The sequence below is a fragment of the Abramis brama genome (genome assembly GCF_963993115.1).
Source record: "Abramis brama genome assembly, chromosome: 14".
NCBI classification, from domain to species: Eukaryota; Metazoa; Chordata; class Actinopteri; order Cypriniformes; family Leuciscidae; genus Abramis; species Abramis brama.
In genome coordinates, this window is record NC_139976.1 from 9078395 (window position 1) to 9147467 (window position 69073).

Here is a 69073-nt window from a genome sequence, read left to right on the forward strand (position 1 = left end):
AAAAAAGAGTTCAAACAATTTGTTCGCTTAAAAGATTCATTATCACACAAAAGTTTAAAAAAAAATTATCTTTAGAACAATATATCATATTGTGAAAAACGTCATACAAATAAATTTAATTTTAAATGAGACGATGACGAGACAATGTTAAAATGAAATTTGACATTGTCAGTTCGAAAAAACGTCACAGATTTCTTATTATTTTATGAACAAGCTATTGGAGTCATTTAATCATGGATTTTTGTGTAAAAATTAGAAATCTATCTCTAAATTTGAGGATAGATGAGGATTTTTTTCTGTTTTGAGAAACATTTGCTTTAGCCTATATTCCCAGAATCAGGCGTCATCATGACTACATCACTCATAGTACAACTATCACCCAAGGACTGGAGGAGGATCAGATGAGATGAGTACAGTAGTGGGCACTGCGCAATCCATGCGTGGGTCTGTGCGTGTGATGTAGGCAGGGATTCCTTTTGTATCTCCGCAGCTTCTGCCCACACCACCAACACACAGTTTTTCCCTGCTGCACTCTCTCTCTCTCTGCTATCTTATAATAGAGAACTACAACTACACAAACCAAGAATAAAACCTCATATTCAGGATTTAGGGCACCTGATGAGATAATTTAAGACTCTTAAGTGTCTTACAAGAATATTTCTATTTAAATCAAAATTTGGCTTTTTTTTTTCAGAAGTCAAAACACATTTTATTTATCTAGTGCTTTATTTTTTGTTTTCAAAGCAACTTCACAGTAATAAACAAAGTTGATCAAAGTTGAAAAGGTTATCAATTATGTATCAACTTCACTTTCAACTATTAAGCAGCTCTACAGAAGACAATTGGGTTATTATTCAGCTCAATTCAGTTCAAGTTTTTGTTTTCTCATCCGATAATATTTTCTGAATATTAATTGTGTATAAGCCTGGCAATAGACATTAAGATGTTTGCTAGATTAAGCCAAAATTTTGGGTTATGTTCATCCAAATAAAATTTTACATTTTTCTTTCTTTATAAACTTTTAAACAAGTATCATAGTGTAGATTTTGCAATTGATTGCATTATGTTATCAATAAAGACATTCATAATAATTAATTGGTTGTTATTTTGCTGTCAAAAATAACCAGAATAACAGACAAAAAGTTGTAAAATGTCAGCATAATTAAAAAAATACTTTGGTGCGTAAGCTCAAAAACATATCAACGTTCAACAAGGAAAGGAGCTTGCACACATAATAGTAGAAAATGTATTATACAAAAAAAAAAAATTTTTTTGGCCTGTAAATAAAGTTTTTTGTGTGTGTGTGAAAGAAATTTTCTACTATTATGTGTGCATTATACTGAACTTTGTATAGCATGTATTGCTGCCAGTGTTGGAGGGAAACGTATGGAATTCCAAAGCTGCCAATATTAAAAATAAATAAATACATAAATAAATATACAAATAAATGTAAAAAAGAAAAAATAAATAACTTTTTAGTTTGTATTATTATTATCATTCTTTCTTTCTTTCTTTCTTTCTTTTTATTATTATTATTATTATAGGCTATTGTTATCATCATCAGCTGGCAAACCATTATGGAGTCTATTTAAAGGGAATGATTGTGGCGAGGAGTTTGGTCAAACTATGGTAGTGATAGCCTACAGCGAATATAACGGGTTGAAATAAAAGACGGCGCCGTCCACGGAGACATTTCTATGTGCACTATTTCATTCGTGAAAACCTTAGTCCCCTGGCTATCATGTCAGAATCTGCAATTCAAAATAAATTTTGCCTGCCACGGCAGAAAATTCAGCAGCTTGTGGATTAACGTGACGTTCATACATTTAATAAGGTTGCCCCTGGCCTGGACATGAGTTTATGGAGGTAGGCTAAAGACTACCACCGCTTAATAGAATAAAAAAAATGTTTCTGTTGCTGTCAGTATTGTTTTTGGAAAATAGGCTACATTAAAATGCAATGGTCTCGTTTCAAAAGCATTGGTCAATATGCTTGCGTCGATTTCACTGTAGCCTATATGTGCCCAGCTTCCTTTCCGTGAGTTCTGACCGAAAAATGGAAAATATCAAGCGCTTCCGTTTCAGAGCCCCTGTTTCATGTTTGTAAGCCCAGGACATTTTACAAATCCAGACCAAACGATGTTCTACGGCCATGTCCGGAATAAAGAGTAGCCTATAGCCTATCCATGTCACACAGTAAGATTTAGGATTTTGACTATATACCTCGCAGTCACAGACCGTATCAACGTCAGTGAGCTATACTTATTGTATTTCGCCACAGGGTGTCACTGTGGCCTCAACCTTTCGCCTTCGCTTACTCTGAGCTCGATTGCTATGTCTGAGGTAAACCACGCCCTCCTCATTACCCTACGCAGGAAGAAATGTAGGAAGAAATAAATGAATAAATAAATAAATGTAGAAATACATAAATGTAGAAATAAATAAATGTAAAAATAAATAAATGTATAAATAAATAAATGTAGAAATGAATAAATGTATAAATAAATAAAAGAATAAAAAAATAAATATGGAAAAAAATAAATATATACATAAATAAGGAAATAAATGTATAAATAATTATTTATTTTCGTTTTTTTGCTTTTCTATGTATATTTATTTATATATTTATTTATTTTTTATATTTTACATTTATTTGTATATTTATTTATGTATTTATTTATTTTTAATATTGGCAGCTTTGGAATTCCATAGAAACGCATTACAAGTAACTTGCGATTCAGATCACTTTTTTCAAGTAAACAGTAATGCATTACTTTTAAATTTACAACAAAATATATTATTAGTAATGCAAGTTACTTTGTTTTCCCATGTATTGACTGAAACCTCTCCTGTCCCCATGTTGAGAGAAATCAGAAGTGCAGAGGTGTTGTGTGCGCTGTGTAAACATGATGGTTATTGTATTTCTAGACTAAATATGAGCAGCATGCAGTTACTCATCTCACCTGCACAAATACATATTCAGTATTGAATGAAAACAGATTATGCAAACCTGCAATATTTAAATATGTTAACACAAATATACTTTATGTATTTAATCTTACTTTATTAAAGGGGACATACACACACAGTTTCTGCCAATCTCATGTTAATCTTCTTGAGTACCTATATAGTAATGCATCCTTCATATCTCCGAAGAGTCTACAGTTTTATCAGATTTATAAAAGACAGTTACTGTACCGATTCTTTCCGAATACAGCCGAACTCCTGGAGGCGTGCCGTGGGCGGAGCTAAAGATCGTAATTTCCCTGTATAACTTCTGATTCACTATACGATCGTGTTGTTTACATTATATGCACTTACGCGCCGATTGCCAACAAAACACAGACATTTGATGTTACTTACCGCCTGCAATTACGACTCATGACCGGGATATTTTAGCGCTGGAACACTCCATTTTTCAGTTTCAAACGATCTGCAATCCAACGTTGAACTGGACCTTGTTTATAAAACATTTGTCATCGAAATGCCGAGAACAAACAAACACACTTGCACAACTAAGGCTACATTGCTGCCTCGGATAAACTAACTAACTGCATCCACTGTTGCCCTAACGTTGGGTTCTTTGGGAAGCTGAACGTGGTTTTCATTCCCGGCCTCACAACCAAAAACACTTTGGTGAAATTGAAGATTTCGAGGTCTAAAAACAAAATGACAGCGCTGCCGAGTCCGACGTAACCCGAACGAAGTTGATAGGCATTGCTCTTGCTTTGGTTGATGTGTGCACGCGCTCTTCCAGGAGAAGTGCCCATACAAGGAATTCCGTCATTTATGACGTCATACAGGGCCATACTCGAAAAAAACCTCTCCGAAACGAATCCTGAAAGGAGTGTTTTAGCACAGAAATACTTCGTCACGGCCATGTTGTAAATGAGTCAGAATGCATGAAATAGCATTAGACATCCCCTTTAAGCAATGTCTCTAGCTGCCAACCTTCGATGATCCAATTCAACCATAATAATAAGCAAAAAATAAGCAAAAAACATATTTTTTGTTTCATTTTTTTTTTCTGATGAAGTGTTTAACTATCTTCTCCTGCATCCTATCAGAGCCCGTCTACGGAGAGCCTGGCCACTCCCTATTAAGTGATATTGTACCGAATTTTGGTTGTAGTTCCACCAGAGTTCCACTGGGGGCGATCGCCCATGAGTGCAAAATGAATGGGAGTCTATGGAGCTAGACGGCTAAATTTGTCTCTTTCACCCGATTGCCGTTGAGAAATCTCTTTTTGTCTGAGAAATCTCTGATTGTAGGTTTTGCAAGTTCAACATGGGTTATAGGTTGAAAGTTGAATGAACGAGTACTTATGTCTTTTCGATTTCTTACAGGTTGAGTTGTTGTTGCCCATAACACGCTAGCATTCTGCTAATGAACGCTGATTGGTCAGTGAAGGACTGATTACGACCAGAGATACCGCTTGATGGCATCGTGTGTGTATTTTCGCGCATGGTCTTTTAAAACAACAAAACAAAAACTCTTCTAGCACGTGTATTTACCTGTGTCAGCTGTGTTGTCGATGCCTCGAGAGAAAAGAAAGTGCAGAGCACGAAAGCACCAAAGTAACTGAAGGATTGCCGTAAAGCAGTATCTCTGGTCGTACGATGTGTATGACGTCATTGACATTTTAAAAGACTTTTTAAAGCAAATAAGTGACTCTAAAAAATCTAACACCCAGCAATGTGTCATTTCTTTGCATCTCCTTTCGAATACAATATTCAAATTACTAGACAAAAAATTACATCCTGAGATAAGTGGATTTTGATGTGTATAGCGCCATAGACCTCCATTCATTCTGCACTCGTCCTGTGAGCGCCCTCATATGGATCCAGAGTGGAACTGCAACCAGTTCAGAAGCCGGAAGTTTACTGAGAGTGGAAGTTCTCCCCTTATTAGACATTCTCTGATCCTATTCTTCTGCAATCCAGAATGGCAGAACAGCTGAAAGGTTTGAGTTGCACCCTCTACTGTACAGGAGTGAATTTGCACTTCTATCAGTCTGAGGCTTCATTTCACTAAAGGGCCTTTGCATTAGCCAAAAATAGAACATTTGTGTTTTTGTTATTAAATAGCAAGCAAGCCCAGGTGAGAAATAGTAACGCAAAAGTAACATAACACATTACTTTCCATAAAAAGTAACTAAGTAACGCATAGTTACTTTTTTACGCAATATTGTTGTGACGCATTACTTATACAAGTAACGCTCCCCAACACTGTGTATTATAGTAAAATATGTATTCATGAGTATTCCAATAGGATTATACAGTAATATTAACCACATGATTTGGACCTTAATCAAAAAAATGATTGGCATGTGAACGTGGCCACACACAATGGTGGTAATGGCCCTGACAACACCTTTTACAGCTGTTCTGATGGAAAAAGCATTACAATTGTAGTTCAAATTGTGTTGTTGCACACCTGTATGTAATTTTCGAATGAACCCCAAGACCTTGATTAGTTAGATTGTGTTGATTACAATTGGAGCTAAATTTCACAGGAAGGTAGATCCCGAAGAGCCGTACTGAGTTCTAGTGTTTCCGTTTTAAAGGTCAAGCGAGAGAGTAAACTGCATTTGGTGTGCGACGCTTCTTGATTGCAAAGGTCAAGAAATTGAATCTGACACAATGGACAATTTCCTTTCTTTTGTTTCTTTTTCAGTTAGCATACACAGCTCATGAAGGTTCATGAGAAATGCGGATAACATAAGAGATGCTTCTGTCTGGAGGCCACATCGATTGATTTCACATCACAGTGGAAGTCTTATCTACTGGACCTATCAAGACTGAATGTAAAGGGTAAATAAAAAGCAAAACAGAGATCAATACAGACAGCTAAAACCAGCATCTCTTCAGAACAGCTGTGATTAAGGGAAAACTTTAAATGTGGAATGAGAAAAGGCCAAATGTTATTTAATTAAGATACAATGAAGTTAGAAGCTGTTTCATATTCAAATATAGACTTTAAAGTAAAAAAGGAAGGAGTTAAAATTGTGTAGGAGTCCTATAACTTATTATATCAGCTTTTTCTGTTTAGGAAACCCAGTTTCTGTCTTTACTGCACATTATTCACACCCCCATATGTTTACTGATCAAAGTCTGTTGTCTGACAGTGTAACAGTATGAAAGTGCTTCACATTGAGCTCTGGTGGAGCCATTCAGACTCGTGGGGCAGCCGCCCACTCCCAGTGCTTTGTGTCAGGCGAGATAAGAGCAGCCCCGCACAGCTCCAACTGCCTGGTTCCAGACAATGGACTTCCAACAAAGCAATACAGGTACTTGGTCAATACCTTTCAAACAATGGTCTAACTTAAGCTTGCTCAAGAAAATCTGCACTCTACTGGAACAGGCTGTAACATGAAATGCATTAACTGTAAATCTAAATGATTCAGTTAAAAAACAGTTCTTTGATTTTTGATTGCAGACTTTATCTTGGCAAATCTGAGCTGAGTTTGAGATTTATTGTCTTTGTATTCTCAGAAGAAACATCTGGGATGCTCGAGTTTTCAACAAACATCTCCATTTGATGTCAATGCTGCGTCTAGTTATCATATCGTGTTTATATATATTGCAGACATACTGTGTACACTACTATGCAAACATTTTGGGCTTTAAAAAAAGAAATACGTTTTATTCAGCAAGGAAGCATTAAAATGTATTAAAAGCATTAAACTGATTTAAAAAATAATTAAAAGAGTAATAGCTGTTGAAAATTCAGCTTTGCCACAGGTATAAATCTTATTTTAAAATATATTAAAATAGAAACCAGGTATTTTAAAGTGTTATAATATTTAATATTACTGTTTTTACTGTATTTTTTATCAAATAAATGCAGCCTTGGCATGCATTGCCCACATTTCGAAAGGTAGTTTATATGAGAATATAATAAAGACATCTCATTTGTGTACTTTTGTTTCTATAATTAAGATGTGATGTATCTGAGAAAATTTTGGGAAACGCATGATAAGTACCTGCAGTAGCACACCACGTTTCTGCCAAACCTTGTAGCAAACATGCCTTGCATAATACTGCTGCCTAGTGGCTGCTACATATACATGCCTTTTCCTGCAGGGAGTGCAGGCACAACAGTGATGAAAAGTTATTACATAAAATCCTTTGTTGCATATTTACAAAATGAAACGAGGAAGACAGACTATAAACTAATGTACTTAATGAACAGCGAATTCACAGTACAGTAAAAGAGTGCTAACCTGGGAAAATTTTAGTTTAAATAAATCAGTGTGTTAGTCATATACAAAAAAGACAATGTGATTAATTTTTGCTTCTATACATCATGTCCTTGTATCTTATGCATGTATACTTATAAAAACAAAACACTGTGTGTACAGCATAATGACTCTGAACAGAAGTTGTTTGACTTTAAAATTACATTTCTGTTGTAGTCTACCAGCATTTGAACTCTAGGCTGTTTATTTATCAATTTATAAATCAGTTTGAACTACTTCTTAAGCCAGGCTTGTCATAGTTTAGTTTTTAATGACATCTTACAGCACAGTGAAAATTTTGTAAAAGTTTATGCTCATAATGGAAACGCTTCAGGTTTGTGACAAAACATGGCGTACTAAAGTTTGGGAATCATTTTTAACAGACAGAGATTGTTATAATAAAAGTAATGCATGCATTAAAAAGTGACAAGCTTAGACATGATATGCCTTTGATATATAATTGAAAGATCAGACAAAACTGTAGGGTGATTAGAAAGACCAGGCACTGTTAAGAGTGATCTTCAGAATGATCATCTTACTAAACTAAATGGCGTACAGTATGCTGTGTATATACAATTTTAAAAAATGCCATTGATGTAGGGTCTTCAACATGTACGAGGAGGAGGACTGTTAATCACTCCTCAGAGTTTTGTTTAGGATGAGCCCTTGGGGTCTCCAGTGGGATGGCTCGAGAGAAGACATGGAGGTACGACAGATGGACAGATCTTTATTTACACTGCCACCATTTCTCGCTCTGGTTTCTTTTTCGCCCTCTCCTTCTCCCGCACTGAAACATTACAAACATGTTTTCTAAGTATTTGCATACTGTGCACTTTATGCATAGTATTTACTACAGAAAAAGAGAAGAAAACACAGACCTGGCTCTTGCTCTGGAACCTCTGGTAGATCTTCTTCAGGCACCTCAGGAAGTTCAAGGTCAGCATCTCCCTGAGCACAAACAGGAAATGTATAAGGTAGATGAAAAAACAGCAGCTGACACAACATCAGTAGCAAGGGCTGTCAGAGTGTGTTCATGTACACACCTGAGTGATGGCCTCCAGCTCTGCTAGCACAGCCTCCTCATCCTCCTGGGTCAGAGATCCCGCCAGCATATCATCAATTTGCTGCACACACACAGGCAACCAGGAATGAGGGAAAAACCACTTGTACATCGTGCACAGTTGATTTAAATAGCAACAAGCACAAAAGAGACCCAGCGTGTCTGCGAGTGAGATCCAGCTGCCTCTCAGTTCTTCTAGATTTGAGGATGTAGCACATGTGGCATAGAGTATAACAGATCATTATAGCCTTTTATGGCTGCTCATCTTTAGACTTTTTTTTTTTCTTCCATTTTGACACAAAGTTGATGTCAGTCGAAATATTTCTCTGGCATGTGCCCCTCGAAAATGAGATGTTACATCTCAAGGGGCTATCCTTTCAATAAATTCAAATTCAAATAACGATCAGTAAAAGATCATTGTGTTGCACATAACAATCTGAAGAAAAATCTGTTAAAACATACAAATCCAACTGTAGGAGTACAGTGGGAGACTTTTTCATCTAAATCTGGGAGTGTTAGGATTTAGAAACATTTAAATGTAAAAAGTTTTTTATGAGAACTGAAGAAACATTATTATTAGGTCACAAATGAAATGTACACATTAAAGCAACATTAAGGAACTTTTCCTCTTCGGTCGCCCTACAGGTTGGAAGCGGAATTGTCCATTACCGCTGTAGTAAATAATTTCGCCGCCCGCAGCCTAATGTCACACGCACACTCGCTGTTTATCTAGCACCGGCTTTGGAATGAACGATGTCCACAGACAAGGTAGAGTATGTTGCATGATTTCATGAAAGTATGATGTATTGCGACATCAGAAACGAAGAAAAACGAAATAATGACTATTGTAATGCTTGACGTAAAGCAAGCAGAGGCGGACAGAGTACACAGCTACATTACTTGAGTAAAAGTACAGATACCCCTTGCTAAATTTTACTCAAGTACAAGTAAAAGTACTACAGTCAGATGTCTACTTAAGTAAAAGTACTAAAGTACTTGTTTTTAAAAGTACTTGAGTATCAAGAGTACATTTTCTAAATATTGCATTACTACTGCCACAGTGCTTACATTGGTAAACACAGCAAACACTTGAAGCGAAAACTATCATTAACTTGTTCAGAAAATTGAAATAGTCTGGCAAGGTGAGGCCACGGCTTGGCACATTCCCGGGATGCGATTTTTTCCCCCCCAAGATGGTAGGGGAAGACTCATGAATAGTCATTAGGGAAGTCATCCCTGATTGGTCTGATGACCTACCCCGAACCCCACCCCTAAACCTACTCGTCACTGGGGGTCTTATGACCTCCATAACCCCGCCCCTAAACCTACCCGTCACTGGGGTTAAGACCAATCAGGGATGACTTCCCTAATGAATATTCATGAGTCTTCCCCTACCATCCTGGGAAAAAAAATATTGCTCCCAGGATGGACCTGCTGCGTCTTCATCCATTGATTCGTCCATGGTTTCGTCTCTTATCTAAATCTGACCATGGAGTTGACTTTGGCGGAAAGCTGAAGGTGATTGCTGATAGGCTGTCCCAATCAGTGGCGCCTGCACAATCCAATCACATTTGAGAGGGTTTCCGAGATGTTTCTTTTTTCCTTTTTTTTTTTTTTCTTTAGAAGAAGTAACGGGTACTCACAGTTATGGATAGAAATGTAGTGGAGTAAAGAGTACAATATTTGCCTCTCAAATGTACTTGAGTAAAGTCATGAGTACTCCCCAAAAATGATACTCGAGTAAAGTACAGATCCCTCAAAATTGTACTTAAGTACTGTACTCAAGTAAATGTACTCAGTTACTGTCCGGCTCTGAAAGCAAGTCAAATTTGTAGGTTTCCTATGTCTCATTCGAACTACAGAAACGCGACCCGGTTTGGCAAACTTGCATAGTGTGGTTATAGCAGATATAGGGCTGCAAAGCGAATCCAGAAGTGCCTTTCACCCTGTTACGACTTGATGAACCACTGATACGATTTTGGAAACATTATTTTAAGGTAAAAAATGTTCCTTAGTGTTGCTTTAATAAATGTGTGACATTGACCATGTGAGCGCTGAACAGATTTTAGGGCATACCAGACACATTGTATAAATTTTCATTTCAGTTTTCTACTCAAATTATGCTAATATGAAAACATACTAAAGATAAGGATTTTTTCTCTTTGGACCCTACTGTATATCTAAATGTATTCCAATAAAGGGTCTTATAACTTTTACTGTGGCCGGTTACATAAACTGCTTAGACTAAACTTACAAGTTAGATTTTGAAAAGTAAAATATACCTTCTGATACTCAATGGCATCATGTGTTTCATCCATGATCTTCTCCACGTCCTCTATGGACAGCATCTGGCATCAGAAAAAAAAATGAATAGAGATATAGCTGTACAAGTTAAATTAACCAGTACATTGTACTGAGCACGACCAAGAATAACATTTCATTTCTCATTACATACCTCATGCATTTTCTTCAGGCAATCATTGCCAACTTTCAGTCCTTCAATGACTTTTATCTCTATTTGTGCAAATTCAATATCTTGAACCTGTAAAACAAAAATAGATCTGATTGTGATATGCATGAATAATGGATAAATTAAAAAATAATAATAAAGAAAAAGGTTCAACCATGTTAAAACATGTCATATCTAACATTCTCGAGGTAAGATCTTTTTTATTTACCATCCGCTCCAGGTTGCTTATCTGATTTTCAGTTTTGTTCATTAACTGATCCTGGTAGCGTTTCTTCTTGAGGAGTAGGAGTGCTTTACTGAACAAACAAACACAAAATATTATAAGGAAGATTCAGTTTGTTTGTTGTCTAGAAATTAGACCTGCTAGTTCTACGAGTAACACAAGGAGAGACATGATCACACTCACTCTTTCTTTCCATCTTTCAATAACTGTTTGGCCAGTTGTCGCTCTTTTTCTACATGAAAAGTGATCCTCTTCTGATACTGCTTCAGTTTATCTCTCTGCTGCTTCAGTTGCTGCTCACACACAAATAATAATAAAGAAACATAAAATGAAAGTGAAAACGTGACAAGATGTACAGTAATGATCCTATAGCAGAGCTGTTTTCTATATAATACAATATAAACTGCACTTTCATATATATATATATATATATATATATATATATATATATATATATATATATATATAGTATGTTTATATGTGTACTTCTCTCGTAAGACTTATTAGCCAGTTAGCAGCTGTCTAACACACCAGCACAGCTCTGTCCTGCTCGGTCACCCGAGTTGCTTTCTTTTTCCCGAAAAGATTTCCCATGTCGATGCCGCATCCCCGCCACTATCTGTCCAGACAGGGGTGGTGTTTCTAAAATTTAGAAAATGGTAATTCCATAAGCCTCGTATGTCTGTAAGTCCATGACAGCAACACTGAATTCTGTGGAAGAAAATAGCAATCCGGCCTACCGGAAGTCATGTACTTCAAAATAAAAGCCTAAAACATAACTTGTTTTATTATTGATAATAATAATTATTATTACTTCGAAATTATTAAATTAATAAAATTGTTCAAATGGCCGTTAGGTTTGCTCACTAATGCAAATATCTTTACTGTTCAGATTTAGTACTGTCGGTGCTAAATAAAAGTATGGGTTAGGGTTAGAGCTTTAGGGACGTTGACTAAGCCTAGACTAATTCACCGAGCCACACCTTTAGGTCAGCTAGCAACCAAGTTACTGGTAATTCTGTGAAAATACTTTTTATATGCCACATTTCTATTTGTCCAAAACGTGAAAGTTAAATGTCCTCCATCATAATCTACCACTTCATCATGACCGGATGTGGACGTGGCATACAGCCTCAGTTCTTCCGGTGCGCGTGAGGAAGGGATTAAACGTCTGTCTCTCTGGTCTTTCCGTGAAAGAACGGTAGTCTTCTCGCGTTTACCGGCGTTTAGAACCGGAACGGCGTCCCGACGAATCGTTCGTTAACCCATCGAGCTGTTTATGAGGTGAGCTGTCAGATAGCGCTAGATATTTGTTATTTTATTTGGTTATTTATTTCCCTGTCACTGCTAGCTTAGCTTAGCACATTCAGCGCGAGCCGCAGCGTCGAGTCATTTATGCGTTTTATCTATATTTAATACATTAAAGTGACACATTTTGCTGTAATTCATACGATATAAGGGTTTATTGAGGTGAGATCCGTGTTGGCAGACCAAGTGGGTAATTTCCTGATTGTGTTTTATTAACCGGCAACGGTAAACATCTCAAATTAGCTTAGCAAGAGGTGAGAGAGTGAGTGGATTTAATGTCCTCGCACGCCACATAGTGATTTAAAAAATACAGTTATTTATTAAAGCATAACGTGTGTAATGTAATTTAATGGCCCAGTTAATAGTATGTTATTTACTTTTAATAGCACATGTGTTGGTGCTGTAATGCATCTGTTTGACTTTTATGTTATGATTTAGTTTCTCAAGTTGTTTGACTTTTCTTCTACTTTGAGTCTCTTAATATCATGATATTAATGTATTTTAGATGTTTTGTTTTTTTTATTCGCGTAACACGCTCATGTCCCTCTCTTTTGCTTACATTTTCCAAATCTGTGTGCATGAAAGTGAAAGCACGACACTGGTTTCCAGACACGTTTGAGTCTCTGACGTGGAGTGAAATGCATCATTTGTTTTCTTAAGTTGTCAAGATAGTTATGCTCACTTAAACTGAACAACTTTAATGCAAGTTTTTTATGAAAATCCATTAAAAATGACATTTCTCTTCGTGTTCCCCAATAGTAAATTAATGGGTAACTGAGAAATGTTTTATTTTACTCTAGACCACGCCCCTTTATTGACAACTGTATCTCTATCTTCATTAGAGGATCTTACTTTTCTACTATGCTTTTTGGTCAAATCCACAGATAGACAAGCAATTTTAGAGGCAGCTTGGTTGTTTGATCATCAGTGTCTTTAAGCCTTAGGTCATGAAACCAGTTGCTTGGGTCAAAAGACTTGCGACTCGAGTTTGAGTCTTGAATTTCCACGTCTGCTGGATTCCCTTTACGTAATGTTGTCACCCATGTTGTGATCTTGTACACAACTCCGATGAGTATATTCAGGTCATGCAGAGGGCCTGTCATTTCATTTCAGACAGATAGATGGAAAATTAGTGTGTTTATCTCTGGAAGTCCTTACACATGGGATACTGTATACTATTACGGTATCCATTGCCTTGAATTATTCAACATATTATTCAAGGCTGCGTTGTGCTCAAGCTTCTCAGCTGTTACTATAAACCTGAGGAACAGTATTTTTACAGAAGATGTTTTGAAGTCTAGATCTAGATATTTCATGAAAGCTGTTGAATCTACTTTCCATATGCATTTTGATTTCATTGTAACATCTGCTATTAAGAAAGCAAGTGTGCTTGCACTAATCGTGTCATTTGAGTAGACTACAATCTGCTTGTGTTTCATTGATGTTTGTGAAATTGATATGTGAGAGACACTATTAAACACTATAATGTTAACAGCTTCAGGAGTTACTTCAGTTCGTCATGAGTCTCAGATGTTTGGGATGGGTGTGGAAGTATTGTCGTCAGATATATGCTATGTTCTTTGAATGTTATTCGGGTGTGCTTTCTTTTGAAAATAGGTCATGTTTTTGTTGTCTATCATCAGTCCTCTTAAAGGAACACGCCGACTTTTTGGGACTTTAACTTATTCACTGTATCCCCCAAAGTTAGACTGGAGCAAATCACTCCGCCCAAGTAGCAGTGCTTCGCCTTCTGAGAATATAGTTCCCAGTATGTATATGATTAGAAGATGGCTGTGTCTCATGTGACCTTGTTATTTGTACACACTGTGACTAAACAAATCATAACATGTAAATATGAAAATGTTGGTGTTATTTTGTCACTTATTGGGAGCAGTATGCTAGCTGGAGCTGTTTACCTCCAGTCTTTGTGCTAAGCTAGGCTAGCGGTGGGTGCATCAGACAGAGTTACGGCACGGCACTTACAAGTTATGGACTTATTTAACTCTGGGGGATACGGTGAATAAGCTAAAGTCCCAAAAAGTCGGCGTGTTCCTTTAAGTAGTGTTATGCCTATGTTTTAAAATGATCAAGGTTCACTTCAAGGTTTTTCAGGCATAATTTAAAGTTGACATGAAATCAAAATGTAACCTTTTTTACTTTATTAATGCATTTTATTTTATTTATTTAATTATAATACATAATTTCATTAATCACAACAAAATAACTTCTGAATTTCTTTTTCTTATTTGGCTCAATTGGCTGGCAATACTTACTTTGCTATGTGGGCTGTTAGTTAATGCTAACTATCCAAATATAGATATTTTAGGCTACTTTTGTTAACCTATCTAAATTATTGCCAATAGTTAATGTGAAAGTTTCATGCCTGTTAACATTCATTTAATAACATTAATGGTCACACTTCCAATTCTCACTATTAACTGACTATTAACCACGACTTTTGACTCAGACACCTAATTATTGCTTATTAATAGTTTAATAAGGTAGTTGTTAAGTTTAGGTATTGGGTAGGATTAAGGGATGTAGAATATGGTCATGCAGAATAAGTCATTAATATGTGTTTTATAAGTACTATTAAACAGCCAATATCTAGTAATAGGCATGCTAATAAGCAACTAGTTAATAGTGAGAATTGGACCCTAAACTAAAGTGTTACCAAATTAATGATGGCGAAACCATCTTCAGGATGAACTTGACCTCCACGTAGTCTTCCATGATCCACTGCAAGCTTTCATTAACATCTGGCTTTATTCTGATCTGCAACATGATCCAATTAATTCCCCTTTGATAATTCAAATCCTGTTGTAATTTTTGTTTAAACTTTCATAAAAAAAAAATGTCACATTATGCAAGTTAAAAGGGTTGCTAATGCTTACTTTAAGGGAGTTGATTTATTATTTGACCATAGAATACAACAGATGAGATGTAGGCCTAGGTTATTAGGCCTACATTTTCCACTAACAATTCCTCTCGATTACTGAATCATATTTCACTTTAAACAGGGCTAAATCTATGCTGAAATGGGTTTTGCCATCATCATTTTGATTCTGATGCTTAAAATTAAAGTGAAATGCACGTTATTTGTTTGCTCATCGACTTCCTTGTGTTGCTTGCTTTTAGAAATCCCAAAGCGTTTTTGGCTTGAAGAGTGAAAGAGCTTTTTGGGCAAATTTCTCTTTTTATGTCAACATTTGCTGCACTGGTCTGAGCTTAAATGATTAGTCGGGAGTTTTGCTGTGCCAGCAGTCCAGCAGCACATGTCTTTAGACCACTGAAAGCATCAGAGCGACTAACAAGACCTCTTAAGCACTTCTCACAGCAGTACCTCATAAATATAGATTTACTCACTCACTATCTCCTTATCCTTTCCCCCCTTTTTCTGCCCTCTCTTCAGAGTTAGGGATGAACTGAGAATGAATGTCAACCAGCAACCTCACATGGCCTCTCCTTATGGGCAGCCTCAGCCTGGGTATCAGGGCTACCCTCAGCCTGGCTATGGGGCTGGCCACGTGCCATCGGGATATCCAGCTCAGTACGCACCTTATAACGGGCCGGGTTCTGCCTACCAACAAGGTCCACCGCAAGGTAAGGGGGGTGAAAGTACAATATGATTGTGACTGATTCAGAAAATGTTTATGACAGGTTATTATCATTTAATAGGGCCTTAAGGTCAATCTGTGAGATATATTCTTGTGTATATTCAAGCTGTGCTTGTTCAGAGCATGAAGAAGAAAGTGACAGCCAGATTTATCCCTCCCAGCCTCCTCTTTGTGCCTGTCATCTCCTGTTTTCACATTTTATTACCATTTTTTACTTCTCTCTCTTTCTTGTATTGCAGGATATTCTCCTTATGCAAGCTTTCCCACTAAGACTCTTGCAACAAACTTAGTCTCTGACCTGTCCTCCTCCTCTCCTCTTGACCTAGGTAACTGGTTTAATTCTGCTTAGCAGCCTGTCCTCTTCTCTATTCCCTGCAATTTATAATTTCCTATATTGTGCGGGATGGCTGGGCGCTGCTTCACATGTGGCAATGGAAAGAGCAGGATGCAGTCAAAAGCCTGCTGTGGAAAGACATTCATTCTGCCTGCCTGATGATATTTACATCACTTTTTTTTCCAGTAATTTTCTCTTTTTACAATAGTCTCAGTACATGTAAGGATGATTAACATACTAATGTTCAATCCTAACATGTTCATTGAGTGAACTTACTTTCCCTTACAAGAATCAAGGAGGGCGGAGGGGGGGGGGGTATTTGACTGCTTTGGTATATTTGTAATGCTTGTATACACAGTACAAAATTGACACTGGTACCAAAAAAAACAAGCAAAAATTCCCTTTATGTCTATACAGAATTGGTTTGCTTTGCACACATTTGGCTGGTGATGTAATCAACTAGTCTGGCCATCACCAGACCAAGCTCAATCTTTTAAGATTGAACATTAGTCTGGGGAGTCTGCTCTGTATTTTCTGCTGCACAAAAGGCGTGATCAACAGGCATAGTTCAAATGACTCTGTACACAATTGGATAGTCCTTCAACCAATCAGACCAATGATCCAGGTGACGTACTTTGCAGCGAAAACTCCAGGCAGGAAACGTGTCAACAAACCTGTTGATAGAAGAATGTACAGGTTTCCAGCCTGAGCTGCAGGGCGAAATCAAATTGCTGGCAGCTCGGGCTGGGTTTACCCAGTCAAATAATCAACTGCAACAAATACATTTTGGCTTTTGGCCTGTAATAATTTTTTCTCATCCCCTTCCGTTCTGTTTAGGTCCCACATTTTTACATGTTTATTCTTTGAGAGAGAAAGAAAAAATGACTAAAGTGTAAAGACAAACAAGTCTATATTATAGGCTGCGTTATTTGCTTATAATAAATGCCTTTTGTTGCTCACAGATAATCATAAAAGTTTGAAATCAAAAGTGTGTTAAGCTTGGGACACACCAAGCTGACATCAAAGAACTAGCAGCGACAAAAGTTGACTGTGCAAAACAGCTGCGTTTGAACACACCAAAAGGACTAAAGGCGACTCAACTAGCATGTGCGTCCTGCTTGTAAGTAAATGCCTGTCTATATCAGCAGGTATCAATAGTCTATTTTTGCCATTCAAAAAGGGAAACCGAAACTAGGACTGCAGATATATACAAACCATAAACAAAACAGCGCTTACTTACCATTTTGGATATCCATCACGCTGATCCCTTTCTTCATTCCAGTCGGCTCGTTTTGAAAATATTTGTGCATTCAAATGCTCAGGTAAGATGATTTAAAATAGAACAGCCTTCTGTCTGTACCAACTTGACTTCTCTGCTCTCTTTGATCACTTTCGTCATGTGCACTGACTCGTTAGCGAAGCTGAACAGCCAATCAGAGTTTTCTCTCTCACCTACGGCCTGACGCAGATTCAACACGCTGAATCAGCCCAGAAAAACCCGACGGCTTCCGACTATAGCCAACGGTGCGGAACACACCAAAAAAAACTAAGCCGACCGACCGAAAATTGCTCGACATTGTCCGATGGCTGACCGTCGGCTTGGTGTGTCCCGGGCCTTCACTCGAACATTGAACTGTTTAATTATTTATTGTCTCTCCTCCTAAAGGTATGAGAGGACCCCCCTCTTCAGGGGCACCACCTGTCTCAGGTGCCCAGAACTATTCTCAGTTTGGGCACGGAGAAACTCAAAATGGACCACCTCCGATGGGTGCTCCACCACAGAGGTCAGTGACCTGTCATATCAGCACATAACCATGTTCCTTCACTCTTTCCCTTTTGTCGATTTTTATTTGGCTTATGTGTTACCTCTTCATTTTTGTGGTTGACAATAAAAAATAGGTTATAAAAAATTTCCCTTCGATGCTTAATGAATGCAAAGTGAGTTATTTTTCATGGTTTCTCTGCATTGTCTTGTCTTACTTTGATCTTACTTTAATTGTTCGTTTAGGCCTCCAGTGTCTCAACCTTACACTCCAGCTGTGGTGAATCTCTCTGGTCCTCAGCCCCCGTACGACCAGCAGTTTGGAGCGCCACCTGTCAGCATGCAGCAGATGACCAATCAGATGGCCAGCATGCAGGTTGGCTCCACTGCACCATCCCCTGCAGGCCCAGGCTATGGTAAATAACCTTTTTTGAAAAATGTAACATCATAAAAAGATATAAAGCATTGCAGTGATCAACAATTTGTTCTTTTTTTCTTTTCTAGCCCCTCCCTCCATATCCCAGGCTCCAATCTCCTCTGCCTACACACCTGCAGCTCCTCCCACTTTCTCACTCACCTCCACTGCTCCCACACAGCCTCCGCCTACTGAAGCTATGGCTCAGGCTCCCCCTAGGTCCTATTACGGAGCTCCACCTCCTGCCCAGCAGCCTTTCCCAAATGCTGCCCCGCCTTTCTCCTCCACTGGCCCCACTCAGCCCCAAGCCCCACCACCTGTTTCTCAACAATCCTTCTCTCAAGTTCCGCCTGTCTCTCAGCCTCCGTTTTCCACAGCCCTGCCTCCAGGTCCCACCCAGTCATATGGAGGCCCACTTCCTCCAACACAGCCCTCTTTCCCAAGACCTCCACTTCCCACCTCACAACTCTCCAATTTCCCTGGAGGGCCACCACCCACCTCAACTCCATCTCAGCTCCCAGGAGGCATGCAACCCCAACCACCAGTTTCCCAACCCTCACCTTACCACTCAGGTCCACCTCCAAACAATACTGGGTTTCCACCACAAGTTGGTGCTCCACCAAGGCCTCCCCTTGCTGGAATGCAAGGTCCTCCAATGGCATCACAAGGGCCTCTAATGGCACAGGCTAATCATGTACCCCCTTCACAAACTGGCATGCCACCTAGTCCTATCAATGCTGCCCTGTCAGGACCACCACCACAGCCAGGAATGCAGGGATATCCTCCTCAGCAAAATGGTGCGCATCATTGTTGCTAACTATAAACTAAAACTATTTAAAAACATTAATGTGACCGTTACATGTCAGTGTATTTAAGGAAGCTATACAGGTTTGGAACTAGTGCAAATGTGTATTTTTGGGTGAACTAAATTTTAACAACCCTAATTAATTCACAAGACTTTGATTTTGTGAATCGATTTGCCTATGATATTTTTTCCCTACCAGGTGCATTCGGGCAGGTCAGAGGTCCTCAGCCTGGCTATGCAGGACCGTATTCTGGGCAGCCAAATTATGGAGCGCCACCCGCTGCACCTGCCCCAGCACCAGCCGCCCCGAAGAGGCTTGATCCTGATTCTATTCCAAGCCCGGTATGAATGGCTCAAATCTGACACACACACAGTCAAAAATCACTGTCCTCCACACTTTGTCCCACACATCTACTGTGTTAATTTCTCAAGTGTGATTTTAACAGGGCTTTAAACCAAATTAGTTCACTCCTTGCAGAAACGATATTTTAACTTTTCTGTTCATGCATTACTTCTTTAACATTAACGTTCCAAAAATGGTTTTATTAGAAAAAATACTGATTAATAAAAATGTTTTACCTATACTTTAATAAGTACATAGTTTATTTCACTCAAAAAAACAATCCAACCCTATTGAAAAAAAATATATATAAATATATAAATAATCCATCATTTTCAGTACTGATGCACTTAAATAAACACTCACTCACATACACACAGTCATACCCTCAGTATGTAATAAAGAATATCTATGTATATAGATGTGATGTGGTTGTGTTAAGAAAGGCTTCTGGAGTCTCCTGTGTCTGATGTGCATGCACTATGGTGGCTATAATTAACAAGGACAACAACATCCAGATTCATAGATTTTTTTTTTTTTTCAAGGCTTGAAAATTGTGCACGTGCCACCTCGCAGTAACTGCACACATGTCTCTTATACTGCCTGCTAAACAGTGTGATTAATCATCAGTAATTCTAGGCCTGAAAAAAAAACAGAGGAACCGTAACTGTGGTTACACTTCTGTTTATCTTCTCTGCTCTCTCTCTTTTCCTTTTGTTTTGGATTCTCTCTCTATCTCTCTCCTCTCTTATAATTTGCTGACTAAATTGTTAAAATGTAAAGCAAGCCTGTGACATGCCGCCTGTGCAGAAAACAAGACATAGAATAGACCCAGACGCAATCCCCAGTCCAGTAAGTGCCTCGTGTCTCTCTGCTGTTCTGTGTTGTTATACTGTATCCCGATTTCTCCGTTCCTTACTCATAGGGATGCCAGTGACTCTATCTAGATGAATATTTTATTCTCTGTTCTTATTATGGAGCTTACATGATAGCTCTGTGCAACAGACCAACTTCCTTATTGAGATGGACACACATGTATAACATGAATACTTAAAGTGATAGTTCACCCAAAAATGAGAGTAGTCAGCATTTACTCACCCTCATGTTGTTTCAAAACGATGACTTACTTTCTTCTATGCCTTTTTTTTTGTTCATACTGCGGAAGTCAATGGTTTGGTTCCCAACTTTCTTCAAAATGTATTCTTTTGTTTTCCACAGAAGAAAGTTAGTTATACAGGTTTGTAACGACATGAGAGAGAGTAAATAATGACACAATTTTCGTCATTATTTTATCCATTTAAATCAATAGATTCTTTGAATGATTTTGGATAATTTACTTGTATTTTATAATGTTTAGAGCAGTCATTGGTACCCACCCAAAACCATTCCCATCAACACTCCCGCATGCTAGTGACGGTGTGTGCATGACTGGCATGTTCTTATTTATGGTTTAATAGGCTGTCTCTAATGTAAACATTATGGCCCATCATTTAAAGGAATATTCTGGGTAAGATGCTACTCGAGCTCTGTCGATGGCATCTATGGGATGACGAGGGCAGTAATAGAGCTGCAGGGTTGATGTAATTTGTTGGCCAACCCGAAAGTTAACATTACTCTGGATTGCCCTTGGCAAAAAGATTTTCCATTGGCTTTTGGGTTTTTGCAGAAAATAAGCTAATAATAATGCAGTTTCTTGCACATTTTTTTTTCCATCAAGATAATATTTACCAATAAAAACATCCCAACGAGTGGGCTTGATAACCACAGGCCTTATTTCAGGCATTTAACCAAGAACAATTTGACTTTAGGACGATGGAACCGGAAAGTAAAACATGCTAACTCGTTTCTGAGTTTTCGAACTCATTCCTGTGGCACTATATGCTCTTGTTTTGTAAGTCTATGGGACTGTTCAATAATATTAGAGCCAAACAGATTGAGACAGCATGTATCAGGTGCTGTTTATTAAGCTTAACTTATTCAACCCTGAATATTCCTTTAATCTGTTTTAGATGATCAGATGTGGCACTAAACTTTTAAACTTGCTGATCCTGTTTGGATCAGTTCTATATTATGGGCATACAGAGGTTTATCAGGTGTAAGGTTGGGTTGGGTTGTGTTTGTTCATGAATAAAGGTGTGTCACTCTTTCATAGGCTGATGTTTGTTCTCTCAGATTCAGGTTATCGAGGATGATAAAGCAAACAAGGGAAGTGAACCTTTTACTACAGGGGTCAGAGGTCAAGCCCCACCTCTTGTCACCACAAAATTCCAAGCTAGAGATCAAGGTAAGAATAGCGATTGGATATATTTAGTGTATGTTTGGAATGGAAAACTAGCTTTAATATACATACTAAATTCTTTATTCTGCATAATTTTTTTTTTATCATAGTATAACAATAGGCTTTATTCCACGATATTACGGGTTTGAATAAAATATGCATTATATTCATCTCTTTAAAGGGAATGCGAGTCCACGCTACATCCGTTGTACAGCCTACAACGTGCCCTGCAATGCTGACATGGCGAAACAGTCCCAGGTGCCCCTGGCTGCTGTCATTAAACCCCTGGCCACTCTGCCTCCAGATGAGGTAAAAGGCCACAAATGAATGTTGTTTATTGCCTTGAAAATGATTGCAAAAGGGCCTGTGGGTAATGGCATGTCATTTCTTTTTACTGGCAGTCACCACCATATCTCGTGGATCATGGAGAAAGTGGTCCCATCCGCTGTAATCGCTGTAAGGCCTATATGTGCCCGTACATGCAGTTTATTGAAGGTGGCCGTCGTTTCCAGTGTGGCTTCTGCAGCTGTGTCACCGAGGGTTAGTCATGCTCCAGGAACACGTTTATCATGTTGAATTCATCCTAATCAACATCTAATGGTTTTGTTTTTGTTCTCCTTGCACTCTTCTAGTGCCTCCCCATTACTTCCAGCATCTGGATCACACAGGGAAGAGGGTGGACTGCTACGACCGACCGGAGCTCTCAATGGGCAGTTATGAGTTTATGGCTACTGTGGACTACTGTAAGGTACAGTATAAGTTCAAATCGTGCCACTACAATCTGTGTTGATATGTGTGAGATTGCTTAATTAAATATTATTTATTGACAGAACAACAAGATTCCTCAACCGCCAGCCTTCATCTTCCTGATTGACGTGTCCTATAATGCTGTGAAGAATGGAATGGTGGGAATCGTGTGCCAGGAGCTGAAGACACTGTTGGATTACTTGCCCAGGTGAGAGTTTGAATCATCAGAAACAACTACAAAAATCTGTTGAGAGAGTGTTTTTGCACGTACAACAGTATCATTTTGACATTGCCTATTTATTGTTCCTGCAGAGAGAATCCTGATGTGGAATCAAACATTCGAGTTGGCTTTGTCACCTACAATAAAGTGCTTCATTTCTATAATGTGAAGGCCTCCCTTGCCCAGCCACAGATGATGGTTGTGTCAGATGTGGCTGACATGTTTGTGCCCCTACTGGATGGATTTCTGGTCAATGTCTCGGAGTCCAGGATGGTTATTGAGAGGTAGGCTTTGATTTTTATACACTACCATTCAAAATTTGGGGGTTGGTAAGATCAAAATACAGTAAAAACAATAATATTAAGTAATATATTACTGCAATTTAAAATGATGATTCTGTGGTCCTGTGATTGCAAAGCTGAATTCATTCTCTCATGATTCTGAAATGCTGATTTGGTGCTAGAAAGAAACATTTCTTATTATTTGTGTTGTGCTGCTTAATATCTTTGTGGAAATCTTAAAACTTTTTTTTTTTTTCAGGATTCATTAAAGAATTGAAAGTTGAAAAAATAAATATTTTGTACAATTATAAATGTCATTACTGTCCCTTTAGATCAATTTAATGCATCCTTGATGAATAAAATGAACAATTTCTTTAAAAAAAAAAAAACAGAAATATTAAAGGCTTTGTACCTGAATTTTGACTGTCAAAGTGGATTGATTATGAAAATGTTTGTTGCCCCCCAGTTTGTTGGATCAGATTCCTGAGATGTTTGCAGACACGCGGGAAACTGAGACTGTGTTTGGGCCTGTTATTCAGGCCGGGCTGGAAGCACTCAAGGTATGTGATCTTACTGCATCAGCACAAGTTTCATAGTCTACAGTGAGTGTACATCATCATATGAATGTTAATGATTCCCACAACTCATTGTGGTTCAAAATGATGTCAGCCTTGTAGCACCTTTTCGAGACGTTACATGGAGCATTTCGGAAAAGTGTAGTGTTATTCATGGAAGAATTTTTTGTTCTGTTTGTTTTTTTGGCTTGAGTATTTTGTCTACCCTGAGTGCAAACATTCCGGTTATAATGACATTTCTGTTTTGTCATCTAGGCTGCAGACTGTGCTGGAAAGCTCTTTGTTTTCCACTCGTCTCTTCCCATTGCTGAGGCTCCAGGCAAACTGAAGAACCGAGAGGATAAGAAACTAGTGGGCACTGATAAAGAGAAGGTACCATGACCGTTTCCTCTCAAATCTCTTCTGTCTGTCTCTGAAAGAAGCAATCTTGAATATACAGACAGTGGAAGTTGAAAATGTATTGTCACCACAGAGACTGAGAACTATGGGAACATTGTAACATTGATTCTCACACACTCAAAGAGAGAGTCTTACATACCACGCAGAATTGACGTTCTACATGTAAACAATATTATTTGTTGTATTTTCCTCTTAAAAAGAATGGAGTTCATTTAAAATTATTCAGCCTTTGTGAGCAAGCAGAAACTAATGCAATCTCATTGGCAGTTCGAGCGAACGCAGACAACGTGATTAATATTCATGAACCCAGTAGCTCATCAATCCTTAGTGCGGTTTATATTGTTATTAATAGAATTCGCAGTAGTATTATTATTTTATCAGTATTATTGTTAGTTTTTTACATTTCAAACTTGTAATTGATTTGAATTATTATTGTGTGAGATTTTTCAGTACAGTTGGACTAGGCCTATTTAAACATTATCTGCATGTTTACAGAAGAAACTGCAGCTTTTCCATTTCTGCAAGGGCTGGTGTTTGGATTTTTACTGTTTTTTTTATTCTTTTATATAATTTATATATTATAGGAGCCTATTTGATGATGTGTATGTTTTACTTTAGATCAATGTTTGTGTTTCTGAGGCTCTCAAGAATGCATACAGCTATCACTTGTAGCCAAAAACAGTGTTGAATGGTACTATATTTATATCATGATTAATATCGTTATCGCAATAAATACCAGTAATATTGTGATATATTTCTATCGCCCATATAATTATATTTATATAAGCCCATATCGCCCATCCCTAATTGTAACATGAGTTTTTTTATTGTGGTATTTATAAGGACGTTTTTTTAGGAAGACCCTCTCCATTCGACACATCCTGAAGTTCCTCCTATTTCTTTTGCAGTCATTATTCCAGCCACAAGTTAGTTTTTACAACACCTTAGCCAAGGAGTGTGTGACGCAGGGTTGCTGTGTGGACCTTTTCATCTTTCCCAACCAGTATGTTGATGTAGCAACGTTAGGGGTGGTCCCCACTTCAACAGGTGGATCCATCTACAAATACACCTACTTCCAGGTAAGAGAGAACTATACCACTCAGTTATATTACCATACATGACCAGATCAAAGAAATCTCCTGTATAAACAACATGCATTATGATTATTCGCATTATGGTTTATTTCAGGCTTCGACTGACCAGGAGCGTTTCCTCAATGACCTGCGGAGAGATGTGCAGAAACAGGTGGGCTTTGATGCAGTGATGAGGGTCCGCACCAGCACAGGTGAATATACAGCTCTATACACCAGATTTTTTATGTTATTGTTTGATTTTTCTTTATCCTGCCATTTACTTACCACAATATATTTATACACTACCATCCAAAAGTTTGAGGTTGGTATGATTTTAAAAAAAAGAGTTCAGTGAAGTTTCACTCATACTAATTCAACGCTGCATTTATCAGAAATACAGTAAAACAGTTTTAAAATATTATCATTTTAATATATTTTAACATGTAATTTATTCATATGATGTCAGAGCTGAGTTTTCAGCAGCTTCAATGTCACATGATCATTCAGAAATCATTCTAATATGTTTTCTCAAGAAATCATAAGAAATGTTCATAAGAAATGTTTTCTCAAGAAACATTTCTTATTACTATTTCAGCATTTTAAACGGTGGTGTAAATCCCCTCTCATTATGACAGAGATGCTCAACTTCAAAAGCCAAGAGGGCCACTTTCAAACCGCGACAGATTTATTTGTAATTGCCCCACAAAAAGCCCAAATTTATAAATGTGTAATTTTATGATTTGGTTTGTATCACTGTTCTTTGGTCCCAATTTTTTTATTACGTATTATTATAAATATTTATTACACAACTCTCAAAGACATGATAAAGCCATTTGACCTTCATCCACTTCCTGTTTATTTATTACATTTTTGTCATTGATTTAAAATACTGGCATAAAGGCTGAGTTGAATTTGTGTGCGGTGCTGTTGCAGGTATCCGGGCAACCGACTTCTTTGGTTCCTTCTACATGAGCAACACCACAGATGTAGAGCTGGCAGGACTAGACTGTGACAAGACCGTTACCGTGGAGTTCAGACATGACGACAAGCTCAGCGAGGAAACTGGAGCTTTAATGCAGGTGTGTGTGTGTCTAGTCTTGCACACATATGTGAAGTGTCAGCTACACTGAATTCAGTCAGCTCAACATTTAATCACCTCAGCTGTGCTGACCTTTTTGTCTGTACTTTTTTTCCTTCTTGCTCTCCCTTCAGTGTGCTGTTCTATACACCAGCTGCAACGGTCAGCGACGGCTTCGGATCCATAACATGGCAGTGAACTGCTGCTCTCAGCTGGCAGACCTGTACAGGAACTGTGAGACTGACACCATCATCAACTTCTTCGTCAAATATGGTGAGGGAAACCACACACATCCTCTTAAACCGGTTGGATCAACACTTTCTCACTGCTTCCTGCAGTAGTATTCTATGGGCCACCTCTGTTATCTCGTTTCGTTTTAATTTGAACAATTCCGATTCTGCACAGATTCCTATTTTCAATTCCAATAAGGTAAAAAAAAAAAAAAGAAACTTGGATATCATTTACATTTATTCTAAGTCTTATTGCAAAACATTTCATTGTAGCTTAAAACGATAAATAAAAATCAACAGGCTAAGGAACACTTACACAAGGATTTAAAAATATCAAAGCAAAAACAACTAGCCTAACTAATATAAATTTCAAGCATTATTAAAGACAAGTAAACACTCAGTAATGAACAACTGAACAAAGATATGATTGAAAAGTGTTTTAAGATTTTCAGGTACAGAAACCGAAATCAAATGTAAAATAACACTGCACTTTATAAATAAATTACACATACATTACAGCTTTAGTTGCTTGATTAACGTTACGGCAGCATGAATGCTGTCACTTTAAGAGCTGCACAGATCCATTTATACTGTTACACATACATTTTCTTTGTCAACTGTTTGTTTACTAATGACATAACCGACTGTTTACGAGGATATTTTGACATTTTTGTGTGTATTTGTCCATTCAAGTGCAAAAAGATACGGAAGAGAACTCTGTTCATTATCACGCACTGTACAGTTTGAGAGGCAGCTTTCTGTGCGTATGTTTTGGATTGTGTGCTTAGCACAGAAGGTTTAAAGTCAGTAAAATGCACACAAAAGAATCGATAAGAGGAATTGAAATGAAGTATCTGATTCCTGACCTTAAGCATTTGATTCCAGAATTAGAATCGATTTTTGATTCCCAACCCCATTTAAGATTGTTTTATTTTGCTATATTTTATTTTCATTTTATTTTAACTTTTTTGTTAAATCTTTGGTTTGTTTTTCATTTTGGTTTGTTTTTAGTTTTGTTTTCAAGAGGGAAAGTTCCCTCCTCCGTCTACACACATCTTTTAATAAAACTAGACTGCAAAGTCATGAATCAATTGTCATGATTGATCATCATAACCATCAACACCTACATATTCAGCAGCTTTGTGGGGCATTATTATGCATTTCACATGTTAGTTAATCATAATATAGGTCATTTTCTTTTAAGAGTCTTAAAGGTCCAGTTTAAAAAATAATTAATTGTTCTGGGACCATCTGAATTCATTTAAAAATATATATATTGTTGTATGTGTTTGCAGCATATCGGAGTGTACTCAGCAGTCCTACCAAGAATGTACGTGATAGCCTGGTGAATCAGTGTGCACAGATCTTAGCCTGTTACCGCAAGAATTGTGCCAGTCCATCTTCAGCAGGACAGGTAAGTAAAGACAAATACTGTTTCTAATGATTTTATATATACACAAGTTACCATTCAAAAGTTTGGGGTTGGTAAGAGTTTTGTTTTTGAAAGAAGTCTCTTATGCTCACAGAGGCTGCATGTTTTGGATCAAAAATGCAGTAAAAAAAAAAAAACGTAATATTGCGAAATATTACATTTTAAAATAAATATTCTGTTTGAATTCATTTTAAAATGTATGTGATTTATTCCTGTGATGCAAAGCTGAATTTTCAGCATCATTACTCCAGTCTTCAGTGTCACATGATCCTTCAGAAATCATTATAATATGCTGATTTGCTGCTCAAGAAACATTTATTACTATTATCAATATTAAAAAAACATCCGTTTTTCCAGGATTCGTTGTTATATAGACCCCAAACCTTTGAACTACTATTCAAAAGTTTGGAGACAGTAAGGGTTTTTTTTTTTTTTTTAGAGAGAGATTTTTATTCAGCAAGGATGCATTAAATTGATCAAAATTGACAGTAAAGCTTTTTGTTTTAAATGTTGTTCTTTTGAACTTTTTATTCATTCACAGAATCCTGAAAAAAAAGTATCACGGTTTCCAAAAAAAATATTAAGCAGCAGAACTGTTTCAACATTGATAATAAGATGTGTTTTTTGAGCACCAAATCAGCATATTAGAATGATTTCTGAAAACTTTTTCAAACTCTTGACTTGAATGGTAGTGTGTGTATATATACATATAATTAAAATATTCTATACTGAAAATATATACACACACACACAGGGTTTGAAATTTTACTTTTTCACTCACTATTAAATTTGTTACCAGCCATTCAGAACATCTACTAGACAAAACATAAATATCAGAAATAAACCACATCATCAAAGTCACAGCTTAGATTTAAATATATTTATTATTAAATCTGATTCTGAATCATTGTATTGTTTTCAGCTTTACGACAGTCAATACTTTGTGGATACCGTATATAAAATAAAATAAAATGGAAATAAAAATAAAAACAAAATTCTCTGTGACTTCTCTTATAATTACCTGCACGTGGCAATAAATACGCTAGGGTGCTTTTTGCCCAAAAGTCTTGGACATGCGGCATTTATGAGAACGGTTTGGAAAAAGTAGTCTCTTAATTGTCTCCTAGGGCTCTGGCGGCACAGCAGACGGGAAGCGCCACACCGCAGACATCTCACAGGCAGGTTTATTGCACACCGGTCGCGTCTTTCTGTACTCGCGTTCTCAAGTTAAATGCGCCAATCCAAAACATTGAATCTAATCACAATACAGGCAAAAGTTCACTTCAAGAATGAACAGTGGCGTCGATGAGTTTGAAGTAAGGTATTTGAAAAAACAGTGCAAACGGAAAGAGAAAGTGCGATGTATATACAATAAATATCTTGTACAATACAAGATCTCCTAGGGTGAAGTCAGTACGTACATATATTTGTCCTAAATCATTGTATTTTAATGGAAAACTATGTGAATGACGATGATTAGAAAATAATGTGTTGGAATTTCAAAGACGTGGCGCTGCATGGCGTTTCTCTGCGTGCGACCCTTTTTACGCATTGTTTTACTAATGTTTGAGGCCCCTTTTAGGTGAAGGGCTCTGATAGCGATGCAATACAAAGTGACGGAACATAATTTATGAATTGTAACCTGCCAAATTGGGTAGTGTGTTGATATGCGTTCCTCGCCACAGTGGATTTTCACCCGGATTTGGTCAGTGTTAATTTTAAACCCTATTTATATTAGGGCTGTCAATGTTAATACATGCAATTAATTAAAAATCCTTAAGGCATTAAAAAAAATTACGCAAATCAATTACTGAAGCACAGAAGCACATTTTTAGCTGCTAAACTCCAATTATCCAGTAAGCAAATTCATTCACACAATCAGTCCAAAACAGCGCTAATGTAAAGAAAACCAGGCTTATTACATCAGAGATGGCAGAGAGAACAGTGATTCACTTGCGGCCATTTTCAGTGAATCCATTCCAGAGTCTGTTCAGCTCTAAAACATGAGCTCTGTCATATTGTGTCATATTTTGAAGAGCATGAGCCCTAACACACTGTGTGAAATACAGACTTAACGGAACGTCAAAACATTACACCGCTGAATGGCCAGATGATACGCAAACTACGTTTCTCGGCTGAATGAAGCAAACCAGCGTCCTCGCTTGTAAAGTTTTGATAGATGCAGATTGTAAAGACGATTGCGGTGACGTGCAGGAGTGGTACAGTAAGCATGCGTGAGTCCGTTATATTGATGTGCAAACAAACAGTGTATGTGTGCTCTCGATGCACTGATCGCACATTGTATTCATGCACAATGCACAGACACACATTTCACTACATTCAGTACACGGTTTCCACACACATTCAGCATAATGTTTTTATCTGTCTTGTGTATGTTGCTGTGTTTAGTAATTCTGAATGGATCCCTGTAGTTGGTATATGGAGTCAAGGTGGATAGTTTTTTTTTTTGTTTTTTTTTTTTTTTTATCTCCATGTGTTCTTTATCTGTATCACAAGCTCTAAACAAGCTTTATGCTGTTGCACTGTACACATACTGTACACTGAATTCTGAAAAGGTTTTTTTCATGGGTGCTTTGGTGTGCATAAATTTATGAACTATATGGACTCCTTATATCAATTTGGATCATGTACCTTTCAGCAGCTCACTCTGTCCTCCGCTATTTTCCATGTGCGTTTTGTCCTTATAAATGGGTAATTCACTACTGTAAAGCAACATGACTGGCTGATTGTTTTCCGGTCACAGCGCGCAGACGCGACTAATTGTTAATCAAATTCGTTGTTGATTATTTTCATTATCGATAATAATCGATTTTACCAATTAGTTTTTGCAGCCCTAGATAGTTTACTTTGTTGGATATAGCAAACAACGACAAAATAAACAAGTTAAACAAGATTAATGAAGTAGGCCTGTGCGATTAATCACGATTCAAATAAATTGTATATATTTACCGCTCTCATATAGATCTCAGTAATTCTGTCATCCTACATTGTATTGATATTTTCTTGTCTATTTCTCTGTGTACAGTTGATTCTACCAGAATGTATGAAGCTGCTGCCCGTGTATCTGAACTGTGTGTTGAAGAGTGACGTTCTGCAGCCCGGGGCGGACGTCTCCCTGGATGACCGGGCCTACCTGAGACAGCTGGTCAGTGCTATGGATGTGGCCGAAAGCCATGTGTTCTTCTACCCTCGGCTGCTTCCGCTGGTGAGAGACAAACACAATAATATCACCCCATTTGATATTGTAATTGAGCTGTGATGGTTACGTTCTCGGTTTCTCTACAGCAACAGCTGGATGTTGAGAGCATGTCTCTGCCTGTGGCAGTGAGAGACTCTGAGGAGAGACTGTCTAGGGGAGGAGTGTACCTCTTAGAGAACGGATTGAACATTTTCCTTTGGGTGGGGGTCAATGCCCAGCAGGAGCTGCTTCAGAACATCTTTGGCACAACTGCCTTCAGCCAGATAGACCCCGGCATGGTACGACCCTTTATAAATGCTATATTTAAAATGGAATAAAACGCATGCATATTGTCCATAAATCATTTGGTTTTTACCTCATACAGAAGCAGTTTTATAGCTCCACCTTATAAGCACATGAAACTTTAACACTTTACCCAAGATACTTGAACTGTTTTTGCATGCTAAATTTTGTCTTTAAAAATGTTATGTGAACATTGGCAATTTTTATTGTGTGTTTTGCTGGTTTAGACCTCTCTGCCGGCTTTGGATAATCCTTTTTCAAAGAGACTGAGGGAGATTATCGAGTCTGTCAGGGCACAGCGCTCACGATACATGAAGGTAAATACGTCACAGGGCTTGATATTATGCTTTTGCAGATTTTTGTGATTTGGGCAGCTGAAAAGATTGTTTACTTTTCTGAAAGCTTGGATCATTTGTGTTGAATTTTTTATTTTTTTTTACTTCAGTACAATAAAATTATTAGCAAAATGTGATGAGTATGGGGTATATGAAGGCAAGATAATCCAGGAATTATCCATGACTTTGACTAAGGGGAAAAGGGGAGGATTTTCCAGTCCAGATTAATGTTCATCTGTGATTTATTTCTCACTACTGGGTCACTCATGATTATAGGGTGTTTTTACACTTGAGTTCTCCTTAAAAGAACCATATTTAGACCAAAAAAGGAACTAAGCATGGAAAAAGAGCCTAGCTTGCTTTCACACTTTGTGTGAAAGGTCACACACCGTGACCTCTTTATGGACCACATAGCCATGCTGGGGATTTAATTAATTAATTAATTTTAATGGATGGGTGGCCTACAACTGCTACTAATGTTCTTTCCTCCATTAGTTTACTTTCATTAATTATTTATTTTTTACCTAAGAATGAATGAATTGATGATCTTGTTGTCTTTCAGCTCATGGTGGTGAAACAGGAAGACAAGCTGGAGCTGATCTTCAAGCACTTCCTGGTGGAGGATAAGAGCAACAACGGTGGGGCCTCTTATGTGGACTTCCTGTGTCACATGCACAAGGAGATTCGTCAGCTCCTGAGCTAGGAGCATCGGGTCCACCCTCCTCCTCCTCCTCCTCCTCCCTTGGCTCTGTACTCAGAAGCGCTTTAACTTTTTATTTAACATTATAAACAAAATCCCTTTGCCCATCATCTTCTCTTCCTCAAGTATAATCTCATCCACCCAGACTCTTGAGGAAGACGCCACCATGTAAAGGAAATGTTGCTTCGTCAGATTACGGTGTTCTTTTGGTTTTAGTGGTGGGAGTTTTGACCCGACCTTCTCCTCCTCTCTTTTGATGGCAGGCTTGTGAGACTGTGTGATGGGAAGCAGATATGCTGTTGTTACCGCTCTACAGCTGATCTGGGATCAGGTTACGTAGCTTCAATTAGAGCTTAACCCACTTTGTGAAACCCACATCTTCAGAACAGCTACCTGGTTTTAGAGTGTGCTTGACTGTGAACTTCGATGCTGATTGTACTGGGTGTTTTGACTGTGAGAAACACTAGCACTGATTGATGGCCTCTAGGTACAGAGGGACAGAAAAAAACCGCATAAGAAATTAATCTAGACCTACTCGGAATACAGTGAAATGAAATCCTTCATCTTATTCCAATATGAATCGAAAGATATTTTAGAACAAGTTAGATTCATTTCTACCCAATTATTTGTATTTTTTTCTGCTTAAGTTCTGTTTCCCTTTGATTTATCGCTCTCAACCTTGGCCTTACTGATCGTGTCTCTCCTTTTTCATCCGTTATTCTGTTTATCTTGTCTAATTTTTGTAATTTTCACCTTTTTAATGTGTGCGAAAAACCTAATAGACTCTGTGGGAGTGTGAAGTGTGCTGTTAATCAATCAAAATGTCTTTTACTCTGAGAAAACATTTGAAATAAAAGTCTATGCATTAACTTTATCTTTGAAAGAGAGAGGGAAAGCTGTTCAAGAGCCTGACGAATATTATCTGCACGCTTTTTTTTTCTCCTTGCCATCACCCTCATCCACCGTAAGACGGCGATACGCCTAAAACGTATACGTTAGTGTCGTTTCTGCGTCCTGATGAGGAATATGGATCCCGACGGATGCCCGGACAGGGAGTTGAGCCTCTCGGGAGGATGGGAGTTGTCAAGTCCCTTCAGATGGTTCAGTAATTGGGCATACATTACAGAAGCATTCTGGCATTCATTGAGTTCCCTTTTAAATTCTCTTTTTTTTTTTTCTTTACTGTTAGTAACCTGTATATTACATGTGCTTGATCATCATGCATCAGTTATGATTTGATATTATGTTCTAAATCTGTGTGAAGGCTTATGGTTTTGTGCAGGTGGAGTCTCTGCTCTAGGATATTAATCTTTGTGCAATGGAAGCCTGTGTTGAGAGTGGAGTGTGGGACTCATTAGAAACTGACCATTTCTAACCGTTTTTCCAAACGAGCGACGTCAAGCACATGTGGAATTGTGACCTTAAAAGCAATCAACACTGAATACCTTGTCATCACATTTATTACATGTACAGAATTAAAAATCACATTTTAAAAATGATGTCAAGCTAGTGTGCTTTGTTGAATCTTTAATTGAACTGCAGATGATGTTTGGATGAGCTGAAGAATGATTCTTTTCTTGTCAGTGCTCTTAAGTCTTTTACAAGCTCATCTTAGTCCTTTCAAAGACTTTCTGAAATATATCTTTATCTCTATCCAATATTACAGAGCTCTTTTATATAGAGGTGTGTGTGTTTATTTATTGGAGGTGTTATCCTAGTGAGGTTCTCTTTAGAACGGAGGGATCAGCCTTTTAGTTCTTTTTTTTATCTTTATTTTGTTTTTGTGTTTGTCTCTAACCCATATTTGTTTATGTTGGCCATATACTCCTCAATGTCTTTCTTGTTGCATCTATGCCTCCTGACTGCAAATAAATAACTATATAAATTAATTGATTGACTTGAGTCCTGCCCGTACAAATTCAATTCAGTTTCTTAACTGGATTCGGGTTACAATTAGATGGCCAAATGTTGCAGAAGTGAACATTGTAATTTCAAGTATAAGAATTTAACATCCTGGCCTAATTTTTATACATTTGTTTTGAATGAGGTAGATCTTGTGCCGTGATCTCTGATCTTAATCTCGGTTCAAAGCACATGCCATGCTCAGAGCATCAGACTAGCAACAAAAAAACCTAAGCTCTTATGTAATGGAAGAAGTCAGGCTTAAGAGGAAGTGATGTGATGGTTGCATTAAAGGTGTGTTTATTAAGGCCGTTCTAGTTCTGAGTAGGCCTATATGTGTGTAAAAATTTAGTTTAAAAAAAACAAACAATTTTTGGTTAAACCCCACAAAACCGACAGAGAAAGACTGGTATACACATTGCATCAGTGTGTGTCAGGTTGAGAATTAAAGACATGCCAACAAACACTCCTCAAGCTTATATGCCTGAGCAGATTTCTCTTCTAATCAAGTCCATGAGAGAGAGTGAGTGAACGAGACATTGTTTGTTAACAGACTGCAGCTGCTGGTGGACAGATTACTGTTTATTAAAAAGCAATAAAAGCTCACATCAAATAAATGACTATATTTTTTAAGTATTATCAAATGTCAAACCAAAGTATAACATTTTAAATGAATAGACATCAGAAAACAAAATTTAATAAAATAATGTACACTACAAAAATGTGGGACCTGTAATACTGCTCACCAAGGCTGCATTTATTTGATCAACAACAGTAATATTTTGAAATATTACAATTTAAAATTATTCCTGTGATGGCAAAGCTGAATATTCAGGATTGTTACTCAGTCACACGATCCATCAGAAATCATTCTAATATGCTGATTTGATGCATAAGAAACTTCCTGATTATTATCAATGTTGGAAACGGTTGCTGATAATAGTGCAGCTTAATATTTGTGTAAACGGTGATAGATATTTTTGTCAGGATTCTCTGATGAATAGAATATTTAAAACAACGGCACATTTGATCAATTTTAATGCATCCTTGCTCAAAAAAAAAAAACTTGTTTCAAAATAAAACATCTTACTGACCCCCGAATTTTTATTTGTTGGTGGTAGTTGACTGTGAAAAGTTGCTGATATGATGCTTAAAACACTTCTACAGAAATATGCAGTCACTGCATCAGAAATCAAATACTTCCCTACTGTTAAGTATGCGAATAAAGGTACGCCAACAGAGTACCGGTAGTATGTCTGAATAAATAGGCTGTGTCCTAATTCAAAGGCTGCATCCTTTGAAGGGCATGGCATGAGGGTCGGAGTAAATGGGAAGGGCTTGCCTACGGAAGACTGTTCATCAGCTGCCGTTGATGAGTGGCAGTAGCCTAATGTTTATACTGGACTTTTTAGTTATATTAACGGTAAACTGTTTGAAAACAAAATGAATTCCTCTGAATTGGGATGCAGCTAAGCAGCTAAGGGCCCTAAGCAATTGAGGAAGCAGAGGCTGAGGGCTCGGAGGTGGACTCGTCCATCACCCGGGCTGAAGTCACCGAGGTAGTCAAGAAACTCCTCGGTGGCAAGGCACCGGGGGTGGATGAGATCCGCCCCGAGTACCTCAAGTCTCTGGGTGTTGGGGGCCTGTCTTGGCTGACACGCCTCTGCAGCATCGCGTGGCGGTCGGGGACAGTACCTTTGGACTGGCAGACCGGGGTGGTGGTCCCTCTTTTTAAGAAGGGGGACCGGAGGGTGTGCTCCAACTATAGGGGGATCACACTTCTCAGCCTACCCGGGAAAGTCTATGCCAGGGTACTGGAGAGGAGAATACGGCCGATAGTAGAACCTCGGATTCAGGAGGAACAGTGTGGTTTTCGTCCCGGTCGTGGAACACTGGACCAGCTCTATACCCTCTCCAGGGTGCTGGAGGGTTCATGGGAGTTTGCCCAACCAATCCACATGTGCTTTGTGGATTTGGAGAAGGCATTCGATTGTGTCCCTCGCGGCATCTTGTGGAGGGTGCTCTGGGAATATGGGGTTCGGGGCCCTTTGCTAAGGGCTATCCGGTCCCTGTACGACTGGAGCAGGAGCTTAGTTCGCATTGCTGGCAGTAAGTCAGGCCCAAACCACACTACTGCGTTTTCGTTTAGAAACGGAGACCTTTTGCTACGTTTGCACCTCCCGTCCAGACTAAAACGGCAAAAACGAAGACCTAAAACAGAGAAGTTTAGAAACGCTGCCGACCTCGTTTTGCGTTTTGAATCTCCGGAGGGCGTTTTAGTGAAGACGGGTCAAAACGGAGGACTTTAGAAACGATAACGCAGAGGCTCACGCTCGGCTCTATGATTGGGTGTCATCAGTCATGGAGTATACACAGGTAATATTCAGTACCAGTAAACTCCACCCGCTGGAACAGTTTCTTACAGTAAGAAACTGCCGCGTCTCAGGCGCGGCTAGCGCGGTAAACGCGTGCATGATAGAAATAGAACCGACGCCTATTTTTCATGCGACACGCAAGCGTGTTGGAAGCGTTTCCAGGCAAAATAGAATAGGAAAAGATGTTTATATGTCATTTTCACACAAATACATATTAATAAATGACATTTTGATGTTTGAAAGCATTTTTTTACAGTCTGTGTTTGAAAGTCTCTAGGTTTACACCGGCACGCGCATGCCCAGTGTTGGCGAATGGTCACGTGATCCTCGTTTTAATGTGGATGGAGATCAATTCTAATACGCAGCTAAAACGCTGGTGTGGTGTGGACGGAGATCGTATTCGTTTTAATTCTCCGTTTCTAAACTAAAACGCAGTAGTGTGGATGGGGCCTCAGACTTGTTCCCGGTGCGTGTTGGACTCTGGCAGGGCTGCCCTTTGTCGCCGGTTCTGTTCATAATTTTTATGGACAGAATTTCTAGGCGCAGCCAGGGGCCGGAGGGTGTCAGGTTTGGGGACCACACGATTTCATCTCTGCTCTTTGCGGATGATGTTGTCGTGCTGGCCCCATCAGACCAGGACCTTCAGCATTCACTGGGACGGTTTGCAGCCGAGTGTGAAGCGGCTGGAATGAGAATCAGCACCTCCAAATCCGAGGCCATGGTTCTCAGTCGGAAAAGGGTGGCTTGCCCACTTCAGGTTGGTGGAGAGTTCCTGCCTCAAGTGGAGGAGTTCAAGTATCTTGGGGTCTTGTTCAAGAGTGAGGGAATGACGGAACGGGAGATTGACAGATGGATCGGTGCAGCTTCTGCAGTAATGCGGTCGATGTACCCGTCTGTCGTGGTGAAGAAGGAGCTGAGCAGCAAGGCGAAACGCTCGATTTACCGGTCAATCTACGTTCCTACTCTCACCTATGGTCATGAGCTGTGGGTCATGACCGAAAGGACAAGATCCCGGATACAGGCGGCCGAAATGAGCTTTCTCCGCAGGGTGGCTGGGCGATCCCTTAGAGATAGGGTGAGAAGCTCGGTCACTCGGGAGGAGCTCAGAGTAGAGCCGCTGCTCCTCCACATCAAGAGGGGTCAGCTGAGGTGGCTCGGGCATCTTTTCCGGATGCCTCCTGGGCGCCTTCCCGGGAAGGTGCTCCGGGCATGTCCCACCGGGAGGAGACCCCGGGGAAGACCTAGGACACGCTGGAGGGACTATGTCTCCCGGCTGGCCTGGGAACTCCTCGGTGTCCCCCCGGAAGAGCTGGAGGAAGTGTCTAGGGAAAGGGAAGTCTGGGCATCCCTGCTTAGACTGCTGCCCCCGCGACACGGCCCCGGATAAGCGGAAGAAGATGGATGGATGGATGGATGGATGGGACGCAGCTTCGAAAAACAGTACAGGCGAAAAGTACCTGAATGACCTACAACTTCAGCCAAGATTCTGAAGTGCCCATGAGATGGACACAACTTTACTGTCCCGTGAGGCCATGAGAGAGGATTTATCAATGGCAGTGAAGCGATGCAACTGACACTGGTAGATCATATGAGACAGTAACAACATGGTGGACGTAGCACTTTCATTCATACTACTAATATTCATACTATATACAGGGGCGGACTTGGGTGATTTGGGGGCCCTAAGCAATTCCAGGTATGGGGCCCCAACAGTCAACCTTTGAACACAAAAACACTCTTTTTCTATATACTTTTTTCAATTCTTTTTTTTTCTTCAACATTTGTAGATAAACTGCATGTTAAAAATATCTGTTACCTGGAACTTTTATTTTCTCAATGTAAAATCAAATACAATTGAATTCACAAATAAAAAAACTAAATTCACAAACAAACTATTTAACCATATTTGTGATTACACTTTAATATTAATGCGTAAAAAAAATCTGTAATCTGGAACTGTTGTATTTTCTCAATGTAAAATAAAATAAAATTAGCATATATGATTTATATTTTAACTTAGAAATGACTACATTTCACAAATAATAAAGAAATGGTAACACAATAGTATTTTATATAGTTTTATTTACAACTTCGAAAAGTCATTTTTACAGTGTCTGATTAGCAATAGCAAGTAGCATACACAGTTTATGTTTGTGATATAGGTTAAAGACTATTATCATTGAAAAACGAGGAATGAGCCTTTTGATATGTCAAATACTTCAATGGACAGAAATCTGCACTCATCAAGTGAAGTGGAAACTGCTTCCTTTAACCATATTTTTCAGAGCCTTATAACCCTCACGCTAAGTATGAAAATGACCTATATTACATTAGTTAACTAAATAAGATAAAATAAGAGGCTTACATTATTCATTTTATTAATTTTTCTTGGAATACCATAAAATATCCCTAATGCCTAACAGATGTCACTAAAATCTGTCCTGAAAAATCTAAATATGTCCTATCAATTTAAAATATGTCATTCCTGGATGATGAGGACTAGGTTTAATGCAATTAATAGGTTAAATATATGACCACTTGCAGTGTTTTGGAATAAATATTTTGAAGGTTGGAGCTTGTAAGTGCTGTCCAATTAGAGTGCTGCTGACTCTGTGACATCATGGAGAGTGAACCCAGGGAGACTGTGGCTCATGGAGAATTCCCTGTTTGTGTGAAGCAAATCAGGCCTTTGACACCTGCAGTGAGATCAATTGCAACCCACATCAGACGCTTAACATTAACAAGGCCCCTGCCACCCTCCTCTCTCTCACACACACACACGACACACCTCACGTTCTGCTTTGAACCCTGTCTCTCTAAATCCAAGGCAGAAGTGATTAGTCCGTCCCGTGGGACTGCTGTTTTGATAGCCCGCTGAAAGCACTGTGTGACGGCTCTATTATCTCAGCTATCTGCAACCAAGTCACTGAACATTTCTTCCTCTGTTTTCAATATGAAGCATATTTACAACCCTAAATATTTAAATAACATCTCAAATCTCATCTCATGGCTTGTTAGGGAGAGATATGCTTATACTTAATTCTAATTAATTTAAAGTTTAATGTTGTTTAATGCCATTCTGTGGTGGAAATGACATTTTTAATATAAAATTCAAATTTCTTAAGAAATAAAATAATTTTCACTATACAATGTGCAAACATTTATATTTTTACAATGGATTTTGTTTTTTAAGATTGAGAATATATGCCTGGATAAAATCTTAAAATCTTTACATAAACTGATTCTGAGCATTTCAAATGTAGCAAAAATAAATGATAAACGCATGGACACTGTTTCTAAGACATTTTAATGTGCCGAAGTTGAATTAACACCCATGTACAAGTCTGTATTTGGGACAAAATGCTAAATAATATTAATAATACAAAAATGCTATAATATTTACATTTATTTTAAAATGTTTTTAACGCAACAATAAGCGATTTAACCTTAGGAGAAAATAACAAAAATGCTACAAAACAAAATTCAAAGACCGGCTATAAAAGTAGAGATATATTATAATAGACTAGGCCTACGTCTTAAAAAAATAAAACAAACGTTTTCCAAGGAATGATTTCCACACTTTGTCCAGCAGGTGTCAGTGTGTTGAGGATAGTAAACACACACAATCTCGTGTTCTGTCCTCGTATAGCCTGTTTCTGTCATAACACATTCAACTATCTGAGCGATCACACGGAAGCTTCAGATCTGTGTGTCCTGATTAAGACCTGCAGATGAACTTCAAGATTCTTCTTAAGGAGACAGAATGAAGACAGAGTTCTTGCGCCATCTGCACGTGTCCGTGTGTCTGTCTGTCTGTCAGGACAGTTTTCCCCACCCACCAGGATGACCACCTGCCTACCCGAGCATCATCACCTGTCAGCTATATGGGTCACAGCTGTGCATATGCATGCGTTTGTGTGTATGAATGTGTGTGAGCCGGTTGCTTTTCCTAGCCCTGAATCCAAACTCCAAAGTAAGCCAGAATATATAGTTCCACATCTATTTTCATTTCCAATCATAGAATGAAAGCTTTGTAAGCTTGGAAGGACTCCATATTAAAATGTACAAATTCATGTCATTTCATATTTACATGCAATGCAAGCATTCCCCAACTTTTTTGTCAGCTGAACCTATTAATGACCTTGACCTATATATTTACTTGAAGTAGGCTACCCTCTAAGATTTTAAATTAATAGGTTAGGACGGTCAATAATAAAATTAAGTCAATAATAATAACGATGTGACTCTAATGCGTGAATGGTCACATGACATGTAGGTAAACAAATAAAATATTTTATAGGCCTAAATTTTATATAATATAATCTTTTTAGTATATTTTATATAAACACATTTTTTTTAGAAAGTGATTGTTTTTATTTTTAAATTATTTATTTTAATTTTACACTTTTATTATTTAATACTTAATAGCTTTTAATTGAACCCCAGTTTGGGAAACCCTGCAGTAATGTAATTTTTAATGCACTTCATGTTTTTGATATTTTCTTTCTCTTAGTATTTTTTTTTATATCAGTATGGTAGGCTACAAGATTATCCTATTCAAATCAATGTGATAAACGAGTTAGGTCAAAAGAAATCTAAAAGTAATCAAAAAGTAGTCAGATTACCTTTAATGTAATGGATTCCGTTACTTACTACAATTTTTGTCATGAAGGCTATCTTGAAAGCACTATGAAGTAATAGCCATTAGCATTGTTGCTAGTTTGAAGCCTACGGTAGGCGTGGTCTGGAAATCTGTTCGAAAACAGCGATTGTTTTTACATTTGTTGATGCTGATGGAGCAGAAATTACAGTTTACCTGCTTATTTTAGCTTGGGCACGAAGTGAACATTAAAAAAACAATAGGCTACAGACATGCAGTTTGCTGCTGAGGTATTGTATGTGTGTGTGCATTCTAATCCAGTGAGGTCAAAGATGTGCGATATAGGCCTAGATAGGAGGCATTTTTTCTAACAGAGATAGAGAGAAAAGAAAAAAAGCAAGGAATGAGAAAAGAAGGCAGGGATGCTGCACTCCCTCGGTCCCTTGGCTCGTCTATCACGGCGTTCAGCACCCGCCGAGGACTTGCCAAGGAGACCCCTGGAGTGCTCCTCCCAGTGCTCTCTCCGCCTGACCTCAGATCAGTCTTGATGCAGTGAGTGCAATAAGCCACAAAGTAGAAGTGAAAACGAGAAACTAATCCGGAGTCAGCTATTAAAGGGACGTCTCTACCCTAGAGCAGACGTGCTCGGGCTTGACCCACATTGCCATCCGCCCGTTCGCGCTGCCGCTCCGGATGCTCGCATTGCTCTCAGCGGCTCCCCATCAAGGGCACCAAACAGTCGTGCCTCACGGTTTCACACTTTATTGCGTAAAACCTAGCTGGAATCTTTGATATAAGAGGACGTTTCTCGTGCAAGATGGCAGAACAATAGATATCAAAATCTTCTGGAGCATAGAATTTTTCAGGCATCTTTGTAGCTGTTCAAATAATCGTTTCACTGTACATTTGTCACAGGTTTTTACCATATTGTGGTAATTTAGAGAGCAAACATTTAACTTTAAGTAAGAAAATAATAATAATAATAATTAATTCTGATTAATCATATACATTTTTGTTGCCAACACATCCAGGTCCTCGAAAAAAATTTGTAAAATTGAGAGAGGTCCTGGGTTCAAATCCCGGACGAGCCCCCAATTTATGTTATGACCCCGTCTTAAAGTCACAACAGAGACCCCAAACTTTAAATGTTAGGGTATTTATTTATGACCCTGGACAGATGTCCTCTTCATCTCACTTGCTTCTTTCTTCACAACAAGAATATAATGCATTTTCATATTCTTCTCCCATCATATGTCTTTAAAACATGACCAATATCCAAGTTAATGAAGTTATAACTTGTGAAAGACAAACAAGCTCAAGCGGAGGAATCTGCTTGGTGAGTCATTGTATCATTGTAAAAATTAATAACTTTTTGGTTAATAATAATAATAATAATAATGGTTATTGATGTCAAGTATAATATGAGTTAGAAGAAGCAGGTTTAAAGTCAGTGAAGGGGTACTTAACCTTTATGATGGGGGGTACAAAAGACAAAAAGGTCAGGAATCACTGTTTTAATATTCCATGCTTCCTATGATAGTATCATGTGAGTTGTCCTTGATCCAGATGGTTATTCCTGAGATCATCATCCACCTTCCCCCATAACAAACACAAGCTCCACCTGAGTCATCCATCTATTGTCATCTAGCGATGTACGGCATAGAGGACAGCTGTAGGATGACTTCATGTTTCGTCTGTATCTGCCGATCACCAGGGGTGCACTGCAAACATTTAAAAAAAGTCTCCTCTGGGGTTTTGTTCCATGTGTTGATCGGTCCAATGTGTCCTACTGTCAGTCTAATCTGACTTTAATAGTCTGTCTGTCTGTTTCACAGTCTGTCATGTCAGAGTTGATGAGGCGTAGACTTCACATCGTAACTCAAGGTGACTTTTCTGTTTCTCTGTTGTTTTTTGTTGTTGTTTTTTGTGGTATAATCATGAAATTGACGGCTAAATAAAGGCCGCTATTCACTGGGATGTGTCTTCAATGTCACATGATCCTTCAGAAATCATTCCAATATGCTGATTAGGTGTTTAAGAAGTAATATATATATATATATATAGTGTCCTTATTATCAATGTTGAAGAAATATATTTTTTCAGGATTCTTTTATGAATAAAGAGTTAAAAAGAAGATTATTTATTTGAAATGGAAAGCTTTTGTAACATTATAAATATCTATCAAATGTCACTCTGACCCCAAACTTTTGAATGCTGTGCACAAATATTCCTCCTCAATCCAGAAAGACCTTTTTTTCTTTCTTTTTTAAATCATGCTGCAAATATGACTGAAATCTTGGTTCTGAAATCTCTCTATTTAATGCCAGATGGATGAACACATGAAGACATTGACCCAGCAACCTTTATTTGATCAGACAACTATTTGGTGTTCAGGAACTTGGCTCACCTATAGTCATACAATAATAAAGATGAAGTAGATTCATAATATTACTTCAAAATAAGACGATTATGTTGTTGACATGAGTATAACTAAATAAGAGCTGTTCCCCAAATGTTTGTGAACATAGATGATTTCAAAGTCAATATGAAAATCAAAACTGACTTTCTTACACATTCCTGCTCTTATTATGATCATCAGTGCACACTGAAAAATGAATACAAATAAAATGTTTGATCCAAGCAGTTCCAAATCCCCATCCAGATCACACTATACATTCTGTATCCACATTACAGAAGTAAAATGTGTTGCGAATCTCAGGCTGACTAAATGTATAAAAACAGTCTGTTTGATTCTAAGAGCTGGAAAGAGGAAAGAGAAAAGGAACAAAAAGATTATGATATCTCCTAGAAGAGCTCTGATTTAAAGGTAGATATGAGTATTAACAGGATGCTCAGATGTTCAACCCACTGGATTTTCCTCTAAATTCCTCAGTGAAGCACTGAGAGGAGAGAACATTAATGCTGACTGTGTCTGATCTCCAGAGCACTTCAGAGTCTGATTAGATCGCAGGATTACAGCATGAAGAGCTGATGCTGCTGAAACCATCGCCCAGTTAGAGAAGGTTTCATACACTGTAAGAAAATTACATGATCAATAAGTTATAAAAATATATGTTTTTACATTGCTTTAGCTCATCAAAATAAAGAAATTTTCTACTTTTTTAATAAGTTGTACAATATTCAACTATGTCAGTTTAATGTAATTTAAGTTGAAATGACTTAAAGATCCAAGTTGATTGTACTTAAAAATAAGGCAGCAACTTTTTTTTTTACAGGGTCCAAAACTCAGATTAATCCTAAATTTTCAATTAGATATTACTGTATATTGATGGCATGTTTTAAAATTCTAAAACGTTAATTTTATTTCCAGGTTTAAATTAGACTTTGAATTCTCGAAAGTTGTGCTGGCTGAATAATCGATCCATCAAACAATATGCTCACTAAATGTTCATGACATATTGATTTCCATGACTTTTCTAGACCTTTTCCAGAAATGTTAGCAGTGGTCAACTGATATGGGCATATTAGCTGATGTATACACATACACTAAAGTTTGAGGTCAGATACTTCTCATATTTTATTCAGCAAGGATGAGAAAAAGAGACAATAATGACTTTAAAATTGTCAACCAAAATATATATATGTATATATGTAATATATATATATGTTGACAATTATATATATATATATATTTCACATTAATGCCATAGTTTGAACTTTCTATCATGGTTCCTCATGATTCCCACAAAAAAATATTAAGCAGCACAACTGTTTTCAACATTGATAATAATAATAAATGTTTCTCGAGTTCCAAATCAGAATTTTAGAATGATTTCTGAAGGATCATGTAACACTGAAGACTGGAGTAATGGTGCTGGAAATTCAGCTTTTAAAATGGAACAATGCTACATTTTAAAATACTTAACTGTATAAAATAAAAGACTGTTATTTAAAATTGTAATAATATTTCACAATATTGCTGTTTTACTTTGCGGTTTTAAATAAATGCAGCCTTGTTAAACAAGAAACTTCTTTTAAAAAAATCTTACCGATCCCAAATTTGAATGGTAGTGTATACACAATATATAAAATGATGACATTAAAATGAACAAATATTTAAAAATATTTTGATACACAATGAAAAAAAAATTTTCAGCCTGACCAATCGATCTATGATTCATTTTCAGATTCAGTTTGAGAACAATGATTCAGATTCAGAACAACGGAAAAAATGATGAAACTCATTTGTGTAATACTGATAATTGTCCATGTATCATATATTATAATTTGCTGTAGAGAGATGGGGAACGTCTATTTGGTTTCTCTGTGGGTGTAAGGAAGAAATTTGAACTGTCATGTACCATCAGTACTGCAGCCCATCTCAGAGCACTGCAGCGACCCACGCAGCTCACACACACACACACACACACACAACAGATAACACGACCGACTCTCTTTGTGGCGCCGATGACCTCTCTCTGTCTGCACTCATGCAAAAATCACAAACATGCACACAATGAGTAATGAGGACGCCTGGGCTGCAGTTAAGTGTACATCACTGTTTATGTCTTCATGCATTATTCACATGTACAGTCAAAACATCTGCCAACATGACTGTTCCACTCATTTGCACGGACTGCTTCCATCTACTTATTAGCCTTTCAAATTTCCATTCATTTGCACACACACATTTACTGTAGCCTACATACGCACACACAGGTTGCTTCAAATACCGCCTCAGCGGACAGGAAGACAAGTCATATTGACTTTAAAGAGCCCTTAAAGTCAACATAAAATTAAAATGATTTACTATTTACTTTCTTAATACATATTCCTATACTCCAGATTTATCAGTGGATGTTATTGCAGAGAAAAAAGATAATTTGATCGACCTCTAAAATAACTTTCCATTCAGTTGATGTCACATAGGTTGCACGGGTTGGAAAAATAATGGTAATTAATAGCTAAATATCTGTTTATACATTCACTGTAAAAAAAAAGCTTTAGAAATTACAGTATTACTGGCAGCTGCTTGCCAGTAACTTACTGTAGATTTAAATTGATGTTATTTACTGGCAACAGTTTGCTCAAAGTTAAATGAACATTAAACATTAACAAGTCTTTATCTTTACAGAATAAAACTAAAATAACAGCCTCATGCAAAGCATTCTGGGAACCAAAATCTGAAGGGAAAAAAAACAGAAAAAGGTTGATGAAGATTTCTGGTTCCCAGAATGCTTTGCAATAGATTGTTATTTTATTAGATTGAGTTTTATTCTGTAAAGACAAAGACTTGTTAATGTTTAATGTTCATTTAACTTTGAACAAACTGTTGCCAGTAAATAACATCAATTTAAATCTACAGTAAGTTACTGGCAAACAGCTGCATAACTACAGCAAATTTTTTACAGTGTTATTTTAGGCTACTGTTTGGCAATGCAGCCTTTCTGAAACATGTAACTGTTTAATGTCTGATCATGCATATATAGTACCATTTATTTCTTTAATGATACTTTTATTCAGCAAGGACATGTAAATACATTTATAATGTTACCAAAAATATTTTCACTTTAATGCTATAATATTAAGCAGCACAACTGTTTTCAACATTGATCATAATAGAAATGTTTCTTGAGCATCAGATCATGAAGGATCATGTGACACTGAAGAATGATGCTGAAAATACAGCTTTGCCATCACAGAATATATATAAAAATAGAAAACTGTTATTTTTAACTGTAATAATATTTCTCAATATCATTGATTTTCTGTATTTTGGATCAAATAACTGCAGCCCTCAAAATTATTATTATTTTTTTACAGACTCCAAACTTTTGAGTGGTATTCTAAATATGGGTTCTGGCAATGATATTGAATAACAATACATTAGAAGTGTTACAAGTGATCTTGTTGAAATTTAAATTCTTTGAATAGCATGCTAAATGTATTAAAGTAATATAAAAAAAAATTCTTTCACCTCTGAAATCCTTTTTTTCTGCTAATTTAACCAAGGCCAGGGGGAATTATATTGTATTTTTCTTATTTGGACTTCAGTGTCCATCAAAATATCTTCTTTTGTGTTCTGCGAAATGGAATGACATGAAGGTGAGTAAATGATGACAACGTTTTTGGGTAAATCTATTCCTTTAAGACTTGCATTACGATATGCAGAGACTGTGTCAGAGAAGCCCTGTACACTTGCATCTCATCACGTTAACCAAAACGGCATAATAACAAAACAGGAACTGTGACTGTGCACTGTGACGGAGGGATAGCTCTCCAGAGATAACATATGAAATTGCATTCATTTTGTCTTTCTGCGCATATCCACTTATATCTGGTTTCATCTCTCTTCCCAGCATGTCATGCTCTCCATCAAATCATGTCTTTCTCCTTCCGTCTCATACAACCTCTCCACACATTTCTTTCTGTCCAGCACGGCTCTTTCCATTTCTCTCTTTAATAATTCAGAGCAGGAGAGGTGTGTGTGGCCAGCTCTTCATCTGCCCTGTTCTGAGAGGACAGTCCCACCTGCTCACTCCTCCAGCCACTGACATGATCTATAAAACGCTTATATGCTGCCACATACTCATATTATTTCTGTAATATGCATACTATGCAATGTATAGCTGGAATAGAATACTAATCTACTATACAAATGATACATGATGTATACACTGTATACTGTATATATATATATGTATATGTATACACTGTATACAATTGTTTTTAATTAATACAACTGTATTTAATTGTTTTTGAACCAAGGCTGCATGTATTTGACAAAAAAATAAAATACAATAAAAACAGTAATATTGTGAAATATTATAAAAAATTTAAATAACTGTTTTCTATTTGAATCTTTTAAAATTGTATTTATTCCTATGATGGCAAAGCTGAATTTTCAGCATCATTACTCCAGTTTTTAGTGTCACATGATCCTCCAGAAATCAGTCTAATATGCAGATTAGGTAACTTAAGAAACATTTCTTATTATCATCAATGTTGAAAACAGTTGTGTTGCTTCATATTTTTCTGGAAACCGTGATGCACTTCCTTTTAAAAGTTTGGGGCAAGTAAGATCTTTTTTTTTTAAACGCACAAAATTGATTCAAGTCATATTTGTTATTATTGATTCAGAAGTATATATCAACAATGATTTTTTATCATCTTTGACTCATCATTTGATTAGATGGTCATAATATTGTTGGAATAACTAATTATAGTATACACCAGTTTGGAATATTAGCATATTCCATTACAGTTTTAAATACAATTTGAAAAAACGGACGTTGTGATAGTCTTTTCTTCTCTATTGTGATGTATTGTGAGTGAAACACCTTCTCAAACAAGAAAAAAGAAAAAAATATGTAGGGTGGGACTTGATTTTGTCCATCTGGGAATTGATTGGATGGTTTTGGTTTGCTATTGGTCGATCTCATATGAGTGACAGGTTGCCCCGCCCTCGGGCCAGTAAACACCTCATCAGAGAACAGAGAAGACATGACACAGCAAGAGGGAAGGGAAAATTTAGTTATTTTTACTAAAGATTAACCCTTTCATGCATGAATTATGATAACCTCAGTCAGGATTTTTTTTCCTATGTGTTTTTATTGCTCTTAGGGCATGAAAAACAAGAATTTATTTTTATTATTATTTTTTTTTTAAATTTTCAAAGAGATCTTCAGATGTCCACTTGAGTGGACAGCATGCGGTTATGGTTTAAACTTAAGATATACTATATTAAATATAAGACAATAATCAAACCGATAAAGTATGTGAATTTAACAAACTAATCAATACAATTATATCAAATCATGTGAAAACTATAAAATATATACAAAAAATATAAATGCAAAATATTGCAAAGGCTTCATACAACATCATACAAGTTGCACTTCGCTTATCTTTGATATCAGAACATGAGGACGTGATTCCATCAGAATTTTCTACAGTCTGTCAAGGTACAACTGTGGAAACCACTCAGATGCTCCCTCCAGTGCACCAGAGTATGGAGATTTACCCTTATTAGCTGATAATTCTGATTATGTTCAAGATGGACATGCACATTTCTATCATAGCCCTCCTCTGAGAAAACCTAGCGATACGTTTTTTTCAATCTCATCTGAAATGATCAGTGTTGGGGGTAATGCATTACAAGTAACATGCATAACACATTCAGATTACTTTTTTGATGTTACAAGTAAAGTAATGTGTTACAAGTAACATGCATTACCTAATCAGATTACTTTTTGATCTAACAAGTAATTAACTACAAGTAATGTGCATTACCTAATCAGATTACTTTTTGATGTAACGAGTAAAGAAACACATTACAAGTAACATGCATTACGTAATCAGATTACTTTTTGATGTTATGAGTAAAGAAACGTATTACAATAACGCACATTACATAATCAGATTACTTTTTGATGTTGTGAGTAAAGAAACGCATTACAAGTAACATGCATTACGTAATCAGATTACTTTTTGATGTTATGAGTAAAAAAACGCATTACAATAACGTGCATTATGAAATCAGATTACTTTTTTATCTAACAAGTAAAGTAATGCATTACAAGTGTCATACATTATGTAATCACATGACTTTTTTCGATGTCAATGAAAATTACATTCTAATAATACAAATACATTTATTTACAGTAAAAAAAAGTCACTGCAGATTAAGTTTTTAAGTTTTAAATTTCAAAAACAATATTCACATTATAATTATGAATTGTAGCTGAAATATAGCAATTGATGCATGACGTCCACTACAGTGGACATGTGATTAATCAGAGTTTTCTCTCAATCTAAAATCAAAACTTGGAAAATTTTACTGCGATATGACTCATTAGATATTGCTTGATGCTGCAATATTTTTTTACCTACAAGAGTCTCCTAGGATAGAAGGAATGGGTGGATATTCCGGAGCAACTTGGCATGTCTGACTGACCCTTGGCCATCTTGGTTTGGAGGGGGAAAAAATCGAAACACAAAGGCTTGCCACTTGGTTGCAATTTATAGGATGATGCACCAGGGTCCAATGAAGAGGCTGATGTGCAACTTTGCCATAAAAACCCGTGCAAATTCAAGAAAATGCTTTTTTAATAGCTGTCCACTGTAGTGACCACTATGCGTGAAAGGGTTAAGAGGGCATGTGAATTGGGAAAAAAAATGATGTGAATAAATCATTTATAATAAATACTTTAATTTTTTTTTATATTCCTATTTTATGTTGACTTATGGTGAATAATAAAAAAGCAGTAGTTGCAGTATACGCTAGTATTCCATTCTAAACAGAATTCCACCATGCACACACAAACTTCATCGGACCGGGATCCATTATCCAGTTCCCCTGCAACACATTAGCAATATCTGCTAGTCTTATCTCTGCTGAGCTCAGGCTCAGAGTAAAGCACAATCTTTCCTGTCTCCATTTCACCGCTCCCTATATCTCACCTCTCTCCTCGTCTCTCCGTGGTCTGCTGTGTAAAGCAGGTCAGTTGAGGGGGAAGATGCTAACACAAGCTGAAGTGTGCTGTTACATAAACACTGTGGGAGAACCTCCGGACACCTTCCCACAGGCCTCTGCTCACTAACGCTAAGCTAACATTATTATCATGTAGCGCTCTGTCCTTATACACCCCCTCCACACACACACACAGGCCGTCGGCCTGCTTAATTCAACTGATACACACAACCCCTGTCACTCAAGGGCTCCGCTCAAAGTGAAAGAACACCACTTACAGTACATTGAGTCACTTTAAGTCACTTCTGGGGCATATCTGAACTATAAAGAAAGCTTAAGAAATGATAGCAGAGAATAAAATGCATTCATGCAAGCAAATCCATACACAAACCCCTCGAAGGGGCTGTTCGGAGGTGACACGTGAAATATACTGAGAGAATTCAGGATGCAGGATTTTTTTTGCCTATGTCTGATACTTTGATTTATTCTATAAATAAATAAAAATAGAATTACGAATAGAAAAAAAAATACATAGAAATATGTATGGATAAAATGTTCTTATGCTCACCATGGCTGCATTTATTTGGTAAAAAATACAGTAAAAACAGTAATACTGTGAAATATTATTACAATTTAAAATAGTCGTTTTCTTTTTTTAAATATTTAAAAATGCAATTTATTCCTTTGATGGTAAAGCTGAATTTTCCGGATCATTACTCCAGTCTTCAGTGTCACATGATCCTTCAGAAATCATTCTAATATGCTGATTTGCTGCTCAGAAAAAAATTCTTGAGCAGTCTCTTCCTACGCTGCCTAATCTGTGTTTTGTGGATCCGCCCCGGGCTTATAGTTCGCCAGCTCAGCGCTGGAGTGTCGACCCTTATAGCTCCGCCCAGACCCTCCAAGCCCATCACTCCACCTCAGTCTGTCGACCAGTCAGCTCCACCTTGGCTTCTTGCCGCCTCAGCTCCACCTGGAACCGTTGTCCCTACGGCTTCGCCTTGGTCGCTCTAACTTCGCCATGGATTGATGGACATTCGTCGTTGATTCATCCCTCCACCTCTTTGGCTTCGTCGGGCTTCGTCTTCCCTCCGGCTCCACCTCAGTCCTCGGGCTCCCCGGCTTCACCTTGGCCGCTTGTCCCCATGGCTTCGCCTTGCTCTCCAGGACCTTCAGTGTCGCCCGGTCTCATCGGCTCTTTGGCTCCGCCTGGGTCTCCACCCCCATCAGCTCTGCCTCAGTCAGTCATCTCCCTGGTTCCACCTGTCAAGGCTCCACCATGGCTCCTCCCGCCCTCGACTCTGTCATGGACTTACGTCCTGGGATTCCGCCCTGGCTCCTCCTACCTCTTGCTCCTCCCTGGTTTCTGCCGCCATTGTCTCCTCCCTGGTTCTTCATGGCTGCTCTGCCCTGGTTCCATGGTTCCTGTCTCAACCTAAGCCCCCTCCTGCTCTCCTCTGTTGGACTCTTTATTTCTAGTGATGTTAAGTGCAAGGATGCGCCTTCTTGATGAGGGGGATATGTAATGGGTTACCTGTGTTTGTTTCTGTTTTGGGTGGGTTTTAGTTCAGTTTGTGTTTCAGTTAGTTTCTATGATTTTTCATTGATTTGATTATCATGTGCACCTGTCATTCATTTCATTGATTGGTTTATTTGTATTTAAGCTGTTCTCATCGGGTCATCACGGTTGTTCTGTTCCTGGTTTTTATTGTTCTGAGTATTCTGTTTTGGAGTTTTTGTCAATAAAATCTAAAATGCTGCAAATAGATCCATTCTCGTATTTTTTTGCAACTGAAGCTGACAATTGTTCACTTATGTCTATTTTTATTACCACAAAAAAATTGTATTATCAGATTACTCGATTAGTCATCAAAATATTCGACCGATTACTCAATTACCAAAATAATCATTAGTGACATCCCTAAAATAGTTCCAACATTTTAAAATGCACATGCATTGTTTTGCCTTTTGGGATTTCCAGTCGAATAAAATTTCAGTATACATATTTTGTCATCTTGTATATATATACATATATGTGTATATATATATGTGTAGTCGATAGTGACTGATACAAGATCAGTAACAACCATAACAACAGTTGTGACTTGTGATACACTGAGCATATGATAATGGACAGCACTCCATGTTAAATGTGATAATGTACTGCACTTGTGAGCGTACAGTAGGTGCAAGAAGCGACAGTGATTCCACAGGGGCCATGTGGAGACTCCAGCTTCTTCACCAATGACAAGTCAGAAAATTAGAGCCAGTGACATTAACAGCTGAGAAAAGCTCATTCTCCTGTTGTTTCCACCTGTTAACATCTCTTTCTCTCTTACTGTCACTTTCAATCTCTTTTACACTCTGTTTTCTCTCTCACTCACTCTGCACTCTCTCTGAAAACATGTAGAAGTCACATAGCAAGTATCCTTGACATTTAACTTCAGACGCAACATGTGCCAACATGTTTGCAACACTAACTGATGCCTGAGTGACTGGTCTTTAAAATGATCCAAATGATCTTCATTCAGGTATATGTGAAGATGTAGTGTAGTGTAGATGGACTGTGCATTCTCAATTGTATATTTTTCATCTTAGACCACATTGGAACTGGAGTATTGTGAAGATTTAAAGACACATTCTGACATAAAATTAAGGGGTGTAAGACTATTAGATTTAATTATTTGAAAAATAAAAAAATGTAAATAAAATTGTTAATTGTTAAATTGTTAACAATAAATTGTTTATTTAATTCATGTTTAAAATGTAGTTAAATATAATAAATAAAATACGGCAAAAATGAAGGGATTCAGGATTTCAAGAAGTTTGAAGTGCCAAATAAAAATTATGAAGTGGTTTCTGACTTTTATAAATAAAAAAAATGTAAATAAAATTTTTTTTTTCAAATGAAAACAAAAAAAATATTTAAAATCGATTATTTAATTACATTTTAATTAAATTTGACATTTAATTAAATAAAGTATATAAATATAACAATCAACTTGAAAAATTTTAATTAATTTCAGAAATCTTAAATGTTTCTTATTCATTTTGTCATGATATGATATATATATAAAAAAGTCTCTGACTTTGAGATTAAATTGTTTTTATAATTCAAAAATAAACAATGAAAGTAAATATTTTTTTCAATTGAAAAATAAATATACCTAAACTTATTCAATTCCTGTTTAAAATGTATAATATAATAAATAAAATACAGCAAAACCCATACAGTAACCCATTTTTTTTTAGCATTCATAGACTTAGATGTAATGACATTTGATGGCTGATTTTATAAATTGAGGCTATAAATATGTCATCACAAGTAAATCATTCAACCCATTCATTGGGTTGCACACTATTTATCCTTTGCAGTTTATGAATTCATGTATGGAGCGATTAGCATGTGCTTTTCCTCTGTGCGCCCATGTGTTTAGAGTAGACCTCTCTCCGTTGCACGGACAAGAGCTAAACTCTGTGCTCCTAATTTCAGCCTGGTGAAAATAAGCTCATTGATCTCTATTGACTGATGACTAATTTATGTGCCTCCATCCAGAGTGTTATGTCTTGCAGCATGAGTTGCAATGTCCGGAGTTTACTTCATTTGGCTGCCATAGAGCCTTTGCAGAAAGTCAACGGTCTGCATGCAGTGGTTTCAGACCACATCAGAACTGCAAACACTGTTGTCGTAATGAATGCAGAGTTTGGGGATTTCCTTAATAAATCATCTTATAAAATGGCATAATGTGGGTGCTTTGGAAGGAGGTCTTGATCTAATTTGCATGTGTTCATTCATTCAGTTCTGCCTCTGATATCATTGGCTGAGTGATGTATTTTACAAATGTTTTATGATATTGAATAATCAAATGATTTGCATGTTTTGCATGTCCAGGTCAAGCTTGTAATTCCATTGGTTGGATATTTTCTGCATGTGATATCTGTGCAGTTATGCATATATTCTGATAAGGCAAGCAGGTTTCAAGTACTATAAGGTGGAAGAGATGGACCACTTACAGTTCAGTTCAGTTTTGAAACAAAATACATTTTTTGTGTGTGATTTGAAGTAAAATTTATGAAAGCATTGTTGTCAGAATGAATTGTTCATTTAAAATATATAGAAATTAAATCCTAACCACAGTTCTGGAATTCCTGTTCCCTTGAATGAACTGGAGGAATTTTCATGGACCAGAACGGATTTATGTTTATGAGGGACTAATGGATGAAAGTGCTGAATATTTCAGATGAACAGTAAAACCAGGCATCAATTATGAATGGTTTGTATTTAGTGATTACACAGGCCAATAATTGTGATCATCAACAATAGACGCCCATAGATGCCCATAACAGCATTTCTGAACAGTTTTTGGAAAATAAGCTTCATTTAGTAGGCTAAATAAACTACTATAATGCTAAGCATGACATGGGCTCAATGATGTATAGTGACTTCATCATTGTGGGAATCATTCATAAGAACGGATCTTCAGCAGCCAGAACAAACTTTATAGATGTAGCCTATTGGTCCTCTCTCATTTGTTTTTATGATGAAACTCTTTGCTTGACGCTTTAAATGGAGTTCATCGTTGCAATCTGGCACGAGAGTGAGAGAGCACGCTGTCCCTTGAGTGAAGGAATAGAAGCACTTACAAGGTGAGATAACCTAACAAGCAAAGTCTTTTTGAAAGTGCAACGGGATTTATAGGAGCTTTATGGCCAGGCGATGAAGTAACGTACTCTGATATTTGAATGGCAGCAAAAGCAATGTAATCTGGTAAAATGAAATTTGTAAAATATAATTCAAGCTGCTTAATCAGTGTCCTGTGGTCTGACATGCTATTATTCATCTAAAACTATTTTGCACAACATCTTTCTGATTATTCTATACCGGTAATTACTAATCATGCTGTTTTTATGACTTCATATTCATTAAGAGACAACTGAACGTGGCAAAAGGACCACTTAGTGAAGGCAGAAGGTTTATTAAAATAATGAAACTTTTTAAATAAATTGTCACCAGCTACAAATTCTTATGCATAAGTTAATGTTGAATAAAAAAAAGTTTATGGACATGCCACCCACTAACCTTTGTTTATTTTAATGTATGACACTCCTCACTTTAAAAACAAATTAAAGCTGGAACTAGTAAAACGTTTCCGGACTATTCATAAAAAATTAACATAAAGTACATAACTTCAAAAAACGTCAGAGAGAGAGAGAGAGAGAGAGAGAGAGAGGGGGAGGGACATAACATTTGAACGGATGAATAACCAATGTTGTTTTATTATACTCTATAATATTTTTTTATTATAGCCTACTGTGGCACCTTTTTATTGTACAATCTACACAATTTATTCAATGAAATGTTTTCGTTGAATATTACGACAAAAAATGACTCTTTCTTGCCATATATATAAATGAAAAGGAACTGACTGTCTGTCACCCTACCAGTGACTTTGCTGATTGCATGGAAGTCTCGCGTTGTCTCGCGTTATGTTCTCTCCACCCCCACCACCATCAGCCCCTCCCCTCCACTCTTTCCGTCGTCTGTATCTCCCTTCTTTCTCTCTCTGGAACACATGAGATTCTCCTCCCGAAACCTGAACCGCAGCAGCAGAGGCATCGACCCCCCTCCCCACACGCACACACATCATGGCTACAATCGTAACCTCGACCAGGTTTACGGACGAGTATCAGCTTTACGAAGAGCTGGGAAAGTAAGTGCGCGCAACATTGTAGCAGTGTGACGTCATCGGCGCAAGTTACTCTTGTTTGTTTCGTTCCATTCTTTTATTTGGATGTTGACAGCAGGGGAAATGACTTGCTAAGAGACTCGTAAACCTCTCCGAAAGCCACGCACAGGGGGGCTTGATCGGATCAAGACAGCACTACGCTACAGCACTCGGTTCTGGACTTGATCCGATCAAGCCCCCCTGTGCGGATCTAAGCTTTAGGCGTTTTAAATGTCAGGTTTGAAGGGCTGTAGTGGTTTTGAGTAATGTATATGTAAGCGTAGAATGTTGAATATAGCATGCACTGTGTTTTGTGTTCACGCCTTGTTTTATTTTAAGGGCTTGCTGATGGGCAGGAAGGTTTCCTCGTCACTTTGGGTATTTGGCTGCCACTTTTCATGGCATTAACATTGTAGATTGTTTTATGCTTGAAACCAGAGGTTTAATAATTTTCTTCTGCAGCTGCTTAAAATGATTGCAGAGCAGTGCACTATGTAGTGCACTAAAGAATATGTAGCTGTGTACTTGATATTACAATAAAATATTGAATGTGTCGCACACAGTTAATCACACTTAAATATCTTAGTAGAGGAGCGATAAAGAGGGATTATAAAATCAATAAATGAGCAGTGACGCCTTTCTGAGAATTCAATCTCACTTTTGGAAAGAGCATTACAGCCTTCTAACATGCAGATGCGAAGCGCTCTTCACGGCGCCCGTTTTTCTAGAGGCAAATGTCATAATTGTAGTACTAGATAGTGTTATGTTAAGTAATTTTTTTCCAGACATGAGCCAATTTGCTAATTCATACTTCTTTTTTTTCATACTTAAATGTTTTGACGTCTCGCTATGACCGAATGACTCGTGTCTAATCTTTTCAATGAATCGGTCGAACCGGTTCACAAAATTGGTCTGAATGATTCGTTCACTAATCAGACTGAATCGGTCCGAGCGGCAGTATAATGATTTTTTATATAATTTCATGTAAATGTAAATCATATTTAGATTGTAAGTATAAACACATTACAATAAAAACCTTTATTTATGACGGGAATTGTTCGGGAATAAAATTCTGTCATTTACTCACCCTCAAACTGTGGTTACAAACATCCTTCAAAATATCTTCCTTTGTGTTCAGCAGAACAAAGACATTTATACAGGTTTGGAACAACTTGAAAGCGAGTAAACTATCCCTTTAATAAACAGCAATATGATTCATATAAAGCATAAAATATGCTACGTCGGGTCTATGCTTAAACCGGTTCTTTAAAACGAAGTATCAGACTTCTCATCAATAAATTATAATGGAACTGCTGTTACGTCATCTGTGACTGACAGCTCTTCCTTGTTTGCAAGAGTCAGGTGCATCTTTTACTTTCAAGGGAAATCAAACTCTGTGTTCTTCTGTGTATTTGCAGGGGTGCCTTCTCCGTGGTGCGGAGATGTGTGAAAAAATCCACTGGCCAGGAATATGCTGCTAAAATAATTAACACAAAGAAACTGTCAGCAAGAGGTAAGCTTTCGATTCAGCACTCTTCCAGCGTGTACAGTACAATGGGATAAAGGTGCTTTGTGTTTTATTTCGCTCTGCATTGACTGAAGGGAAGAGAAAAGACATCATCCTCTGAAGTTGTTCAGATCAAAATGGGAGTTTTGTGCCTTTTATTCCATGTCTGTTTATTTGAGGGTGTTTTTTTGGTTGCGTACTCGTAAAAGTTGACATACAGTAATTAACTTTATTGCAGATACACTCATTTAAGTCATCTGGTATAACGGACCAGAAATATTGATGAATCATCCTGCATTCACAGGCGTATCCCAAAAAAATTGTTGTCCAGTGAAATGCTTTCCAGAATGAGAACATCTCCTCCCCCTAATTCCACTGTCTTCTGACCAGCACTAGACAAATATAGTGATAAGGCTGATAATCATCTGTTATTTGGCCATTTTTAGATTATTACATTGATTAGTTAGTTAACATAAGTAGTTATTTCACCAATTGTCAGTTCCAAAATCTACTGACAAACTTGTCAGTGGACCGGATACAAGTGTTGTTAGTGAATTTTGAGTAAAATAAAAAACGTTGTATATATTTTATTTGTGGTATACATACACACACACATACACATATATATATATATATATATATATATATATATATATATATATATATATATATACACACACACACACACACACACACACACACACACACACACACATATATATATATATGCATGCATGCATACATGCATACATATACAGCTTTATTTAACTTGGTTTTTTCGTAGAGTCACCAAGGGCAACGTTTTTAATTTTCAATTTAGTTTTAAGTTTAGGTTTTTCATGTAATATTTATATTTGAATGTATTTCAGCTTTATTTCAAGTGGCAAAAAATGTTCTAGTTAACACTGTTGCAATAACAAGCAGTAAATCAGAATTCATGGCTGTGACGTGAACTAAAGGCTGTTGGCTATTCAAAAAAAGGACAAACTCATTGGTATGCATGTCCTATCCTAACTTCCTGTTTCAATAGGAAATAGTCAAAATAGAAAAGAAAACTGAACTCAGTAGCTGTGTGTTGAACCCTGGCCTGCTGGAATGGTCGCAGTCCTTCAGATAGTGCCCAGTGTGTTCATGTTTTTGTAGAGGAAAAGCATGCAGAAGAGTTTGCCTCTGTCCAGCCCAGTTTTTCTCAGAACTTGAAGAGACGCATGAGAATGCGTGCTGTGCCCTGCAGCACAAATCTGGCAAATGGTCCCACCTGCAGTTTTGCAATAACTTTGTGAACCTTTTTGTGCAAGCATGTGTTTATCAGTACCATGTGGTGTCACAGAACTTGCATGCTTTGTTGTGCAGCTCCTGAAGACGAAAGCTGCTTTTGATTAGAGAGAAGAAAAAAAAGAGAGATGGCGCTTAAAAGGGGAATTTTTTTTTTTTTTTTTGTAATTTCAGTTGAAGAATGGATTTTTCCAGGAACAGAAAGATGTAAGGTGTGTTTCATGGCCCGTACTATAGGATATATTCATTGGCATGTGTTCGTTTCTCTCATTTGAATGTTCAGTTGCTGCCCTGATAAACGGGAAAACGTGTGGTATTATGGCAATGTCAGAAAGGCCTGTAAGCTGAGTCATACACAAGAAAGATTCTGAGTCAATTCAGCTGATAGTAAACTTTTTTTTTTTTAATCATCGAGTAAAATAATGACTGTGTTAGAGCCAGGGTGAAGCTGTTCTGAGCCATTGATGATCAATCAACATGTTCAGTGATTTGAATTTTGTAATGAAATAAGTATTTTTCTGCTTTAGCCGGTTGAGTTTTGGTCTGCTGCATTAAATCTAATTGTACCTGCCTCAGCAGGTCGGAGAAGCTTGTTTGTCATAACGGCGGAAGGTTAGTAAGTGAAGTGTCTTGTGCAGTACGTCTTTCTGCCTTCCTCAATTTGCTGATTTGCAGTTTTCCATGGAGCTAATGTGAATTTAAGTGGAGAGCATGGACAGTGAGGGTCTTGTTTATGGCACAGCCATTTTCTTTGTTGAGTGCTTGTCTCCAGCAGCCCGGCCAATTAAGACTGGGCCGTGCTTCAGCCATCCGGGTAGCAGAGGAAGAGGGGCGTGACGGAATCCCTTTAACGGCTAATTCGGAGATTCTGGAGGATGCCCAGGGAAAGGTGTGGTTCTTGTCATCGTGGTGCAACTCTATATTCAATTCATCCATGTCTCATTTGAGATGGATGATCGGTTTAATGTTCCCTGAACTTTTGCTGATGTGTGTGCATTTAGTTCTAGTCCAATTTGAATAGATTAGTTCGCAAGGGATGAGAATCTAATGATTCAATTGAATGCATTTATTCAGATTACACTTAATGAAGTTTGTTCCTTAGCGATTCCATTAATTATTCCTTTTACTTTTGAGGAAGTGCCGGCTAAGTAATTGATCCTTTAAAGCATTTACTTCATTTGTTGTTTTATATTTGTAGACAAAAATTCCAAGTATACAATACTGTTTTTGTGCCCACTGTACTGTGAATGATTTCTAAAGGATTGTGACTGACTGGAGACTGGAATAAATGGCTGCTGAAAATTCTGCTTTGCCACCACAGGAATACATTACATTTTAAAATGTATTCAAATGGTAAATCAGTTATTTAAAATTGTAATAATATTTTACAGTATTAGTTTTTTTACTGTATTTTGGATCAAGCTTGTCGTGGTGATTCGTAAACGACAGTGGCCGTCAGGACACAAGAATCAATCGTTTTATCTATTGTTTTCATCTAGTGTGTGTCATAGTGGACGACAACAGACACAGTGTTTGTGACGCTTCACAATGTCACAACAGAAGACAAGCATGCTTAATGTTTTTCCCGGCCCTCCACGACGGCTTCCGTCACATCTGTGATATTGACCAATAGGAGCACAGAAGCTCTTCCGCACACAGCTTTCAAACATGGCGACACGAAAGAGAGACGATGGTATTGGTGCTAACAGATCGCTCTAAATTGTAATGTAGACATGCATTTTTTGTAAAGCTGCTTTGAAACGATATGTATTGTGTACTGTTTTAGCCAAAGAGTTTATCTGTAATTGACTTGTTCTTTGAAAAAAAGAACCAAGAGTCAGTATAGAACTCTGCTTGTATGTTTGTTGTTGCATTCAACGGTTTGGACGAAACAATAGAAAAGCAGTGTTATTTATTTACTGGCACCCAGTCTATCCCTCTAATTCGAACCGTTAGCTCACAACTACAGCATTATGCATCATTTAGTTTACTGTGACACTGAAGGAAATAAGAGAATGCAGACTTTAAAAAAAACGCCAACAGAACTAAACATCATGATAATCATTTAACGTTTTTCCAAAAATGAACCTGCTTATTTTTGTACTCTCCTAAAATATATATTAAATTTGTGTTGCTGTAATGCTTCACTCATTGGCTGTTTTGACCAACAGCTTGTTGCAGTAGCTAGGCAACCGCTTTGCTTGGGGTGTATTTGATTGGTTGCCTCAAACGAGGAGCCTCAAGACTTGTGTTGATGGTCTGAGTTGAGGATGAGAACGAATGAGAAGGGACAAAAATCTCTCATAATCCCTCACTGCCTGGTGCCCTGACGCGCACCACACGTCTGCAGAGAAGCAACACGTCAGCCTGACAGGGGCTTAGAGTAGACGAGTCTCACTCCGCACACCTACTGCCCAGATACGTGAAACAACCTGACAGCTTTTCAAAAACTGGGGTTATTTTGGTTCATTCGTTTATAGTGACCTTGACACACAGAGACCCCGTGCCATATGCAGGAATCCCTCTCTTATTTGCCTAAATAAATATTTGTGTGATTAGCGCTCTGGCCAGGTCATATGACGACCTTATTAGCGGGTGGGGGAGGGTTTTGCGAGCCAAGGAAATGTATGCTGTAATGACAGCAGCTGTGTGCGTAATGCTTGCAGCTTAGCTTATTCGGAAACACGAAGGTTGAATTGCTATAGAAATGGCAACAGAGGTCTGGTAGGCACGTGTACCCCCCTCACTCCGTTCATTTGAGAATTGGTAAAAAATGTAGGATTTTTTTTTTTTTCCCTGCTTGGCTGTGTTATCTGGTTTTGTAATGTATTATATAATAATTAATAATAACTATTATTATTATTATTATTATAGATGAAACAAAAATAAGTGTCACTTGGAAAAAAATAGACAAAATGAAAATGTTATATATTATATATATAAGCTTTGGGTCAGTAAGATGGTGTTTTTTTTTTATGTTTTTGAAAGAAGTCTCTTTTGTTCACCAAGGCTGTATTTATTTGATAAAAAAAATATTTTTGTGAAATGTTACAATTGAAAATAACTTTTCTAATTGAATAGATTGTAATTTATAAAAAATATATATATAATAATGCTGAATTTTCAGCATCATTACTCCAGTCTTCAGTGTCACATGATCCTTCACAAATCATTCTAATATGCTGATTTGAAACATTTCATATTATCATCAATGTTGAAAGTGGTTGTGCTTCTTAATAGTTTTGTGGAAACCATGATAAAAGTTTAAAAGAACAGCCATTTATTTAAAACCAAAATCTCTTTTAACATTATAAATGCCATTACTATCGTGTTATCAGTTCAATGCCTCTTTGCTGAGTATTCATTTCTATAAAAAAGTAGTTTACATTATTTATGAATTACGGTTTGGCATATCTGTCCTCTTCTCTCTTACCTTGCAAGGGGAATTGCTTTTGTATTGAGGTTAATCCACTTATTTAATTGTATTTCATGGGCTCAGACCAGAGGCGGGTTGCCATAACCATCTCTTACATTGTGCTTGTTTTTTTTTTTGTCCACCATGTGGTCATTTTTTCTGTCTTTGCAGACATATGTTGTTTAAACTTAACCTTAAACTGTTATGAAAGCGGCACAGGAGATTCAATCAGCTCCTCGGATCCAGTGGATTCAGTTTAAGCTGCTATTGAGAGGACTTAACCTCCCTAAGGCCGACTTGAGCCCAATGACTAGTTGCTTGTTTTGCTTGACGAAAACCGACATGGAGTCTGAATTACCTCCGCATTTTGTTGTGATACCCAGGATCAAAATGTCACAGTTCAGTTGTCCAAAGGGCCAAATGATTCCTGTCCTATTGTTTGCACACACAAACACACACCCACTATGCATATATGTTGTGTGTACACATGCATTATTCCTTTGAAATGGCTTAAAAGGGTGTGACCCCTGCAGTAAAATGATCAAATAGTCCTGTCTGAAGACTTGTCCTCTACTATGTGAATTGCTTTGCCTGCCCTCCAACATCATACTCTCCCTCTGACTGATCTGACTAGAAGCGTTATAACGCATTTTCATGTCGTGGGTCATTAAGATCACTGTCACTTATCCTGCATGCATCTTCTCGACTGCTCTCTCCCTAGCGCTTCATCATTGGCGTAGTCATTTCCAGCTGCCCTGTTCACATTTTTGCCATGCCGCTAGTTCCCCTAGACGAGAATGTTGGGTAAAACCCAAATGAAGCTTGAAGTAGCACATGTACATTGCAGATAAAGCTTCTTTGTCTTCAGTACTTTGGTTCAGCGAAGCTAATCTCAAGATTTTTGAGATTTTCTCTTTTTTAAAATCTACTGATGGCCTTCTAAATGGATAACAAACCATTTTTAAATGTGAAATAAATGTTTATTTCAGCAATTTTGTGCATTCACTATCATTGTAGTGTGTATAGGATTGGGATCCAAGAACCATTTCTTATTCATAACACGTCAATTAAAAAAAAGAATAATACTGGAACCGAATGATTTTTATGAGCCAGTCTTTTCGGTGAATTTGAAACATACAGTACAACCTGTGTGTTCGGATTCCAGAATGAAACCTTTGGTTCTTTTTAGTGAATCAGACATACATCTTACAGCTAATTGTGAGACTCAGTGTAGTTACATGCATTGATTATATGACATGTAGTTCAAGAAATAAGTTTTTTTCGAATGAATAAATATTTTAAAACATTCAAAATATTTTTGAATGAAATACACTACCATTCAAAGGTTTGGGGTCAGTATGATTGTTTAGATTAGAATGTTTTATTCAGCAAGGACGCATTAAATTGATAGTGTTTTACATTACTCACTTCTGATTGCTACATTTCATATATTTTTTTTTGTATAGTTTTTCTAATAAACGTTTGCATTGAGTTCAGCTTCCTTGTGCTTCCCATTTTTGTTGCATCCCTTTTGAACCATGGGTCGTAACAAATGGGGACTTGTCCGTTGCCATAATAAATGAAGGGCTTGAAATATTTGACAAATATGTTTGTTTTATCCCGTTTTGTTTTTGCATTTTGTCGTGATTTCAATATTTAAATAGATTTGAATAGAATGTTTGATTGTGGCAGTTTTGAGGGAAATCCCATTTGATTTTTTTTTGTTGTTGTTGTTGTTGTGGTGAAAACGGTAGTAGCATTTACAGAATTATTTGTTTTAGTATCGTTGTTCAAGCCCAAAGTATACTTCAGCCATCCACGTCCACTTGCAGCCCAATTTTTGCGTCCATGCGGACGGTGCGCATACAATGGCGCATGTGAGTGATTTGAACGCTTTAAAACAAAAGTGTACTAGATATGTCAGAAAGCTCTCGGATTTCATCAAAAATAACTTAATTTGTGTTCCGAAGATGAACGGAGGTCTTGCATGTTTTGGAACGACATGAGGGTGAGTAATTAATTACAGAAATATCATTTTTGGGTGATTAACCTTTTAATTTCTCCAGATATGTTACTAAACGAATTGTAAATGTAACCAGAATTGGAACCAGAACCAGAAAATAAATTCTTTACAATTCCCATCCCTAATAGTGTATACCAACATTTATATCAGCCATGTGCCTCTAGATATCGGCATGAGCCATTGAAAAAAACAAACTGTTCTTCCATTAGTGCACACACACACAGAGCGTATTCAACAATTGGTTGTTATCAGGCAGTGTATTACATGAGAGGAATGAATCGGAACACAGAGTACGTGTTTGAATTCAATTTTCCTAGTGTGTCGAGCATGTATATATAGCCCAAATCTTAATCCCCTTTCCTCCGGGATCATTGGCCTCTTTGTTCTGCCTCATTTTAAACCCCATTGTGTGACAGAAGCATAGAGCATGGAGGTAATATAAGGACTGATAGAAAGATATCCTCACTACAGGGAACGGAGTGGCATTGTTCAACTCTTCTTCTCTTCCATCCATCTCTCTCTGTGATGGGAGCTGCGATGTTCCAGCCACACTCATTTTGCAGTCTTTGTTCTGAGCTGCTGCGTACTGTGCCTTTAGTAGAACTTCCATCGATTGCTCTCCCTCCCGTTCCTTCCTGCTCTCTTTCCCATTTTGTTTCACTCCGCATCCCTTCTCTTCCTCTCTTCTTCGGCTGTGATAGCCTTATTAAAATCAGGTTATTGCCCAATCACTTTGCTGTTTTCCCGACAATAAGGTTTGCTCAATTTTCACACACTATATTTAGAAAAAGAGGGGCAGTAAAATGAATTGGATTTAAGTCTTTAGGAGGTAGAATTAGAAAAGTCTGATTACTCTCCTTTTAAGGGCTTGGGTTTTGGAATAGTTCTTTCTGGTACATATAGTGTCAGAAATTAACTTCTATTAATAGGCAAATTTTACTTCCTGGAATTGATTTCTAAGGTCTTTAAAAAAAAAGTTTTTAATTAAGGTACGTTTTATTTAAAAAACCTTATTAAAATGCACAATTTATTTAAGTGGTTCTCAACTTTTTGACATATGTAGGCTACCCACTTATGTTGTAATGAACTACAAAAAAAACCCCTCAAATGTCAGTTTAATGTTGTAAATCTTTATTTTCTTATTTTAATTTTAAGCAATTTAATTAATATTGATAATATAACTAAATATAAATTGAATAATTTTTCTCTTCATTCTCAATCTGATTATGTTGGTTTATTGTCATAGTTGAATGCATTTATTTATAGATAACATTGAATAGTTGCCAATGCACAAGATATTCTAACTAAACACGAGTTTTGATATCCTGTGCATCATCTCATTCTCATCTAATATACTGTACTATATTTCAGTTAAACTATGTAACTGCAATATGCAATACAAACGGATTTCTAGACTTTGGTTTAGTTAACTATATATTAACCATGTAAAAATGAAAGTATGTAATTGCGTTCTTTCAAAACATTGCTGTGTTTGCTTGAGAATCCCACCCGTCTGACACAATATTTGCTCAACCAATGGTGTGAGATTGGGGCGGATACATCTGTCTCACTGACCAATGGCATGATGTTTTTTGGCCTTCGCCTTATAAATATCTGAGACGTTTTTGTCATTTTTGGTAGCGTTTTTGCCATGGGCGCTGGTTAATTTCTGACCCTCGTCTAGCACCTACTGCATAAATCCTTCTAGGGAGAGAGACAGGAAAGGGAATGAGATGGAAAGAGCAAGAGAGCGATTGCAGGCAGAAACCTTTGCCAAGTTTTTCTAAAAGTGAATAGAACCTGCGAGAGTGAGTCAGGAAACTTAAAGTGTGTCAGTTTATCTTTTGAAATGTTGACTACCATGCAAATGGCTCTTTCTAATCAGGTGAAGACGTGGGCTGTAATAAAATGTTAATGGACGGTGTTGCTGCCAAGCTGATTGCGTACGATTGTCTCTAAGTGTGATATGATTCCGCTCTAATGAGAAGTGTTCATTCCACAATGGATGACGTGCTCTGACCCACAACCATGAGGAACCAAAACCGAGATGGTTACTTCCTGTCCAGATAGTGATCGGAATAGTTCAATTACCCAAAGATGATCACGTACACACACTGTATGTTCTCTTCCCTTTCTTACAGTTTTGGAAATGTGAGAAAACATTTATTCAGAGGTGAGTCTGGGAAAAGAGTGGGTGGTTTGAGAAAATATTACATCACTGTATGAGTAATTTTAAATTACGACGATTACGAATTGATGAATTACGATGCATTTATTACAATATACTTGTTTTTCCTGAAAGTTTAACCTCCAGATATTTTATATCTTACAATCTATGTCATATCGACATCAGCCATTGAAAAACCCCAAATAATGAAGTTTATATGAAAAATATATATTTTTTTGGAACTTTTGTTACCAAAATGTAAGATTATTCATAACTATTGAATGATATGTCTGTAGTACTTGAGACGTGTTGTAAAATAGCCGCTTGCATGTGCAGTTAACTCGTATCAGTTGAGTTCCATTTTGATGCAGCCATAAAATCTCGCCACTCTATAAGACGTATTGTTTTGTAATTTGCTGACAGTTGCGTTCAGGACCTTGGCTGCATTTCATGTTATCCAGATAAAACTGTAGCTAGTGAGTTGGCGCTCTGGGTGGCATTGAGTCATTGATCTTTTCTTCCAGCGAGGTTGAGTTAAGCCAGGGTCCTCGGAGATCCGCACAGGTCCTGGCACGCCGCATCGGAGAGCTCTGGATACCCACTAAGTCAGACGCAATGGAAATGCTAAATTAGTCAGCTTGCTAGTTCAGCAGAGAGTGAGGGACCCAGTAGAGAATGACTTGTGACACACTTTAGCTGCTTGGAACAGAAATGGCAGCGATGCTGAGGGAATATTTGAATCAGTCTCGTAATGTTGAAGCTGGAGTGTGATCCATTGCCTTTTGGGATTGTGAAGTTGTTGCACTGGCTGATACTAATGTTAGCTTTATTTCTCTCTCTCTCTCTCCCTCTCTCTCTCAAGTGTTTGTCATGTAATCCTCACATACTCCTCTGACACTCCAACCTCCTGTGGATAAATATTTGCCTACTTTTGTATTTACTTATTATGGGCCCTTACTTTTTACTGTGTGTGTACTGAAGTGTATGTCATGTGAGCTAACTTACTGCTCATCTGGCACTGGTGCCTCTGTCGCTGCTTGCATCTCTGTCATGCCTTTCCCTCTCTTTCTCTGTCTCTCTTTGTCTTGCACATTTTTTTAAACTGTAGGTCTGGCCAGTATACAACATGTAATGGTAGAAACTGTAATTTTGGTTTGCATCCTTTAAGTTCCTAAAATATATAAATATAAAATAATATATAATATACACTGCTGTTCAAAATTTTGAGGTTGAATTGTTTCTAAATTGTTTTTGAACAATTTATTAATCCTACATTTATTTGCTCAACTTTTTTAAAATATCTCTTTACAATATAGTTTAAAGGCAAAGCTGAATTTTCAGCATCATTGCTCCAGTCTCCTCCAGTGTCACATGATCCTTCAGAAATCATTCTAATATGCTTATTTGCTTATTAAACATTTCTTATTATTAGAAATAAATGTCTGATACTTTTTCAATGATATAAAATTACTCGTACTGTGATATCATTTTGGTCACACTGCCCACACTTTGTTATAAATGCGTTTACAGTTTGTTACCATTACATCTGTTTCAGCAAATCTATTTACATCTATTTAAAACACTCTATATATGTTTTTTTACACATACGTATATTTGTTTTTACATGCATATCTGTTTCCTACGTATTTTCTTTCCTCTCATTTCTCTTTTTTTATGTGCTTGTGTTGTTAATTTTAATTACGCACACACACGCACACACACGCACACACACACACACACACACACACACACATACTGTTCTGAAGCATGCAATGTCATGAGGTGCTCCTCTTTCTCTGGATGAACTGCTGACCTAAAACACACACGCATTTCCCTCACTCTTTTTTTTTTCTATCCTGTGAAGTTGTCCTCTATCTGTCCCTTAATCACTCTATCGGAGTCCTTCACAGTTCACACAGCACAAAGCTCGAGATCTGTCCTGCCTCTAGAGACAGAGAACTGCCTGAGCTCCCAGAACACAGAGACCCATTTCTAGCCAGGACTGTGTGCCATTCAGCATTTAAATAAGTTTATTTTTAAATCTAGTTCAGTTCCTCAATATCAGTGTGTGAAGTTTGAATCGAACAGTTTGCAGAATTGAATCTAGTAGAATTAAAATAACTGAAATACAAAGAAATTCATATAACTGCAGTAAGTGTTGTGGGAATGCAAATTTATTAAAATGTTTAATTTAGGTTTACATTGAATTTAGCATGTTAAGGTTAGG

At 37.4% G+C, this 69073-nt stretch overlaps 3 protein-coding genes across 29 annotated transcripts in view; 2 read left to right on the forward strand and 1 right to left on the reverse strand.

Annotated features, from left to right (window-relative positions):
* Positions 1-7164: 7164 nt before the first annotated feature.
* chmp6b (charged multivesicular body protein 6b) lies at positions 7165-12099 on the reverse strand. Its single transcript, XM_084134349.1, has 8 exons — positions 11524-12099; positions 11176-11285; positions 10978-11065; positions 10755-10841; positions 10582-10647; positions 8283-8363; positions 8118-8187; positions 7165-8026 (listed from the first exon to the last, which is right to left on the reverse strand). Exons 1-8 carry the CDS (start codon positions 11584-11586, stop codon positions 7971-7973), a joined length of 621 nt encoding a protein of 206 aa, XP_083990475.1. The 5' UTR covers positions 11587-12099; the 3' UTR covers positions 7165-7970.
* Positions 12100-12121: 22 nt separating this feature from the next.
* sec24c (SEC24 homolog C, COPII coat complex component) lies at positions 12122-34312 on the forward strand. Of its 4 annotated transcripts, XM_084134350.1 has the most exons (24): positions 12123-12276; positions 15713-15903; positions 16157-16243; positions 17918-18035; positions 18260-18429; positions 18518-19225; positions 19433-19575; positions 21746-21857; positions 22033-22160; positions 22253-22391; positions 22484-22599; positions 22682-22806; positions 22911-23102; positions 23566-23659; positions 23930-24046; positions 24982-25152; positions 25262-25358; positions 26080-26225; positions 26359-26497; positions 27750-27868; positions 30933-31112; positions 31193-31384; positions 31616-31705; positions 32286-34312. In XM_084134350.1, exons 1-24 carry the CDS (start codon positions 12272-12274, stop codon positions 32424-32426), a joined length of 3720 nt encoding a protein of 1239 aa, XP_083990476.1. In that variant the 5' UTR covers positions 12123-12271; the 3' UTR covers positions 32427-34312. The 4 variants fall into 4 exon arrangements, with proteins under 4 accessions (XP_083990477.1, XP_083990479.1, XP_083990476.1 ...); XM_084134351.1 differs by lacking the exon at positions 16157-16243 and having other exon boundaries at positions 12122-12276; XM_084134352.1 differs by lacking the exons at positions 30933-31112; positions 31193-31384; positions 31616-31705; positions 32286-34312 and adding an exon at positions 29014-29226 and having other exon boundaries at positions 12131-12276.
* A 21919-nt stretch (positions 34313-56231) lies between these two features.
* camk2g1 (calcium/calmodulin-dependent protein kinase (CaM kinase) II gamma 1) overlaps positions 56232-69073 on the forward strand; it is a 74500-nt gene continuing 61658 nt past the window's right edge. For all 24 annotated transcript variants that reach the window (XM_084134777.1, XM_084134798.1, XM_084134783.1 and 21 more), the window contains exons 1-2: positions 56232-56444; positions 57878-57972. In XM_084134777.1, coding sequence (XP_083990903.1) covers positions 56380-56444; positions 57878-57972 — 160 coding nt within the window. In that variant the 5' untranslated portion in view covers positions 56232-56379. The remainder of the gene's footprint in view (positions 56445-57877; positions 57973-69073) is intronic.

Bases quoted from the DNA above. Each gene is read 5' to 3' on its own strand.
- chmp6b (XM_084134349.1), bottom strand. From the start codon at position 11,586: ATGGGAAATCTTTTCGGGAAAAAGAAAGCAACTCGGGTGACCGAGCAG. The intron at 11,066-11,175 runs GTGAGTGTGATC...TTGTTTGTTCAG, and splicing joins TTGAAAGATGGAAAGAAAGA to TAAAGCACTCCTACTCCTCA. The intron at 8,188-8,282 runs GTGTGTACATGA...GTTTGTGCTCAG, and splicing joins AGCTGGAGGCCATCACTCAG to GGAGATGCTGACCTTGAACT.
- sec24c (XM_084134350.1), top strand. The intron at 19,576-21,745 runs GTATGAATGGCT...TTGTTCTCTCAG, and splicing joins CTGATTCTATTCCAAGCCCG to ATTCAGGTTATCGAGGATGA. The intron at 23,103-23,565 runs GTAGGCTTTGAT...GTTGCCCCCCAG, and splicing joins TCCAGGATGGTTATTGAGAG to TTTGTTGGATCAGATTCCTG.